The 72,089-nt window shown below is 42.8% G+C and overlaps 1 long non-coding RNA gene across 1 annotated transcript; it reads right to left on the bottom strand.

Moving 5' to 3' along the window:
* Positions 1-42,019: 42,019 nt before the first annotated feature.
* On the bottom strand, positions 42,020-68,706 carry LOC144304288 (uncharacterized). The gene is made up of 4 exons (XR_013371206.1): positions 68,599-68,706; positions 44,383-44,472; positions 43,591-43,907; positions 42,020-43,163 (listed from the first exon to the last, which is right to left on the bottom strand). It is a non-coding gene; the product is annotated as an uncharacterized LOC144304288 (long non-coding RNA).
* Positions 68,707-72,089: the final 3,383 nt, after the last annotated feature.

The raw sequence follows: 72,089 nt of genomic DNA, 5'->3' as shown, positions 1-72,089 counted from the left end.
AGGGCACAGTGCATCCTGTGCTCCACCCACCTGCACCCACCCTGTCGGGGGCTCCCGGCCTTCCCTCTTCCCTGCAACCCCTGGGTACTCTATGGGACACCAGGGCTTCTGATGGGAGTAGGCTGTCCAGAGAACCCCGGGGAGGCTGAGCATGTCCCACAGGGGGCAGCTGCACCGGGTCCTTGCTGGGGGCCCATGGTGTGGGGGCAGAGGTATGATGGTGGTGGAGTGTGGGGGATGGTGTAGGGGGGATGGTGTGGGAGTATAGTGTGGGTGGGGATTGTGTGGGGGTGTGAGGGGGATGGTGTAGGGGGGATGGTATGGGGATGATGCCATGGGGGATGATGATGTAGGGGGATGGTGTGGGGGTGGGGAATGAGGGGGATGGCTCGGGGTGTCTGCAGACACAGGGCATCCTCTTTCTCTAAGATGCACACGGAGACTTCTACAGATAAAAGCGACCCCAGTCTGGGGTTTGCTGTGATACCTGCCCCTGGGGCCCCGTGTGGTCAGTGCAGGGCCCTGGCTGAACCGGGGGCATTATCTGGGGGTCATCATACTATGTATGCTTTTTTTTAATTTTTTTTATTTATTTATGATAGTCACAGGGAGAGAGAGAAAGGCAGAGACACAGGCAGAGGGATAAGCAGGCTCCATGCACCCGGAGCTCGACGTGGGACTCAATCCTGGGTCTCCAGGATCGCGCCGTGGGCCAAAGGCAGGCGCCAAACCGCTGCGCCACCCAGGGATCCCACTATGTATGTTTACAAATTGCAAATTGTTTTTTTTTATTGTTTATTTATTTATGATAGTCACACAGAGAGAAAGAGAGAGAGGCAGAGACACAGGCAGAGGGAGAAGCAGGCTCCATGCACCGGGAGCCCGACGTGGGATTCGATCCCGGGTCTCCAGGATCGCTCCCTGGGCCAAAGGCAGGCGCCAAAACCCTGCGCCACCCAGGGATCCCTGCAAATTGCAAATTGTATCAAATGAAATGCATAGACTTTAGAAATATATAAAGCATCGAGGGTGGGTTTCACCCTGACCCGTCCAGCCCTCATCGGATCGATGTGTGTCCTGCTCCAGCCATAGCCATGCTGCTTGGCCCTCAGGTCCCCTTACTTCCCCCCACGGCCCCCACCCCAGCCCCCTGCTTTACAGGGGGCCGTCCCTCAACCCTTTGGAGTTCAGCTCACATGGCAACCCCTGGAGGCCCCATCCTAGTGGCGTCCTCATCCCCGAACTCCAGGGGTGGGGGCAGGGGGTCATCCCCAGCACCCTACCATGCGGCGGTGTGTTGTTGGCTGCTGTTGCTACCCCCGGCCTCAGAAGCCCCGTGTTTCCTACCCAGAAGCCCCCGGGCCTCCCCTGGGGCCCCGAACCCCCCCCCCCCCGCCCCAGCCCAGGAGCCTCACCCGACCCCGTAGCAGTCCCAAAACATGGTGTGGCTGCCGAACGTCCTGTTGACGTCCAGGCCTATCTGCGTGATGTCCCTGGAGGAGACCAGGGCCTCCTCCTTCATTTCCTGTGGGAAAACCGGGGAGTAGGAGCCGGCATCAGGGACACAGACCCCGACCTGTCACCAGCTGCCATCCTGGGCAGGGAGCCCTGGGGCCACCATGGGAGTGTGTCCTGCCAAAACCTCCTTCCTTCCCCTGGGAGGCCAGGGACAGTGGCAGTGCACACCATGCCCATGGGACCTCTGTGAGGGCCTGTGCCCAGCTGTTGTGGGCAGGGAGGTGACTGAGGGTCAGCCTGGGTGGGAGGGGACAGGGGGTCAGCCAAGGTGGGGAGGGGACATGGAGGTGTTATGCTCAAGATTGTGAATCCGAGAAACCACTAAGGAGCCGACACAGATTCAAACACAGGAGGGTTGATTTACCAACTCGAGCTTGCGTCCAAGTATACCCGACAGGGCGGAGCAGGGACTTAGACCCCGAGGTGGGTTTTAGCTTAGTTTTGTTTTGTTGTTGTTTTGTTTTTTTTTTTTTAGCTTAGTTTTAAGGGCTGGTCTCAGGGACCTCCAGAAGGGTTGAAGCAATTCCTCAAGTTCTGTTTACATTTTGATATGGGGCCTTGGAGGACATTGAGCTCTGTTCTTATTCTAATAGGGGCTTCCTGCCCTTGGCTTGGGCTCAGTTTTTATTATAATGTGGGGCTTTCTAGGACATTAAGCTGTAAACTTTTGTTTTTTTTCCTGTAACTGAAGTAATGTAAATTTCAGCTCTTATTCACAGGGACCTGGGATGGCTGGACATGTGCTAACGCTGAACATAAAGTGGAATGGCAAAAAAAAAAAGTGGAATGGCCTTAATTTTCTTGGCCTCCACATGTCTCATCCTATCTAGCTCCTTCCCCCTTCCCCAGAGCTCCTAAGAGAGCAATTGCAAATGACCTCTGGTGCTAGCATGTTTTGGGGGACAGGCCCAGGGATTTGGGATCAAGAAGACCTGGAGTGCGGGCGTCCTGGGTGGCTGTGCAGTGGGATTCGATGCTGCAGACTCTTATTCCCTAAGGCTATCTTGACAACTGACTTTGTACATAGAAAACTCTCCTCTGTCTTTAAAAGATGAAGAGCCAGTCAAAGCGGTTTTTCTCTGCCCATCTGATTGCTCAGATTCCAATGTGAGATGTATTTCCTGTTAATAAGGATAATTTACTATCCGTAGTACTATGGTTAAAATATTCTGACACAAGTAATTCAGAGGGATAAGGGTTTCTCATCTCTTTCTTCACAGCTCAGTCACTCATCAAGAAATGCATCTGTATGAATTTGGAAAGAACTGAGACACATTATTATCAATGATCATGTTATTATGTGAAGGATTCTTCCCTGAGATTCTTCCCCTTGTTTAACTGACACTGAAACACTGTGAACTCTTTGGAAGACAAATGTCCAGGAAATAAATGTTATGCATTGCTAATTTTTTAAAATTTTTTTTAAATTTTTATTTATTTATGATAGTTACAGAGAGAGAGAGAGGCAGAGACACAGACAGAGGGAGAAGCAGGCTCCATGCACCGGGAGCCCGACATGGGATTCGATCCCGGGTCTCCAGGATCGCGCCGTGGGCCAAAGGCAGGCGCCAAACCTCTGCGCCACCCAGGGATCCCATGCATTGCTAATTTTAAATGCACTTGCAATATGGTGTCTAATATAAAAGAAGTATTTTTATCTGATTTTTGCTATTTATTATCCTTTCCTGCTTATCAGGTTGAGGAGGCATTATACGTGTTCATAAGAGTTTTTCTTTCCTTCCGATATAAAATTCTTACTTTCTTCCCATCGAAGAAACTCTTTAAGAATCAGGCAAAAATTAAACTATTCTCAAAATGTTTTCACACTTGGAGCCTGATTCATTTAAGTCAATTTTCAAAATAAATCTTATTTATTAGAAAAAAAACACAAAGATTTATAGGGAAATTGAGAAGATAGTACAGAGAATTCTCATGGACTTGCACTCAATTTCTCCTATTATCAAGATCTAATATTAGTACGGTACAAATATTAGCTAAAGAATCAATATTAAAATATTCGCATTAACCAAAGACCATACTTTATTCAGATGTCCTTAGTTTTTGCTAAGTTACCATCCCTCACATCACATTACACTTGTCCTCATGTTTTCTTAGGCTCCTCTGGATTGTGACAGTTTTTCAGCCTTTCCTTCTTGTTGTTGAACTGGAACACTTTGAGAAGTAGAGTATTTTGTAAAATTTCCCTCAGTTGGGACATGTCTGTTTATCTCATGATTGAACTGTGATTGTGGATTATATACAGAGATATACTGCCATTTTTATTATATCATATAAAGGATAGATACTATCAACATGATTTATCAGTCTTGGGAGGAAGATGTCTGCTACCCACTCCTACATGGGAGTTAGAACCTAGCTACACTCTAATCGAAGAAGGCCGTTGGATATCGCTGTATTCAACTCAGATACACGGGAGTATAGGCCTGACGTTTCCACATGCTTTTCTCACAACCTCTCCCAGCACCTACCATCAGGATGTTAGCAGCTAAGTCTACAGGCAGGCAGGATGCGGGTGGGTCCTGCCCTGAGCTCAGCTCTCAAAAGGAAGCATGCCTCGAAGCCAGCTTTCTACTAGCTGCCTTTTTATGGCCATGAGAACGTAGCAGCATTGTAAGTCAGGAGGTTCCATGTACACCGCTCTACTGCACCTGGAGACACAAGCATTGAAGCCTGCAGCTAGGCCCTTGTGTCCTATGAGCTTCTGACAAACTTGTCTAGTGAGGAGGTTCAAAATTCCATCTGAAGGCTGTGTGGAACTGTGAGGGACTGGGGGTGAGCTAAGTCTCAGAAGCAAGTACCCATTGGACACTGCGTTCAACTAGCTTCTCATGTAAGGAACTTAGTATGTAGCACCAAACTAAGAGAGCAGTTCCTCAAATATCTCTGGATTGGGATATGAGACACTAGTCGTGTGGGCCGGCACCTTCCACTAACTTCTCACAACCCTCTGTCACGCATCGAGGCTAGGCCTGATAGGAGCGAAGTGTATCTGCAGTCAGCATGTGGGAGGTACAGGGCATATTTTCAACTCAGAAGTGTGTATGCTTTGCAGGCAGATGTCTGCTAGACACTTATTGATGGGAGCTAGAAGCCGAGCTACACTCTAATTGAACAAGGACTTTGGCAATCGCTGTATTGAACTGAGATACACAAGAGTCCTAGCCTGTCACTTCCACATGCTTTTCACACATCCTCTGCCAGCACCTAACATAAGGATTCTATGACCTATGTCTACAGGCAGTTATGATGTGGGATGGTCATGCCCTGACCTCAGTTCTCACAATGAAACATGCCTAGAAGCCAGGTTTCAACTAGCTGCGTTCTTATGGCAGTGAGAACGTAGCAGCATTCTGAGTCAGGAGGTTGCAAGATTACCACTCTACTGCACCTGGAGACACTTTCCAGGCCTGCATTATGCCACTTGCGTCTCACCAGCTTCTGACAAACGTCTCTGGTCAAGATGTTTGAAACTCATTCTGCAGGCAGTGTGGAACTGTGGGACTGGGTGTGAGTTCAACTCTCAGAAGTAAGTTGCCTTAGGACACGGGGTTCAGGTAGCTTCTCACGTATGGAACTTAGTATGTAGCACCAGTCTAAGACAGGAATTACTAGGAAATCACTGGATTGAGCTTGGAGGTACTAGTCTTGTGTGCCAGCACCTTCCACTTCCCTCTCACAACACTTCAGTAACGCATCGAGCCTAGGCTTGTTAAGAGCGAAGTGTACCTGCAGGCAGGATTTGGGAGGTACAGGCCATAAGCTCAACTCTCAGAAGTGTGTATGCCTGGGCGGTAGATGTCTGCTACCCACTCATATTTGGAGGTTAGAACCTAGCTAGAGGGATCCCTGGGTGGTGCAGGGGTTTAGCGCCTGCCTAAGGCCCAGGGCGCAATCCTGGAAACCCAGGATCGAATCCCACATCGGGCTCGCAGTGCATGGAGCCTGCTTCTCCCTCTGCCTATGTCTCTGACTCTCTCTCTCTCTCTCTCTCTTTGTGTGTGTGTGACTATCCAAAATAAATTAATTAATTAAAAAAAGAACCTAGCTACACTCTGAATAAAGAAGGCCATTGGACATCGCCATATTCAAAACAGATACACGTGAGTACAGGCCTGTCGCTTCCACATGCGTTTCTCACAACTTCTCCCAGCACCTAACATTAGGATGATAGCAGCTACATCTACAGGCAGACAGGATGCGGGGGGGTCCTGTCTTGAGCTCAGCTCTCAAAAGGAAGCATGGCACAAAGCTGTAGTACAGGAGGTTCAATGAATACTGCTGTACTACACCTGGAGACACAACCATAAAGCCTGCGACTTGCCCCCAACGTACCATGAGTTTATGGCATACATTTCTAGTGAGGATGTTCAAAAGTCCACGTACACGCAGTGTGGAATTGTGAGGGACTGCGTGTGAGCTAAACTCTCAGAAGTAAGTTGCATTTGGACAAGGCGTTCAGCTAGCTTCTCACCTATGGAACTTAGTATGTAGCACCAGTCTGAGACAGGAATTACTAGGAAATCGCTGGATTGAGCTTCGAGGCACTAGTCTTGTGTGCCGGGACATTCCACTTACCTCTCACAACACTTCTGTCACGCATCGAGCCTAGGCCTGTTAGCAGCGAAGTGTACCTGCAGGCAGGATGTGGGAAGTACAGGTCGTAAGCTCAACCCTCAAAAGTGTGTACGCCTGGGAGGCAGATGTCTGCTATCCACTCGTACATGGGAGTTAGAAACTAGCTACACTCTGATTGAAGAAGGCCGTTGGAAATTGCTTTATTCAACTCAGATACACTGAGTTCAGGCCCAACGCTTCCACATGCTTTTCTCACAACCTCTCCCAGCACCTAACATAAGGATGTTAGCAGCTACGTCTCCAGTCAGGCAGGATGCGGCAGGGGCCTGCCCTGAGCTCTGCTCTCAAAAGGAAGCATGCCTGCAAGCCAGCTTTCCCCTAGCTGAGTTGTTATGGCCGTGAGAACGTAGCAGCATTGTAAGTCAGGACCTCCTGTCAATACCACTCTCCCGCACCTGGAGTCGCAACCATTGAAGCCTGCAGCTTGCCCCTTGCATCCCATGAGCTTCTGACAAACATGTCTAGTGAGGATGTTCGTAACCATGTGCAGGCAGTGTGGAATTGGGAAGGACCGCGTGTCAGCTCACCTCGCAGAAGGAAGTTCCCCAGAGAGACAGCTTTCAACGAGGTACTTGGGTTTGGAAGTTTGTATGCAGCTCCCTTCTGAGGGAGGAATTGCTCAGAAGTCGCTGGATTGAGCTAAGAGACACTTGCCGCTCACAAAGCTTGTGTCCCGTATCTAACGAAATCCTTTGGAAGCGAAGCTTACAGGTGGTCAGCGTGTGGGAGGTACAAGCCATAAGCTCAATCCAAAGGAGTGTGCGTGCCTTGGAGGCAGCCGTCTGCTAGGCGCAAAATTGACAAGGCAGACCCTTGGTTCTCACTTCGCTACTGTCCCGCATACAACCAAATGCTGTGGAAGCAGACCATACAGGCAGTCCGGATGGCCGAGGTAAAGGCCATGAGCTCACCTCTCAGAAGTGTGTATGCTTTGCAGGCCGATGTCTGCTAGACACTTCTTCAGGGGAGCCAGAACCGATCTACACTCGAATTGAACAAGGACGTTGGCAATCGCTGTATTGAACTCAGATACACGAGAGTGCAGTCCTGGCACTTCCGCTTGCATTTCTCCAACCTCTCCCAGCATCTCACTTAAGGATGTTAGCAGCTATGACTATGGGCAGGCAGGATGCGGGAGGGTCCTGCCCTGAGCTCAACTCTCACAAGAGAGTATGCCCAGAATCCAGCTTTCAACTAGCTGCGTTCTAATGGCCGTAAGATCATAGCAGTCTTCTAACTCAGGAGGTTCGAAGAATACCACTCTACTGCACTTGGAGACACCTTCCAGGCCTGCATTATTCCACTTGCTTCTCACAAGCTTCTGACAAACGTCTCTGGTGAAGATGTTCAAAACTCATTCTGCGGGCAATGTGGAACTGTGAAGGATTGGGTGTGAACTCAACTCTTGGAAGAGAGATGCTTTTGGACTTGGGGTTCAGCTAGCTCTCACGTATGGAACTTAGTATGTAGCACCTGTCTAAGACAGGAATTACTAGGAAATCGCAGGATTGAGCTTCGAGGCACTAGTCTTGTGTGCCGGGACTTTCGTCTTATCTCTCACAACACTTCAGTCACTCATCGAGCCTAGGCCTGTTACCAGCGCAGTGTACCTGGAGGAGGATGTGGGAAGTACAGGGCATAAGCTCAACTCTCAAAAGTGTGTACGCCTGGGAGGCTGATGTCTGCTACCCACTCGTACATGGGAGTTAGAAATTAGCTACACTCTTTGAAGAAGGCCGTTTGAAATCGCCATATTCCACTCTGATAATGGTGAGTAGAGGCCTGATACTTCCACATGCAATTGGAATTGAAACAAATAGCATCGCATCGAATAGAATCGGAAAGAATGAATTGGAAACTATCGTATCGATACAAAAAAAATCGAATCGAATCAGATCGAATCCAAAAAGATCGAATCGCATCGAATTGAAAAGAATCGAATCGAATCGAAAATAATTGAAACAAATCAAATAAAAAGGAATTGAATAGAAAAAAATCGAATCTAAAAGAAATGAATTGAATCGAATCGAAAAGAATCGAATCGAAAAGAATCAAATCGAAAAGAATTCACTCGAAGAGTTTCGATTCGAATCGAATTGAATCGAACGGAATCTAATCGAACCAAAAAGATTCGAATGAAATAAAAAAGAAATGAATCAAAAAGATTCGAATCGAATCGATTCATAAGAATCGAATCTAATCGAATCGAAAAGTATCAAATCCAAATGAATCTAATCGAAAAGAATGGAATCAAAAAGAATCGAATTGTTTCAGAAAAAACGAATCGAAGTGAATCGAATCGAAAAGAGTTGAATCGAATCGATTTTAAAAGAAAGGAATTCGAATCGAAAAGACTCGAATCGAAAGATTCAAATCAAATCAAAACAAAAAGAATCAAATCAAATAGAATCGAAAAGAAACTAATCGAAAACTATCATATCGAAAAGAAAAGAATCGTATCGAATCAAAAAAATCGAATCGAATTATATCGAAAAGGATCTAATCAATTCTAAACGAATCAAAAAGAATCGAATCGAATCAAAAAGAATCGAATGGAATAGGAAATAATCGAAATAAATCAAATAAAAAAGAATCGCATAGAAAAAATCGAATCGAATCGAAAAGAATCAAAGCTAATCGAAAAGAATTGAATCAAATCGAATCGAAAACAATCGAATCCAATCGAATCGAATCCAAAACAATTGAATCGAAGAGTTTCAAATCAAATCGAATTGAATCGAAAAGAATCTCATCGGGGATCCCTGGGTGGCGCAGTGGTTTGGCGCCTGCCTTTGGCCCAGGGCGTGATCCTGGAGACCCGGGATTGAATCCCACATCGGGCTCCTGGTGCATGGAGCCTGCTTCTCCCTCTGCCTATGGCTCTGCCTCTCTCTCTCACTGTGTGCCTATCATAAATAAATAAAATAAATTTAAAAAAAAGAAAAGAATCTAATCGAACCAAAGAGATTCGAATGGAATCAAAAAGAAACGAATCAAAAAGAATTGAATTGAATCGATTCGAAAAGAATCGAATCTAATCCAATCAAAAACTATCGAATCCAAATGAATCTAATCGAATAAAAGTGGAATCAAAAAGAATCGAATTGTTTCAGAAAAAACGAATCGAATTGAATCGAATCGAATAGAATTGAATGGAATCGATTTGAAAAGAAAGGAATTTGACTCGAAAAGACTCGAATCGAAAGATTCGAATCAACTCTAATCGAAACAAAAAGAATCGAATCAAATAGAATCGAAAAGAAACTAATCGAAAACTATCTTATCGAAAAGAAAAAAATCGTATCTAATAAAAAAAATCGAATCAAATCGAATCGGAAAGGATCTAATCAATTCTAAACGAATCAAAAAGAATCGAAAGGAACCGAAAAGAATCGAATCGAATAGAATAGAAAATAATCGAAACAAATCAAATAAAAAAGAATCGAATAGAAAAAAATCGAATCGAATCGAAAAGAATCAAATCGAATCGAAAAGAATTTAATTGAATCAAATCAAAAACAATCGAATCCAATCGAATCCAATCGAAATCAATCGAATCGTAGAGTTTCGAATCGAATCGAATTCAATCGAAGAGAATCTAATCGAACCAAAAACATATGAATGGAATAAAAAAGAAACGAATTAAAAAGAATCAAATCGAATTGTATCGAAAAGAATCGAATCGAATCGAAAATAATCGAATCCAAATGAATCGAGTCGAAAGGAGTGGAATCGAAAAGAATCGAATCGTTTAGAAAGAAACAAATCGAATTGAATTGAATCAAATAGAAAATAATTGAAACGAATCGAATTGAAAAGAATAGAAAAGAACTGAATCGAATTGAATCGAAAAGAATCAAATCGATTCGAAAAGAATCGAATCGAAAAAAAAGAAAAGAATCGAATCGAATCGAAAAGAATCGAATCCAAAATAATCGAATAGAAGATCGAATCGAAAAGAATGGAATCGATTCGAAAAAACCGAATCGAAGAGACTCGAAAAGAATCGAATCGAATAAAAAAAATCAAATCAAATCGAAAAGAATCTAATCGAATAGAAAAGAATCGAATCAAATCGATTTGAAAAGAAAGACATTCGAATCGAAAAGAATCGAATCGAAAAGATTTGAATCGAAACGAATAAAAAAAAATCGAATGGAATCACACCAAATCAAAAGAATTGAATCGAATGGAAGTGAAAATAATAGAATCAAATCGAATCGAATCAAAAAGAATCGAATCGAATCGAATCGAAAAGAATCGAATCGATTCGAAAAGAAAGGAATTCAAATCAAAAACATTCGATTAGAAAGATTAGAATCGAATCGAATTGAATCGAAAAGAATAGAATCAAATCAAATAGAAAAGAAACGAATAGAAAACTGTCGAATGGAAATGAAAAAAATCGAATCGAATCGTATCGAAGAGAATCGAATCGAATCGAAAAAGATCGAATGGAATCGAATATAAGAATCTAATCGAATCTAATAAAAAAATTGAATCGAATCGAAAAGGATCAAATCGAATTTTATCGAATGGAAAAGAATCAAATCAAATCAAAAAGAATCGAATCGAATCGAAAAGGATCGAATCGAATCAAATCGAATAGAAAGGAATCAAATCGAATCGAAAAGAATCGAATCGAATCAAATCGAAAAGAGGGATCCCTGGGGGGCACAGCGGTTTAGCGCCTGCCTTTGACCCAGGGCACGATCCTGGAGACCCAGGATCGAATCCCACGTCGGGCTCCCGGTGCATGGAGTCTGCTTCTCCTTCTGCCTGTGTCTCTGCCTCTCTCTCTCTCTCTCTCTTTCTGTGTGATTATCATAAATAAATAAAAATTAAAAAATATATTAAAAAAACAAATCGAAAAGAATCGAATCAAATTGATTCGAAAAGAAAGAAATTCATATAGAAGAGGCTAGAATTGAAAATAATCGAAACGAATTGAATTGGAAAATATCGAATCGAATCGCACCGAATCGAAAGAATCGAATCGAATGGAAGTGAAAATAATCGAATTGAATCGAATCGAATCAAAAAGAATCGAATCAAATTGAATCGAATCGAAAAGAATCAAATCGAATCGATTCGAAAAGAAAGGAATTCAAATAAAAAACACTTGAATAGAAAGATTCGAATCGAATCGAATAGAAAAGAAACGAATAGAAAACTATCGAATGGAAATGAAAAAAATCGAATCGAATCGAATCAGAGAGAATCGAATCGAATCGAAAAAGATCGAATTGAATCGAATATAAGAATCGAATTGAATCGAATTGAAAAGAATCGAATCGAATCAAAAAGGATCGAATCAAATTGTATCGAATAGAAAAGAATCAAATCAAATCGAATCGAATCGAATAGAAAAGAATCGAAAAAATCTAATAAAAAGGAATCAAATCGAATCTAAAATATCGAATCGAATGGAAAAGAATCAAATCGAATGGAAAAGAATCTAATCGAATCGAATCGTTTGGTAAAGAAAGGAATTCGAATCAAAAAGACTCGAACCATAAGATTCTAATCGAATCGAATCAAAAAGAAACGAACCAAAAACTATCAAATCGAAACGAAAAAAATCAAATCGAATCGAATCGAAAAGAATCGAAGAAATCTAATAAAAAAGAATCGAAAATATCGAATCGAATTGAAAAGAATTGAATTGAATCGAATCCAAAACAATCGAATCGAATCGAATCGAATCAAAAAGAATTGAATCTAAGAGTTTCGAATCGAATCTGATTGAATCGAAAAGAATCTAATCGAAACAAAAATATTCGAATAGAATCGAAAAGAAACGAATCAAAAAGAATCGAATCGAATTGAAAAGAATCGAATTGAATCGAATCGAAAAGAATCGAATCCAAATAAATCAAGTCGAAAAGAGTGGAATCGAAAAGAATCGAATCGATTAAAAAAAACGAATCGAATTGAATCGAATCGAATCGAAAATAATCGAATCAAATCGAATTGAAAAGAATACAAAAGAATCGAATAGAATCAAAAAGAATCGAATCGAATCGAACCGAAAAGAATCAAATTGAATCGAAAAGAATCGAATCAGGGATCCCTGGGTGGCGCAGTGGTTTAGCGCCTGCCTTTGGCCCAGGGCGCGATCCTGGAGGCCTGGGATCGAATCCCACATTGGGCTCCCTGCATGGAGCCTGCTTCTCCCTCTGCCTGTGTCTCTGCCTCTCTGTCTCTCTCTGTGTAACTATCATGAATAAATAAATAAAATCTTTAAAAAAAAAAGAAAAGAAAAGAATCGAATCGAATTGAACCGTAATGAAAAGAATCGAATCGAACTGAAAAGAATCAAATCGAATCGAAAAGAATTGAATCGAATGCAATCAAATAGAAAAGAATCGAATCGAATTGAAAAGAATCAAATCGAATTGATTGAATCAAAAAGAATCGAATCACATCGAATTGAAAATAATTGAAATGAATAAAAAATAATCGAATCGAATTGAATCGAGAATAATTGGAATTGAATTGAATCGATAATCGAATCGAATCAAATCGAGTCGAGTCGAAAATAATCGAATTGAATCAAATCGAGTCGAAAAAATCGAATCAAATTGCATCGAATCAAAAGAAATTGAATCGTATTGAATCGATTCGAATTGAAAAGAATCGAATCGAATCGAAAAGTATCAAATCGAATCGAATCAAAAAAAATCGAATCCAAAGAATCGAATTGTAGAGAATCTAATCGAAACGAAAAGATTCGAATCGAATCGAATCAAATCGAAAAGAATCGAATCTAAACGAAAAGAATCAAATCGAATCGAATCGAAAAGAATCAAATCGAATGGAAAAGAATCGAATAGAAAAGAATCAAATCGAATCGAAAAGAATTGAATCGAAAAGAATCGAATTGAATCAAATCGATTGAAAAATCGAATCAAAAAAATCAAAGAGAATCGAAACGAATCAAAACGAATCGAATCGAATCGAATTGAAAAGAATCATATTGAATCAAATCGAAAAGAATCTAATCGAATTGTATCGAATCAAAAACAATCAAATCGAATCGAATCGAAAAGAATAGAATCGTATTTAATTGAATCGAAAAGAATCGAATCGAATCAAAACGAATCGAATCAAATTGAAAAGAATCGTATTGAATCGAATTGAATCGTAAAGAATCCAATCGAACATAATCGATTCGAATTGAAAAGAATCGAATTGAAAAGAATCAAATTGAGCCGAAAAGAAAGGTATCGAATCGAATAGAATCGAATCGAATGGTATCATTGAATTGAAAAGAATCGAATCATATCGAATTGAATTGAAAAGAATCAAATCGAATAGAATTGAAAAGATTCGAATTGAATCAAAAAGAATCGAATCATATCAAATCAAATCGAATAGAATTGAGTCAAATACAATGAAAAGAATCAAAACGAATCGAAAAGAATCGAATCGAATCGAATCAAATATTATCGAATCGAATAGAAAAGAATCGAATCATATCGAATTAAATCGAAAAGAATCGAATCAAATAGAACCAAAAAGAATCGAATCGAATACAATCGAAAAGAATCGTATCGAATCGAATCGAATCGAAAAGAATCGATTCCAATCGAATTGAATCGAAAAGAATCAAATCGAACAGTACCAAATCGAATTGATAAGAATCGAATCAAATAAAATCGAAAAGAATCTAATTGAAACGAAAAGAATCAAATCGAATCGAAAAGAATCGAATCGAATTGAAACAAAAAGAATCAAATCGAAAAGAATCAAATCGAATTGAAAAGAATCAAATCGAAAAAATTGAATCGAAAAGAATCGAGTTGAGTTGAATCGAATCGAAAAGAATCGAAATCATATCGAATCGAAAAGAATTGAATCCAATCGAATCGAAAACAATCGAATCGAATGAAATCGAATCGAATCAAATGAATCGAAGATAATCGAATCGAATTGAATAGAAAAGAATCGAATAGATTCTAATCAAAACGAATCGAAAAAATTGAAACGAATCGAATCATATCGAATGGAAAATAATCCATTCGAATCGAAAAGAATCGAATTGAACTGAATAGAAAAGAATCGAATCGAAATGTAACAAATCGAATCCAAATGATCGAATCGAATCAAATCGAAAAGAATCGAATCGAAACGAAAAGAATCGAATAGAATCGAACTGAAAATAATAGAATCTAATTGAATCAAATAGAATCGAATCGAACAGAATTGAATCGAACGAAAAGAATCTTATCGAATCGAATCGAAAAGAATCGAATCGAATCGAATGGAGAAGAATCAAATCGAATCGAATCGAAAAGAATTGAATCGAAAAGAATCAAATCGAAGAGAATCTAATCGAAACGAAAAGAATCAAATCGAATCGAAAAGAATAGAATCGAAACAAAAAGAGACGAATCGAATCAAATCGAAAAGAATTGAATAGAAAAAAATCGAATCGAATCGAATCAAAAAGAATCAAATTGAAAAGAATAGAATTGAAAAATTCGAATCGAATCGAATCGAAATGAATCGAATCGAATTTAATCGATTGAAAAGATCGAATCAAAAAACATCAAAGAGAATCGAAACGAATCGAAACAAATCGAATTGAATTGAAAAGAATCGTATCAAATCAAATCTAAAAGAATTGAATCAAATTGAATCAAAAAGAATGGAATCGAATTGATTCGCATTGAAAAGAATCGATCGAATCGTATTGAATCAAAAAGAATCGAATCAAATCGAAAAGAATCGAATCGAATTTAATCAAAAAGAATCAAATCGAATCGAATTGAATCGAAAAGAATTGAATCAAACAGTATCAAATAGAATTGAAAAGAATTGAATCAAATCGAAAACAATCGAATCGAAACGAAAGGAATCGAATCGAATCGAATTCGAAAGAATCGAATTGAATTGAAATGAGAAGAATCGAATCGAATTGCATCGAATCGAAAATAATTGAATTGAATTGAATAAAAAATAATCAAATCGAATCGAATCAAAAATAATTGGAATTGAATCAAATTGATAATCCAATCGAATCAAATCAAATCGAGTCGAATCGAAAATAATTGAATCGAATCAAATGGATTCAAAAACAATTGAATCGAATCGAATCGAATTGAAAAGAATCGAATTGAATCGAAAAGAATCAAACCGAATCCAAAAGAATCGAAAAGAATTGTATCAAGAAGAATCGAAATGAACTGAATCAAGTAGAATCAAATCGAAGCTAGGGGAAAAGAATCGAATCGAGTCAAAAATTATCTAAATGAATCCAATTAAAACCAAAAGAATTGAATCGAATCAAATCAAAAAGAATCGAATCAAAATGTAACAAATCGAATCCAAATGATCGAATCGAATCAAATCGAAAAGAATCGAATCGAAAAGAATCGAATTGAATTGAATCGATTCGAGAAGAATCGAATCGAATGGTATCGAATCGAAAAGAATCGAATCATCTCGAATTGAATCGAATCGAAGAGAATATAATCGAAACGAAAAGAATCGAATCGAATCGAATCAAAAAGAATCGAATCGAAACGACAAGAGGCGAATCGAATCGAATCAAAAAGAATCAAATTGAAAATAATCGAATCGAATTGAAAAGAATCGAATCAAAAAAATCGAATCGAATCGTATCGAATTGAAAAGAATCAATCGAATCAAATTGAATAGAAAAGAATCGAATAGATTCGAATCGACACGAATCGAAAAAAATCGAAACGAATAGAATCATATCAAATAGAAAAGAATCGAATCGAATCGAACTGATTCGAAAAGAATCGAATCGAACAGACCGAAAAGAATCGAATCGAAAAGAATCGTATCGAATCGAATCGAATAGAATCGAAAGAATTGAATCGATTCCAATCGACTTGAATCAAAAAGAATCGAATCGAACAGTATCGAATCTAATTGAAATGAATCGAATCAAATAAAATAGAAAAGAATCAAATCGAAACGAAAAGAATCGAATCGAATCGAATTGAAAAGAATTGAATCGAATCGAAAAGAATCGAATCGAAATGAAAAGAATCGAATCGAATCAATCGAAATGATTGAATTAAAAAGTATCGAATTGAATCGAATCAAATCGAATCGTATCGAATCAAAAAGAATCAAATCAAATCAAATCGAAAAGAATAGAATCGTATTTAATTGAATCTAAAAGAATTGAATCAAAAAGAATTGAGTCGAATCAAAACGAATCGAATCAAATCGAAAAGAATCGTATCGAATCGAATTGAATCGAAAAGAATCGGATCGAATCTTATATACTAGAATCAAAAAGAATAGAGTCAATTCGAATCGAAAATATCAAACTGAATAGAAAAGAATCGAATCGAAAAGAATCGATTCAAATAGAAAATAATCGAATTGAATCAAAACGATACGAAATGATACGAAACGAATCGAATCGAAAATAATAGAATCGAATCGAACCTAATCGAACTGAAAATAATCAAATTGAATCGAATTGAAAATAATCGAATCAAATCATATTGAAAATAATTGAATCGAATCTAATAGAAAATAATCGATTCGCATTGAATCGGATCGAAAATAATCGAATTGAATTGAATTAAAAATAATGAAATTGAATCGAAAATAATCGAATCGAAAGTAATCTTATAGAATCGAAAATAATCGAATCGAATCGAATCGAAAATAATTGAACTGAATCGACCGAATTGAGTTGAAAATCAAATCGAACCGAATTGAATCGAAAATAATCGAATCGAAATGAAAAGAATCGAATCGAATCGAAAAGAATCGATCGAATCAAAAATAATCAGATCAAATCGAAAATAATTGAATCGAATCCAATCAAGTCGAATCAAAAATAATCAAATTGAATTCAAATGAATCGAAAATAATTTAATCGAACCGAAATGAATCGAATCAAATAAAAAATTATCGAATCGAATTGAATAAAAAATAATCGAATCTAATGCAATCGAATCGAATTGAAAATATGTGAATAGCATCGAATTGAATCGAAAATAATCAAATCGAATCGATAAGAATCGAATCAAATCGAATCGAAAATAATCTAATCAAACCATTGAATTGAGTCGAATCAAAAATAATCGAATCGCATCGAAAAGAATCAAATTGAATCGAATCGAATCGAACCGAATGAAAAGAATCGATCAAATCGAAAAGAATCAAATCGAATTGAAAAGAATCGAATCGAAAAGTATCAAATCGAATCGAAAAGAATCGAATCGAATCGAATTGAAAAGAATAGAATTGATTCGAAAACATTCGAATCGAATTGAATCAACCCAAAAAGAATTGAATCAAATCGAAAAAAAACTAATCAAATCAAAAAGAATCGAAACGAAACGAAAGATTTGAATCGAATTGAATCGAATCAAAAGGAATCGAATCGAATCGAAAAAATCGAATCGAAAAGAATCGAATCGAATTGAATAGAAGAGAATCAAATCGAAAAGAATAGAATTGAATCGTATTAAAGAATCGAATCAAATCGAATGGAAAAGAATCGAATTGAATCGTAAAGAATCGAATTGAATCGCATCGAAAAGATTTGAATCGAATCGAACTGAAAAGAATCGAATTGAAACGAAACGAATCAAAAAGACTCGAATCGAATCGAATCGAAAAGAATAAATCGAATAAAATTGAATCGAATAGAAAAGAATCTATCTAATCGAAAAGAATTGAATCGATAAGAATCGAATTGAAAGAATTGAATCAAATCGATTCGAATCGAAAAGAATTGAATTGAAAGGAATCGAATCGAAAAGAATCAAATCGAATCAAATCCCTAACCTTAACCCCTAACCCCTAACCCTTAACCCCTAACACTAAACCTATCCTAACCCTAAGCCTTAACCCTAACCCTTAACCCTAACCCTAACCCTAACCATAACCATAACGCTAACCCTAACCCTAACCCCTAACCCCTAACCCTAACCCTAAACCTACCCCGAACACTAACCCTAAACTTAACCCGTACCCTAACCAAACCCGTACCCTAACCCTAACATGTACACTAACACTAACCTGTACCCCAACCCTAACCCGTACCCTAACCCGTACAGTAACCCTAAGCCCATACCCTAACCCGTACACTAACCCGTCCCCTAAACCTAACCTAACCAGTACTCTAACACTAACCCGTACCCTAACACGAATCCTAAACCTAACCCTAACACGTACCTAACCATAACCCTAACCCTAACCCCTAACCCTAAACCCTAACACCTAACCCTATCCCTAAACCCTAACCGCTAACCCTAACCCTAAACCAAAACCTAACGCTAACCCCTAACCCTAACCTTAACCCCTACCCCTACCCCTAACCTGAACCCCTAACCACTAACCCTAAACCTAACCCTAACCTTTAACCCTAAACCTTAACCCTAACCCTAACCCTAATCCTAACACTAACCCAAACCCAACCCTAAACCCTAACCCTAACCTTAACCCCTAACCTTAACCCTAACACTAACACTAACCCTAACAACTAACCCCTAACCCTAGCCCTACCCCCTAACCGCTAACCCCTAACCCTACCCCTAACCCAAACCCTTAACACTAACACTTAACCCTAGCCCTAAACCTAACCCCTCACCCTAACCATAACCCTAACACTAACCCTAACATTAACCCTAACCCCTAACTCTAATCCTAACCCTAAACCTAATCTGAAACCTAACCCATAAACTAACCCGTACCCTAACCCTAACACTCACCCATAACCTAAACCTAACCCTAAACTGTACCCTAACTCTAACCCGTACCCTAAACGTAACCCGGACCCTAACCCTAACCCTATCCCGTATAGTAGCCCTACCCCTAAAACTTACACTAACCCTAACCCTAAACCATACCCTAACCCTAACCCGTACCCTAACCCGTACCCTGACCCTAACCCGAACCCTAACCCGTACACTAACCAGTACCCTAACCCTAACCCTAACCTCTTCCCTAACCCTAACCATAAACTGTACTCTAACCGTAACCCGTACCCTAACCCTACCCCTAACCCTAACCCTAACCCCTAACCCTAACACTAACCATCACCCCTCACCCTAACCCTAACCCTAAACCTAACCCTAACAATAACCCTAACCTTAACCCTAAACATAAACCGAAACCTAACCCATACACTAACCCATAACCTAACCCTAACCCTAACCCGTACCCTACCCTAACCCTAACCCGGACTCTAACCCTAACCCATACCCTAAACCTAACCCTAACCCTAACCTGTACCTTACCCCTAATCTTACCTGCACCCTAACACTAACCTGTACCCTAATCCTAACCTGTACCCTAACCCGTACCCTAACCCGGATCATAACCCTAACCATAACCCTAACCCCTAACCCCTAACCCTAACCCAAACCCCTATCCCTAAAACTAACCCTAACCCCTAACTCTAACCCTAACCCTAACCCTAAAACCAGCCCCAACCCTAAACCTAACCCTTACCCCTAACCCCTAACCCTAACCCTAACCCAAGCCCCTATCCCTAAACCTAACCATAACCCTTAACCCTAAACCTTAACACTAACCCTAACCTTAACCCAAATCCTAAACCTAATTCCTAACCCTAACCGTAACCGTTACTGTAACCCTAACCCTAACCCCCAACCCTAACCCTAACCCCTAACCCACAACCCCTAAACCTAACCCTAACCCTAACCCTTAACCCTAACCCTTAACCTGAACCCTAACCCTAACCCAAAACCTAACCCCTAACCCTAACCCAAACCTGTAACCCCTAACCCTAACCCTAACCCTAACCCTTAACCCTACCCTTAACCCTAACCCTAACCCAAACCCTAACCCTAACCCCGAACCCTAACTGTAACCCCAAACCTTAACCCTAACCCTAACGCTAACACTACCCCTAACCCCTAACCCTAACCTCTAACGCTCTCCGTAACCCTTAACCTCAACACTTAACCCTAAACCTAAACCTAACCCTTACCCTAACCCTAACCGAACCCTAACCATAACCCGTACCCTAACCCTAACCCGTACCCTAACCCTGAACCATACCCTAACCCCAACCTTAACCCGTACCCTAATCCTAACCCGTATCCTAACACTAACCCGTACCCTAACCCTAACACATAACCTAAATCTAACCCTGACCCTAACCCAAACAATTCCCTAACCCTAATCCTAACCCGTGCCCTAACCCTTACTCTAACCCCAACCCTAACGCTAACCCGTACACTAACCCTAAATGGTACCCTAACACTAACCCTAACCCGTACCATAATCCTAACCCTAAAATTAACCCGAACCCGTAACCTAACCCTATACCGTACCCTACCCTAACCCTAACCATAACCCGTACCCTAATACTAAAACTACCCCTAAACCTAACCCTAACTCTAATCATAACACTAACCCTATCTCTAAACCTAACCCTAAACCTAACCTAACCGTAACCCTCACCCTAACCGTATCCGTAACACATAAACTAACCCTAACCCTAACCCTAACCCATAAACTAAACCTAACCCTAACCCTAACCCTAAACAGTGCCCTAACCCTAACCCTAACATGTACCTTAACCCTAACCCTAACACTAAACCTAACCCTAAGCCGTACCCTAACCCTAACCCTAACTCCTAACCCTAACGGTAACCCTAACCCTAACACTAACCCCTAACCCCTAACCCTAACCCCTAACCCCTAACCCTAACCCGAATCCAAACCCCTAACCCCTAACCAAAACGCTTAACCCTAACCCTTAACCATAACCCTAACCCTAACTCCTAACCCTAACACTAAACCTAACCCACCCTAACCCTAAACCATAACCCGTACCGTCACACTAAAACTACCCCTAAGCTAACCCTAACACTAATCATAACCCTAACCCAATCTCTAAACCTAACCCTAACCCTAACCTAACCCTAAACCTCACCTTAACCCTATCCCTAACATGTAAACTAACCCTAACCCTAACCCGTAAACTAAACCTAACCCTAACCCTAAACAATACCTTAACCCTAACCCTAACATGTACCTTAACCCTAACCTTAACCCTAAACCTAACCCTAAGCCGTACCCTAAACCTAACCCTAACCAAAACCCATACCCTAACTCTAACACTAACTCTCCCGAACCCTAACCCTAACCCGTACCCTAACCCTAACCCTAATCTGTACCCTAACCCATACCATGACCCTAAACCTAACCTGTACCCTAAACCTAACCCTAACCGTAACCTGAACCCTAACTCTAACCTGTACCCTAACCCTAAACCATAACGTAACCTGTACCCTAACCTGTACCCTAACCCGTACCCAAACCCTAATCCTATCCCGTTCCCTAACCCAAACTCTAACACTAACCCATACACTAACCCGGAACCGTACCTGTACCCTAACCCATAAACAAACCCATACCCTACCCCTAACCCTAACCTGAACCCGTACCCTAAGCCTAACCCTAACCCCAACCCTAACCCTAACCCGTTCCCTAACCCTAACCCAAAACGTATCCCATACCCTAACCCGAACCCTAACCCTAACCGAAACCTAACCCTAACACTAACCCTAACCATAACCTACCCTAACCCTAACCCTAACCCGTAACCTAACTCAAACCCTAACACTAACCGTAAACCTAACCCTATCCTGTACCCTAACCCTAACTCTAAACTAAACCCTAACCCGTACCCTAAACCTAACCCAAACCCTAACCGTTACCAATACACTAACCCATACCTTAACCCGTACCGTAATCCATACCATATCTCTAAACCGTACCCTAAACCTAACCCTAACCCGTACCCTAACCCTAATCTGTACCCTAACCTAAGCCTAAACCGAACCCTAATCATAACCCTAACACTAACCCTAACTAGTAGCCTAACCCTAACCTGAACCCTAAACATAACCCGAACTCTAATTCTAACCCTAACCCGTACTCTAACCCTAACCGTAACCCTAACCTGTAACCTAACCCTAACCCTAACGCTAAACAGTACCCTAAACCTAACCCTATCCCATACACTAACCCTAAACCTAACCCTAAACCTAACCCTAAACCTAAACCTAACCTTAACCCATACCCTAAACCTAACCCGTACCCTAATGCTTACCCTAACCCTCACCCGTACCCTAACGCAAACTCTAACCCATACCCTAACCCTAACCTTACCCCAACCCTAAACCTAACAAAACCCAATCCCTAATCCTAACCCTAACCTAATCCTAACCTTAACCCTTACCCTATCCCTAACCCTAACTCGTAACCTAACCCTAACCCTAACCCTAAACAGTACCCTAACTTTAACCCTAACCCGTACCCTAACCCTAACCCTAACCGTAAACCTAAACCGAACCCTAACCCGTACCCTAACCCTAACACTAACACTTACCCGTACCCTAATTCGTAACCTAACCCGAACCCTAACCCGTAACCTAACCCTAATCCTAACCCGAAGCCTACCCCTAACCCTGAACCTACCCCTAACCCTAACCTGAACCCTAACCCTAACCCTAACCCTAACCCTAACCCTAACCCTAACCCTAAGCTTAAACAGGACCCTAACCCTAACCCTAACCCGTAACCTAACCCAAACTTTACAGCATTGGAAGTCAGGTCGTTCCATGAATGAAGCTCTACTGCACCTGGAGACACAACCGTTGAAGCCTGCAGCTTGCCACTTGCGTCCCATGAGCGTCTGACAAACATGTCTAGTGAGGAGGTTCGTAACTCCATCTGCAGGCAAGTGGAACTGGGAAGGACCGCGTGTCAGCTCACCTCGCAGAAGGAAGTTCCCCAGAGAGACAGCTTTCAACGAGGTACTCAGGTTTGGAAGTTAGTATGTAGCTCCCTTCTGAGGGAGGAATTCCTCAGAAGTCGTTGGATTGGGCTAGGAGACACTTGCCTCTCACAAAACTTGTGTCCCGTATCGAACGACGTCCTTTCGAAGTGAAAGGTACAGGCGGACAGCATGTGGGAGGAACAAGGCATAAGCTCATCCAAAAGAGTGTGCATCACTTGGAGGCAGGTGTCCTGTAGTCGCGAAATTGACAGTGCAGACTCTTGGTTCTCACTCCGCTACTGTCCTGCATAGAACGGAATGCTGTGGAAGCGATCCGTACAGGCCGTCAGATTGTGGGAGGTACAGGCCATAAGCTCAACTCTGAGAAGCGTGTATGCTTTGCAGGCAGATGTCTGCTAGCCACTCTTTTATGGGGGTTAGAACCCAGCTACAGTTTAATTGAACAAGGCTGTTGGAAATCGCTGTATTGAACTCAGTTACACGTGACAACATGCCTGAAGCGTCTACATGCTTTTCACAACCTCTTCCAGCCCCTAACATAAAGATGTTAGGACCTATGTCTACAGGCAGTCAGGTAGCGGGAGGGTCCCGCCCTCACCTCAACTCTCACAAGGAAGCATGTCTAGAAGCCAGCTTTCAACTAGCTGCATTCTTCTGGCCCTGAGAACGCAGCAGTATTCTAACTCAGGAGGTTCCAAGAATACCACTCTACTCCACCTGGAGACACCTTCCAGGCCTGCATTATTCCACTTGCGTCTCACAAGCTTCTGACAAGCTTCTCTGGTGAAGACGTTGGAAACACATTCTGCAGGCAGTGTGGGCTGTGAGGGACTGCGTGTGAGCCCAACTCTCGGATCTAAGTTGCCGTTGGATGCAGGGTTCAATTAGCTAGTATGGAACTTAGTATGTAGCACCAGTCTAAGACAGGAATTACTAGGAAATCGCAGGATTGAGCTTGGAGGCACTACTCTTGTGGGCCTCACCTGGACGAGGTGACTGGTTCTCACCTGGGACTCACCTGGACCTGATAACTTCGCTCCACTCTTTGGCCTCACCTGGCCCTGATGACTCTGGGCCCCACCTAGGCCTCAATCTGGACCTGGTGACTGTGGTCCCCACCTGGGTCTCACCAGGACCTGGTGACTCTCGTTCCCACATGAACCACACCTGGACCTGGTGACTGTGGTGTTCTTGTAGACTCACATTTACCTGGTGACTCCGGTCCCCACCAGGGCCTCACCTGGATCTGGTGACTCTGGCCTGCAGGTTGGCCTCACCTAGACCTGGTGAGTGGGGTTGCCACCTGGGCCTCACCCATACCTGGTCACACAGGTCCCCACGTGGGCCTCACTTGGACCTGGTGAATCTGGTCCTTACCTGGTCCTCACCCTGAACTGGTAACTCTGGTCACCACCTGGGCATCACCTGGACCTGGTGAATCTGGTCCCCATCTGGGCCTCACCCAGTCCTGGTGACTTTGTTCCCCACCTGGACCTGATTGCTGTGGACTCCTTCTTGGCCTCACCTGGAACTGGTGACTCTGATCCTAACTGGGCCTCACCCAGATCTGGTGACTCTGGTCCTCCCCTGTGGACCACTATGACCTGGTTACTCTGTTCCACACCTGAGCCTCACCTGGACATGATGACTCTGGATCCTCTCTGGGCCTCACCCTGACATGGTGACTCTGATCCCTATCTGGATGTCACCTGGACCAGGTGAATCTGGTACCCCTCTAGGCCTCAACTAGACCTGGTGACTCTGGTCCTCAACTGGGCCTCACCAGGACCTAGTGAATATGCTCCCCACCTGCGCCTCATCTGGACCTGGTGACTCTGGTTCTACCTGGGCATCATCGGGACATGGTTACTCGATTCCCCACTGGGACTGACCTGATCCTGGTAACTCTGGTCCTGACTTTGGCCTCTTCTGTACCAGGTGACTCTGGCTCCACCTGGGCCTCACCTGGAACTGATGACTCTGATCATCAGCATGGCCTCACCTGACCTGGTGACTGTGGTTCCCATCGGGACCTTACCTGGACCTCATGTCTCTGGTCTCACCTGGGCCTCACCAGGACCTGGTGTCTCTGGTACCCACCTGGGTAGCATCAGGATATGGTTACACTGTTCACTAACAGTGACCCAGCTGGACCTATTAACTCTGGTCTTCACCTGGGCCACACCTGGACATGGTGACACTGGTTCCCACCTGGGTCTCACCTGGACCTGGTGAGTCGGATCCCCTCCTGGTCCTCACCTGTAACTGGTGATTCTCGTTCCCACATGGACATTATGTGGACCTGGTGGATGAAGTGTTTCTAGCTTTTCATGTACCTCGTAACTCTGGTCCCCACCAGGGCCTCACCGGGACCTGGTGAGTGTGGTTGCCACCTGCACCTCACCTGGACCTGGTGATTCTGGTCTGCAACTAAGACTACCCTGGATCTGGTGACTGTGGTCCCCACCTGGGCTTCACCTGGATTTGGGGACTCCGATCCCCATCTGGGCCTCACCTGGCCCTGTTGACTATGGTCCTCAACTGGGCATAATTGGGACCCGGTGACTGTGTTCCACAACTGGACCTCACCTGGACCAGGTGACTCTGGTCCCCCTCTGGGTCTCACCGTGCCCTAGTGACTGTGAACCCCACTTTGGCCTGACTTGGACCTGCTGACCCTGGTTGCCACCTGCACCTCACCTCGAACTGTTGACTCTGGTTCTTTCAAGGGTCTCCCCTGTACCTGGTGATCCTGGTCCCCACCTGGGCCTCACCTGGACGTGGTGACTCTTGTCACCACCGGGGACTCACCTGGACCTGCTTACTGTGTTCCACACCTGGGCCTCAAGTAGACCTGTTGACCATGGTCCCCAAGCCGGCCTCACATGGACCTGTTGCCTCTGATCCCCACCGGGGCCTCACGTGTACCTGGTAACTCTGGTCCTCACCTGGGCCTCATCTGGACCTGGTGACTCTGGTCCCCACCTGGGCTTCACCTGGATATGGTGACTCTGGTCCCCACCTGGACTTCACCTGGATCTGGTGACTCTGGTCCCCACCTGGACCTCTCCTGGACCTGGTGACTCTCTTTCCAACATGGACCTCACCTGGATCTGGTGACTCTGGTCCTCAGTTTGGCCTCACCTGGACCTGGTGTCTCTTGTTCCCACTTTGACCTAACTCAGAACTGCTGAATCTTGCCCCACCTAGGCCGCACCCAGACCTGGTGACTCTTGTCCCCAGCTATGCCTCAATTCGACCTGATGAATCTGGTCCTCACGTGGGCCTCACATGGACCTGGGACTCAGCTGGATAGAGTGGCTCTGGTTCCCACAAGGGGCTCACCTGATACTGCTGACTGTGGTCTTATTCTATGCCTCACCAGGACCGAGTGATTCTGATCCCCATCTGGGCCCTGCATGGCCCTAGTGACTCTGGTCCTCACCCAGGCATCATTGGGACCTGGATACTCTATTCCACACCTGGGCCTCACTTTGACCAGGGACCTCTGGTCCCATTCTGGGCCTCAAACTAAAATGGTTACTCTGGTTCCCCCTCTGGGCCTCACCGTTACCTGGTACTCTGGTCACCCCTTGGGCTTCACTTGGACCTGGTGAATCTGGTCCTTAGCTGGTCCTCACCTGGATCTGGTGACTGGTCGCCACCTGGGCCTCACCTGGACTTGGTGAATCCTGTTGCCACCTGCGCCTCACCTGGACCTTGTGACTGTGGTCCCACCTGGACCTCACCTGGATCTGGTGGCTCTGGTTCCCATATGGGGCTCTCCTGGACCTGGTTCCTGTGGTCTCCATCTGGCCTCACCTGGAAAAAAATGACTCTGATCCATATTTGGGCCTCACCTGGACCTGTTGACTCTGGTCCTTACTTGGGCATCATTGGGACCTGGTTACTCTCTTATATACTTGGGCCTCACCTGGACCTGGTGACTCTGGTCCCCCTATGGACCTCACCCTGACCTGGTGACTGTGGTCCCACCTGGGCCTCACCTGGACGAGGTGACTGGTTCCCACAGGGACCTCTCCTGGACCTGGTGACTCAGGTCCTCATATGGGCATCATGGGACCTGGTTTCTCAGTTCCACATTGGGGCCACACCTGGACCTAGTGATTCTCGTCCCCCTCTGGGCCTCACCCTGACGTGGTGACTCTGGTCCCCACCTGGATATCACCAGAACCGGGTGACTCTGGTCCCCCTCTGGGACCCACCCGGAGTTGGGGACACTGGTCCTCAACTGGGCCTCAACAGGACCTGGTGAATCTACTCCTCACTTAGGCCTCATCTGGACCTTGTGATTCTGGTCCCACCTCGGCATCAGTGGGACATGGTTACTCTGTTCCCCACCTGGGCCTCACCTGGACATGATAACTTTGCTCCACACTTTGGCCTCACCTGGCCCTCATGACTCTGGTCCCCCCACCTAGGCCTCAATCTGGACCTGGTGACTGTGGTCCCCACCTGGGTCTCACCAGGACCTGGTGACTCTCATTCCCACATGAACCACACCTGGACCTGGTGACTGTGGTGTTCTTGTAGACTCACATTTACCTGGTGACTCCGGTCCCCACCAGGGCCTCACCTGGATCTGGTGACTCTGGCCTGCAGGTTGGCCTCACCTGGACCTGGTGAGTGGGGTTGCCACCTGGGCCTCACCCATACCTGGTGACTCAGGTCCCCACGTGGGCCTCTTGGACCTGGTGAATCTGGTCCTTACCTGGTCCTCACCCAGACCCGGGGACTCTGGTCACCACCTGGGCCTCACCTGAATCTGGTGAATCTGGTCCCCATCTGGGCCTCACCCAGTCCTGGTGACTTTGTTCCCCACCTGGACCTGATTGCTGTGGACTCCTTCTTTCCCTCACCTGGAACTGGTGACTCTGATCCTATCTGCGCGTCACCCAGATCTGGTGACTGGTCCTCACCTGGGCATCATTGGTACCTGGTTACTCTGTTCCACACCTGAGCCTCCCCTGGACATGATGACTCTGGAACCTCTCTGGCCCTCACCCTGACCTGGTGACTCTGGTCCCCATCTGGATGTCACCTGGACCACGTGATTCTGGTACCCCTCTAGGCCTCAACTAGACCTGGTGATTCTGGTCCTCAACTGGGCCTCACCTGGACCTAGTGAATATGCTCCCCATCTGGGCCTCATCTGGACCTGGTGACTCTGGTCCCTACCTGGGCATCATCGGGACATGGTTCTACTGCATGGCCTGCAGGTTGGCCTCACCTGGACCTGGTAACTCTGGTCCCTACCTGGGCATCATTGGGACATGGTTCCTCTGCATGGCCTGCAGGTTGGTCTCACCTGGACCTGGTAACTCTTGTCCTCACTTTGGCCTCCTCTGTACCAGGTGACTCTGGCCCCACCTGGGCCTCACCTGGAACGGGTGACTCTGATCCTCAGCAGCATGCCTCAAATGCACCTTTCCACTAGCTGCATTCATATGGCCGTGAGAATGTAACTACATTGTAAGTCAGGAAGTTCCATGTATACCGCTCTACTGCACCTAGAGACACAAACATTGAAGCCTGCAGCTAGCTCCTTTTGTCCTATGAGCTTCTGACCAACACGTCTAGTGAAGATGTTCGAAATTTCATCTGAAGGCCATGTGGAACTGTGAGGGACTGGGGGTGAGCTCAAGTCTCAGAAGAAAGCACCCTTTGGACACTGCATTCCACTAGCTTCTCATGTATGGAACTTACTATGTAGCACCAATCGTAGAGAGCAGTTCCTCACATAACTCTGGATTGGGCTTGGAGACACTAGGCATGTGGGCCGGCACCTTCCACTAACCTCTCACAACCCTTCTAACACGATTCGAGCCTAAGCCTGATAGGAGCGAAGTGTACCTGCAGTCAGCATGTGGGAGGTACAGGGCATAAGTTCAACTCTCAGAAGTGTGTATGCTTTACAGGCAGATGTCTGCTAGACACTTATTGATGGGAGGTAGAACCGAGGTACACTCTAATTAAATAAGGACGTTGGCAATCGCTGCAATGAACTCAGATACACATGAATTCAGGCCCAACGCTTCCACATGCTTTTCTCACAACCTCTCCCAGCACCTAACATAAGGATGTTAGCAGCTGCGTCTCCAGTCAGGCAGGATGCGGCAGGGGCCTGCCCTGAGCTCTGCTCTCAAAAGGAAGCATGCCTGCAAGCCAGCTTTCCCCTAGCTGAGTTGTTATGGCCGTGAGAACGTAGCAGCATTGTATGTCAGGACGTTCCGTCAATACCGCTCTCCCGCACCTGGAGTCGCAACCGTTGAAGCCTGCAGCTTGCCCCTTGCGTCCCATGAGCTTCTGACAAACATGTCTAGTGAGGATGTTCATAACTCCATGTGCAGGCAGTGTGGAACTGGGAAGGACCGCGTGTCAGCTCACCTCGCAGAAGGAAGTTCCCCAGAGAGACAGCTTTCAACGAGGTACTCAGGTTTGCGAGTTAGTATGTAGCTCCCTTCTGAGGGAGGAATTCCCCCGAAGTCGCTGGATTGAGCTAAGAGACACTGGCCGCTCACAAAGCTTGCGTCCCGGATCGAACGAAATCCTTTGGAAGCAGAGCGTACAGGCGGTCAGCATGTGGGAGGTACAAGCCATAAGCTCAAGCCAAAGGAGTGTGCATGCCTTGGAGGCAGCCGTCTGCTAGGCGTGAAATTGAGGAGGCAGACACTTGGTTCTCACTTCGCTACTGTCCTGCATACAAAGCAATGCTGTGGAAGCAAACCATACAGGCAGTCAGAATGGCCGAGGTAAAGGCCATGAGCTCAAGCCTCAGAAGTGCGTATGCTTTGCAGGCCGATGTGTGCTAGACACTTTTTCAGGGGAGTTAGAACCGAGCTACACTCGAATTGAACAGGGACGTTGGCAATCGCTGTATTGAACTCAGATACACGAGAGTGCAGGCCTGTCACTTCCACAAGCTTTTCACACAACCTCTTCCAGCACCTAACATAAGGATGCTGGGACCTATGTCTACAGGCAGTCAGGATGCGGGAGGGTTCTGCCCTGACCTCAGCTCTCACAAGGAAGCATGCCTAGAAGCCAGCTTTCAACCAGCTGCGTTCTTATGGCAGTGAGAACGCAACAGTATTCTGAGTCAGGAGGTTCCAAGATTACCACCCTACTGCACCTGGACATACCGTCCAGGTCTCCATTGTTCCACTGGCGTCTCAGAAGCCTGTGACAAACGTCTATGCTGAAGATGTTGGAAACTCATTCTGCAGGCAGTGTGGAACTGTGAGGGATGGAGTGTGAGCTCAACTCTCAGAAGTAAGTCGCTTTTGGACAAGGCGTTCAGCTGGCTTCTCACCTATGGAACTTAGTATGTAGCACCAGTCTGAGACAGGAATTACTAGGAAATCGCTGGATTGAGCTTGGAGGCACTAGTCTTGTGTGCCGGGACATTCCACTTACCTCTCACAACACTTCCGTCACGCATCGAGCCTAGGCCTGTTAGCAGCGAAGTGTACCTGCAGGCAGGATGTGGGAAGTACAGGCCGTAAGCTCAACCCTCAAAAGTGTGTATGCCTGGGAGGCAGATGTCTGCTACCCACTTGTACATGGGAGTTAGAAACTGGCTACACTCTTTGAAGAAGCCCGTTTGAAATCGCTGTATTCAACTCAGATAATCGTGCGTACAGGCCTGACACTTCCACAAGCATTTCGCCGCCCTCTCCCTGCACCTAACATAAGCATATTAGCAGTTACTTCTACGGGCAGGAAGGATGAGGGAGGGTCCTGACCTGAGCTTAGCTCAAAAGGAAGCATGCCTAGAAGCCAGCTTTCTACTAGCTCGTTCTGATGGCCATGAGAACGTGACAGCATTGTAAGGCAGTACGCTTACAATGAATACCGCTTTACTGCACCTGGAGATACAACCTTGAAGCCTGCAGCTGGCCCTTGCGTCCCATGAGCTTCTGAAAACATGTCTAGTGAGGATGTTCGTAACTGCATCTGCAGGCAGAGTGGAACTGGGAAGGACCGCGTGTCAGCTCATCTTGAAGAAGGAAATTCCGCAGAGAGAGAGCTTTCAGCTAGGTACTCAGGTTTGGAAGTTAGTATGTAGCACCCCTCTGAGGGAGGAATTCCTCAGAAGTCGCTGGATGGAACTAAGAGACACTTGCCTCTCGGAAAACTTTCGTCCCATATTGGACGAAATCCTTTGGAAGTGAAGCGTACAGGCCATCAGCATGTGGGAGGTACAAGCCATAATCTCAATCCAAAGGAGCGTGCATGCCTTGGAGGCAGCTGTCTGCTAGGCACAAAATTGACAAGGGAGACACGTGGTTTTCACTCCACTACTGTCCCGCATACAACGAAATGCTGTGGACGTGGAACATACAGGCAGTCCGGATGGGGGAGGTACAGGCCATAAGTTGAACTCTCAGAAGTGTGTTTGCTTTGCAGGCCGAAGTCTGCTAGACACTTATCGAGACGAGGTATACCGGAGCTACACTCTAATTGAACATGGACGTTGGAAATCGCTCTATTGAACTCAGATACATATGAGTACAGTCCTGACACTTCCACTGGCATTTCTCCAACCTCTCTGAACACCTAACATAAGGATGTTAGCAGCTACGACTACAGGCAGGCAGGATGCGGGAGGCTCCTGCCCTGAGCTCAGCTTTCAAAGGAGGCATGCCTGGAAGCCAGCTTTTTACTAACTGCGTTCTGATGGGCATGAGAACGTGGCAGCATTGTAATTCAGGATGTTCCATGAATACCGCTTTACTGCACCTGGAGACACAACCTTGAAGCCTGCAGCTTGCCCCTTGCGTCCCATGAGCTTCTGACAAACATGTCTAGTGAGGATGTTTATAAGTGTATCTGCAGGCAGTGTGGAACTGGGAAGGACCACGTTTCAGCTCATCTCCGAGAGGGAAGTTCCCCCGAGTGAGCTTTCAGGGAGGTACTCAGGTTTGGAAGTTAGTATGTAGCTCCCATCTGAGGGAGGAATTCCTCAGAAGTTGCTGTATTGAAAAGAAAGACAAAAAGAAAGAAAGAAAGAAAGAAAGAAAGAAAGAAAGAAAGAAAGAAAGAAAGAAAGAAAGAAAGAAGAAAGAAAGAAAGAAAGAAAGAAAGAAAGAAAGAAGAAAGAAAGAAAGAAAGGAAGGAAGGAAGGAAGGAAGGAAGGAAGGAAGGAAGGTAGGAAGAAAGAAAGAAAGAAAGAAAGAAAGAAAGAAAGAAAGAAAGAAGGAAAGAAGGAAAGAATGAGTGGCACCTGTGTGGCTCTGTCAGTTAAGCTTCTGCCTTAGGCTCAGATCATGATCCAGGTCCCAAGGCAGGCTCCCTGTTCAACAGGGAACCTGCTTCTCCCTCTCCCTCTTCCCCTCTCGCTCATGCTTTATCTCTACTCTCTCTCTCAAATAAATAAAAAACATCTTTGAAAAAGAAACAAACAAACAAATCCACAAGGAAGAGAAATTGCCCATGTAGAATAATTTCAAACAATTTGAAGATATTCCACCCTCAAGTTCATGAGCATAGCTTCCCACTCTTAAGTGTGGAATACACATAGTAACTTCCTTCTACAAAATATCATATGAAAACCTTAAAATAATAATGATAATATAATAATAATAATTAATAATAATAATGAAGAATCAGTTTACTACTGAGAAAGCTGACAAACACTACCTCAGCAAGATGATCAGATCGATACCAAGACTGATAAATCATGTTGATAGTATCTATCCTTTATATGATATAATGAAAACGGCAGTATATCTCTGTATATAATCCACAAAAACAGTTCAGTCATGAGATAAACAACAGACATGTCCCAACTGAGGGTAATTTTACAAAATACTCTACTTCTCAAAGTGTTCCAGTTCAACAACAAGGAAAGGCTGAAAGACTGTCACAATCCAGATGAGCCTAAGGAAACAGGAGGACAAATGGAATGTGATATGAGGATTGGTAACTTAGCAAAAACTAAGGAAATCTGAATAAACTATGGTCTTTGTTTTTTTTCTTTCCGTGTTTGTTTAATGCAAATTTTTAAATATTGATTCATTAGCTCATATTTGTACCGTACTAATATATCAATAATTGGAGAAATTGAGTGCAAGTGTATGCGAATGCTCTGTACTATCTTCTCAATTTCCCTATAAATCTTTGTTTTTTCCTAATAAATAAGATTTATTTTGAAAATTGACTTAAATGAATCAGGCTCCAAGTGTGAAGACATTTTAAGAATTGTTGAATTAACTTTTGCCTTATTCTTAAAGAGTTCCTTTGATGGAAACAAAGTAAGAATTTTAGATCAGAAGGAAAGAACAACACTTAAGAACACGTATAATGCCTCCTCAACCTGAAAAGCAGGAAAGGATAATAAATAGCAAAAATCAGATAAAAATACTTCTAGTATAATAGACACCATATTGCAAGTGCATTTAAAATTAGCAATGCATAACATTTATTTCCTTGACATTTGTCTTCCAAAGAGTTCAAAGTGTTTCAGTGTCAGTTGAAACAGGGGAAGCATCTCAGGGAAGGATCCTTCACATAAATAATAGGACCATTGGTAATAATGTCTCTCAGTTCTTTCCAAATCCATAAAGATGCATTTCCTGATGAGTGACTGAGCTGTGAAGAAAGAGATGAGAAACCCTCATCTCTCTGAATTACTTGTGTCAGAATATTTTAACCATAGTACCACGGATAGTAAATTATCCTTATTAACAGGAAATATGTCTCAGATTGGAATCTGAGCAATCAGATGGGCAGAGAAAAAATGCTTTGACTCGCTCTTCATCTTTTAAAGACAAAGGAGAGCTTTTTTATGTACTAAGTCTGTTGTCAAGATAGCCTTATGGAATAAGAGTCTACAGCATTGAATCCCGCTGCACAGCTGGGAAGCCCGTGCCCCAGGTCTTCCTGATCCGAAATCCCTGGGCCTGTCCCCCAACACAGGCTGCCACTCTGAGGTCATTTTCAATTGCTCTCTTAGGAGCTCTGGGGAAGGGGGAAGGAGCTAGATAGGATGGGATGGGAAGCGTGGAGGCCAAGAAAATTAAGGCCATTCCAATTTAAATGCAGTGTTAGCACAAGTCCACCCATCCCAGGTCCCTGTGAAGAAGAGCTGAAATTTACATTATTCAGTTACCGGAAAAAGCAAAAGTTTACAGCTTAATGTCCTAGAAAGCCCCACAATAGAATGAATCTGAGCCCATGCCAAGGGCTGGAAGCGCCTATTAGAATGAGAGCAGAGTTCAATACCCTTGAAGGCCCCATATCAAAATGTAAACAGAACTTGAGGAATTGCTCCAGCCCTTCTGGAGGACCCCGAGACAAGCCTTTAAAACTAAGCTAAAACCCACCTCAGGGTCCAAGTCCCTGCTCCGCAGTGTTGGGTGTACTTGGGACGCAAGCTCGAGTTTGGAAATCAACCCTTGTGTGTTTGCATTGGTGTCAGCCCCTTAGTGGTTTCTCGGATTCGCAATCTTGGGCACAACACCCCCATGTCCCCTCCCACCTTGGCTGAACCGCTATCCCCTCCCACCCAGGGTGACAATCACCTCCCTGCCTACAACAGCTGGGCACAGGCCGTCACACAGGTCCCATGGGCACGGTGGGCACTCCCGCCGTCCCTGGCCTCCCAGAGGAAGGAAGGAGGTTTTGGCAGTACCCACTCCCATGGTGGCCCCAGGGCTCCCTGCCCAGGACAGACAGGTTAGGGTCTGTGTCCCTGACGCCAGCTCCTCCTCCCCAGTTTTCCCGTAGGAAATGAATGAGGAGGCCCTGGTCTCCTCTAGGGACATCACGCTGGGGGACCTGGACATCAACAGGATGTTCAGCAGTCACGTCATGTTTTGGGACTACTATGGGGTAGGCTGAGGCTGAGGGGCCAGGGGCATCGGGACCCGGGAGGACCGGGGGCTTCTGGGTAGGGAACATGGGGCTTCAGAGCCTGGGAGAAAAACAGCAGCCAACAACACACGGCTGCATGGTAGGTTGTTGGGGATGAACACCGTGCCCCCACCCTCGGGGTCTCAGGGATGAGGAGGCCACTAGGACAAGGCCTCCAGGGATTGCCATGTTAGCTGAACCCCAAAGGGGTTACGGACGGCACCCTGAAAACCAGGTGCCTGGGTGGGGGCCATGGGGGGCATTAAGGGGACCTGGGGGCAGGTTGTATGGCTGTGACTGGAGGAGAACACACATTGATCCGATGAGGGTCGGAAGGGTCAGAGTGACACCCACCCACAGTGCTTTATATATTTCTAAATTCTATGCATTTAATTTGAGACAATTTGCAATTTGTAAACATACATAGTATGATGACCCCCAGATAATGTGCCCGGTCCAGCCAGAGCCCTGCACTGACCACATAGGACCCCTGGGGCAGATGTCACAACAAACCCCAGACTGTGGTCGCCTTTATCTGTAGATGTCTCGGTGTGCATCTTAAAGAAAGGGGATGCCCTGTGTCCACAGGCCCTCCACGCCATCCCCCTCATTCCCTACCCATACACTATCCCCCTACATCATTATCCCTCATGGCATCCCCCCTACACCATCCCCCTCACACCCACACACCCCCACACAAACCCCACCCACACTATACCCCAACACCATCCCCCCACACCATCCCCCTCAATCCACCACCATCATACCCCTGCCCCCACATCATCCACTCACACACCATCACCCCCCAGCAAGGACCCAGTGCAGCTGCACCCTGTGGGACATGCTCAGCCTCCCCGGGGTTCTCTGGACAGCCTGCTACCATCAGAAGCCCAGTGTCCCATAGAGTGTCCAGGGGTTGCAGGGAGGAGGAAAGACAGGGACCCCCCGACAGGGTGGGTGCAGGTGGGTAGAGCAGAGGAAGCACTGTGCCCTGCCTCCTCCCACTCTTCCTCCTGGAGGGTGGCACATCCTGCACAGGACACCAGCCCCTAACCCAGAGGGACCTGGGCTGACTTGGGCCCAGGCTCTTTGGGGGCTGGGTTGATTTGAGCCCCCACCAGTCCCAACTCAAAGACTAATGGAATCAGGCCCCCATGGCCCTGGCCAACCCTGGATTCTGGCCCCGGGCTGAGCGAGCCCTCTCACAGCTTGATGTGGCCTCCTGGGCCCTGGGCATGCCCCACAGATCCAGGTCGCTGATCTAGGGCAGCCCTGGGGATCCCAGGACACACCAGTGTGGGGAGAGGAGGGGTAAGCCGGTGGGCCACACCCGCACCCACACCAGGAGGCAGGCTCCTCCAGGTTCTGTGGCCCCAGAGAGCCCAGGCCAGGGTCCAGCTGCCCTGCGGGGACCCAGAGCAGTAGCCCATGAGCTGCAGGTCCAGGTCAGCTCTGCTGTCCTCAGAACCGTCAATCAGGCTGAAACCTCAGGACACTCACCCCCAACTGGAGTCCACACATGCTCCCAGGTGGGGGACTCCAGTACCCGCCCCCCCAACCCATGTGATTCTTGCCCCCCCTTAAAGGACAGAAAGGTCTCCTTCTCCAGGGGAAGGCACGAACTCATGGCTCTGAGCCCTTTGCTGTAGAAAGTCAATAAACTGTTGTGGTGTGAAAATGCAGAGCCAGCCCATTTTTGTGTCTCCCAGAACTATGTGCTTGGGTTGTGGAGAGACCCCTACAGAGGAGGAGGGGGCACCGCCTAGGCCCCAACCAGCCCCTGCAGGGGCGCCACCAGGCACACACAGCTGACGTCCCCACATGCCTTCCAGGGCAGCCAGACCCCCTGCTGGACATGGGAATGTGGCCGAGCCAGAACTTCCAGCTCAGGTGACCCTCCAGCTGAAAGTTCCTGCACGAGTGAGCCCCGACGTGGCCAGGAGAGCCCAGCTAGCCGCCCAGTGCCAGCACCAGAAATGATGTTCTGCCAACCATTTCGGGGTTTTGGGTGACCCAGCCAGAGGATCTGATGGCTGCACGGGATAGCTGCATGTGATAGACACACACGCAGCTCAAAACCAACAAAAGTCGGAATCCTCCCAATGTTGTCAAACAGGAGCCAGAAATATAAGCAACAAAAATAATTGATTTTTCAAGCCCCCAAAAAGACATGGATGAACATTAACTGAAAAGTTATACATGAAAATGTAAGGTTGTCCCAAACAGTGATATGTTTTATGCTTTAATTTTGAAAAAAGCTAACCTATACAGATTACATATCTCAATTGTTGCTAATATTTCTATAGAATGTCCAGAAGCATTAATAGTTGAACAAGGGAATTAAAAGCAGTGAACCTAGGGAATCCTAGGTGGCTTAGTGCCCCTTCAATGCAGGACATGATCCTGGAGACCTGGGATCGAGTCTCACTTTGGGCCCCCTGCATGGGGCCTGCTTCTCCCTCTGCCTGTGTCTCTAACTCTCTCTCTCTCAAATAAATAAATAAAAGATTTTTAAAAATACATTGAAATACACTGTACATAGTGCATGCATGATATTATTCATTTGTCGAAACCTGTGCAGTAGCACAACTTAGAGCTGACCTTCATAGAAATGGTAGACTTCAACGAATAAAAGTATCACTCCACTGGTGTCTTCATGACAAATATTCCAGTTTTAATTATTGTTGAAATAATGTGCCAGGGAATAAGGATATAGGGAAATGGTTTATATTACTTGCTGAATTATTCCAACTTAATCTAAGTAATAAAGTATATTAAACAGTAATGATATCAATTTTGATAATGTTTAACAACAAACTAATACTCAAATGCTAGCTTCATAATATCTCATGGAATGAGATCAAATTTGAGTTGCAAATTATTTTCTTTCTACTGTTGTAATAAGCTGAAAACTCGCCAGAAAATTAAAATGTACATGTGAAACAAAAATAACATGCCTTAATATGTTTTTCTGAAGTACGTCACACTGACTAAACTATCATAATGATTAATTTTATTATTTTTTAAAGCAGAAAGAGAAAATATGAGGGGAGGAGGGGCAGAGGGAAAAAGATATTGAGCAGGCTCCATGGCCAACATTGAGCCCATTGTGAGGCTCAATTTCAGGACCTGAAGATCATGACCTGAGTAAAAATCAAGAAATAAACACTTAACTGACAAAACTACCCAGGTGCCACTAGAATAATTAATGTTGAATCAACTCAGTGAAAGAATCTCCATGGTATCTTCAATGGAATCATTTGTATAGTATATACATGGTTATCTCCAAAATACTGGTTTTGCTGGCCTACATACACAAGGATGCTGAAAATTTCACAACTATGTGCCAGCAGATGGGGAGTCAGTCTCTGGGACAAGGCCATTTAAACACAATCCAGTACACCTTTTCCACATCTCTATGTTCTGTGGGGGAGACTCTAAACTTATACCTATGTTTGGCATCAGTAATACTTTTAAGCCTTGTTCCTGTTCCTCCACATGTGGGACTCTCTGCACACTGGAAACTACACTGATACCAGGATCATTGTTTCATCAGTTCTTTCAGGATGAAAGGGATATTTCCCCACTGATACTTCCTTCCTGACCCTCCTTTTGTTCCCAAACCCTTTTGATTAAAGGATCCTGAGAAAGAATCCTCTACATTATCTAGAGGGCTGTCATGTGCAGCCCCAGGTGCTACATTATATGCCCATCTCTGGAGGGATCCAAAGAGGAGGAAGGCTATCTTGACAGAGTTGGAGCAATCTTCATCCAGGTTTCACCCACTACAGTCTAATATTTTGCTTCAGAAAATGCTGCCAAAAGTCAGAAATGGCTTCCCTTGAGGAAAGACTGCCTGCTATCACCAAGCCAGTCATGGTTATGGGACAAGAAACACTCTGTTAGATGAAGAGAAGCACAAGGTTTGTCTTTGGTCTGAGTGTCAGGGTTGGCAGTTGGGTTCCCACCTAGGAGAACAGATGGAAGGAGGTATGTTGCAAGGCCCAGAGACACTCAGTACGTGATAGCAGGATAGTCGTTCATGTTCTGGAAGCCCTATATTTGAATCGGATTATTGACTTATCGTAGAAGGAAACAATTCAGGGTAATTTTTTTAGTTGAATTAATAATAAAATTGAATAATTATCTCAATCATAATTTGAGGATCCTTTTGCAATATGACTTCTGCATTAAATACATACTCTTAAAATTGAACTGGATTGTTCTACAGATGTTGATATTTCACCCATGGAGAGAGAGATGGGCTACTTCATTGAAAACAGCAATTATTTTCCTCAGAATCATACTTCTTGTTACCAGAGATCCTTAATATCTACATCTTAGGTTCCCAGTGGTGCCTTCGGGGACCTAGGCTGCATGTGATTTTTAAAATGAGTGATACCAAGAGCGAGGTTTCTAGGGATCCAGAGACAGTTACCCCATTGTTTCCATGTGTGACCAAGGAGTTCAGGGCTGTGGGCTAAACTTAAGAGGAAAAAGAAACAGAGGGGTAAAAGGACAGCAAAGAGACTAAGCAGGCCACATGAGGGTAGCAGGTGAACAATTCCAAGGTTTTAAGTTCAAGAGGGCAGCATCCTCACTCAAGGTCCACCATGGTTGTGTGTACAATGATAGAGATGCAGGTCTGAGACCGGGTGGGTTCTGTTGAGACTAACATAATAAATCAAATATCCCCATACAGTGGGTCAAATATGTTTTTGGTTTTTAAATTTTTTTTATGATAGTCACAGAGAGAGAGAGAGAGGCAGAGACACAGGCAGAGGGAGAAGCAGACTCCATGCACCGGGAGCCTGATGTGGGATTCGATCCCGGGTCTCCAGGATCGCGCCCTGGGCCAAAGGCAGGCGCCAAACCGCTGCGCCACCCAGGGATCCCTGTTTTTGGTTTTTTTACAATACATACAAGAGTTACATTTGCACTATACTGTAGCCTGTTATGTATGCAGTAGATTTACATCTTGCTTTCTAGACTGACATGAGTGTAGCCTCTCAAGATCCTCCCTGGGCTGGGAATTCTAGAGGCCTATGTGGTCCTGCTCATGTAGCCACAAGCTCACTCTCTCTCTCTCTCTCTCTCTCTTTCCAAAGAGCTGGTTTCCTAGGATTGACCACATTGAGGACTGAGGCTCTGGGCCTATGGGTCAGGTTCTGTGCTCCCATGTCATTTTGCTATGCTAGATACTGAGTCATAGTTCTGTTCCCAACATTAGGATCATGGCCCCATGTTGGGTCTTCCCTCCAGCCTGCTAATGGTCTCTGCAATACTTTCAATGCTTGGATCAAAGGCTGGTAGCCCCCCCCCCCCAATGGGTAGGAGAAAAGGCTTTACCTTTCCCACCCTTCACCTACAGACTGGGGGATTTTTAACAAGATAGATTATTTCTTATTTTTTTATTTATGATAGAGAGAGAGAGAGAGGGAGGCAGAGACACAGGCAGAGGGAGAAGCAGGCTCCACACACCAGGAGCCCGACGTGGGACTCGATCCTGGGTCTCCAGGATCATGCCCTGGGCCAAAGGCAGGCGCTAAACCACTGTGCCACCCAGGGATCCCAAGATAGATTATTTCTAATATCATATTCACCTCTCTTCATGGCCAAAGATGCCATGGGCAGGTGAAGATGCCATGGACAGACAAGGGTGAAGCTCCTTGTCTCCCACGACGCTGAGGACAGAAACAGCAAAGGCTAGTGATATGTTGTGCAGAGTTGGTTTCATTCTCCAAGGAGCATTCAAATCATAAAGGTGCCCCTGGATTTGACAGGATTCATTCATTGATCGTTTTTTTGGTAAGGGAGTGTGTCAACATGCCCTTGACCAAGCCTCTCTGCTTTTTTGATTTTGGAAAGAAACACAAAGGTGTAGGCCAATTCAGAGAAGTGAAATGGGCATGAATCAAGTGACAGGAGTGTTTTCATGGAGGGGTTTGTTGAACAGGGAATAAGTCAATATTCCCAACATAATATCATGGGTACAATGACTGCTTCTTGAAGGGACAGGGCGGTTCAGAGGCTGCTTGCTGGCCTCCCTTATGAAATCTGGGAGAGAAAAATCATCCTAAAATATGGATCCTTTCCTCCCTTCCTGGGAAACAGATCCTGGTCCCTGGAGGAATGCAGTGGTGAGGACAGAGTGGTACTCCAGGTTCAGGGACACAACCCCAGGAGCAATGATCCAAGTTCTCTCATCACCTGTGACTCCATTATCTCTTTATGAAGGCCATCCTGTCTCTGTCAATGCCCCAGTGTACACAGAAGTCTATCTTACAAATCCTGAGGATTAGGACACAGGCCTCAGTCATATGCATGACACTTTCATCTGCCCTCTAGCTTTTCTTTTTTCTATTTCTTGTTTAGCCTTAAGTTACCTCTGTGCCTCTACCCCATCTATATTTGGATGATTATCATTCTGGGGACACCTGAGTGGCTCAGCAGTAGAGCATCTTCCTTCATCTCAGGGTGTGATCTTAGGAGCTGTGATCCAGTCCAACATTGGGCACCTTGCATGGAGCATACTTCTCCATCTGCCTGTATCTCTGCCTCTCTCTGTGTGTCTCTTATGGATGATTATCATTCTGGAAACACGGTACCAACCTGATGCTTTCTCCCTTGCATCTCCCTTTTCTATAGTATACCTGAAGTTGATCATGTCACTTAATCAACTGGTGTCACCCTGACTCCTGACCTGGGTTTGGACCACTGAATGTCACTGATCATCCATGAGTGGTGTGCAGAGGGCAGGGTTGGGAGTCCGATGGCAGGGCATCCATTGTGATGGTTTGGGCTCTTTTGTCTGCTGGTGGTTTATTGCCAAGGGAGAAGAATCGGGGACTATTTCAGGGACAATTCATGTGATCAATTTTGTCAAGGTTTACTGGTTACCTTCTGGACTGCTTACCCGAGATACTATTCTGAATTACTGTAAGGAGGAAAGCCTAGAGAATCAGTTGGTTTCCTTGGTGGGTTACTGATGAGTGTTCAATTTTATCTGTGTCCAGGCTGTGTCCAGACTGCCCATTTGTGTCTTCTATTCGCAGTCCCCATTATGGTCCTTGTCTCACCTGGGAGAGGTTGAACCACTCAGAAAACAGATCCCACATGTGCTGCTGCATATGCTCTAGTCATCTTCATATTCAGCTGAATTGGAAGATTTTGTTGACATTCATGTCACACTAGATTATCTCTATAGAACCCGTTAAGGCTCCAGATAGAATGCATTGGACCAGGGCTATGACTACTATGAAAACAAACAAACAAACAAAGAACAAGTTAAGGTACCTAAAAAAAAGTACCTCAATTGAGGAACCCCATTTGCCCAAGCCAGATAAAAAGAACAAATCCTGGAAGCCATAAGAATCAAACTGAAAGCTAGACAGATTCTTCCATTATGCACTTCACAGCTTGTTCAGCCTTCTTGACTTTATTGGTCCAAGTACAGAAGTTGTTAACAATGACACTGATGTCCCCACATCCAGCCAACAGGAAATCTAGGGTATGTGACCATCCACCACTCTTCATCCTAATAGGATTTGACTGATTGGTATTCCATCTGGGACGTGACCAGTAACATTTGCCAAAATGACAGGTTGCTGTTTTTCTCGGCATCCTGATTTCTGCAATTTCCACCCATGGAAACAATTTCCTAATCTTTCGCATGAATAGTAATTTCTCTGAGTCCTGTGTCTGAACAAACAAAAGTGGTCTCATATGGAAATTCACTAATAAGTTGGAAATTCCAGCCTTGGTGATTCATTTCATTGGATGAAATCCACATTTTCCAGAGGGATTTACCATGAACTTCCGTGATGCATGGCATAGGCAGAAAAACAGGTAGTCATGGCACCTGCATGGCTATGTTCTGACCTAACAATGATTATAAATAGTATAGCAAGTATGAAAAGAAGAAAAGGGTCATTCTGGCTGTAAGGCCACAAGGGGTCTGTGGAAAGTGAGAAGAATTATTTTAACTGAGCTAATATAAAATAGAAATGAATTAGATGATAATCTTGTCCCATTATCTTGGGTGGAAGCTGCCCATTATCTATCATCGTTTGCCTGTGGTGAAAGTCTTGGGTCCATACCTTTTTCCAATAACTGATTTCTTCCAGGAGATGTCTGAGGAGTCAGTTTAAGTAGCTTTCTTATTCTGTCCAATTCTGAATTTTTTTAAGTTGGTTAAAGTTTGAACCTCCTAGAGTTTAATTTGCTCTTTTTACATAGACCTGATAAGGTCCGTTTCAGCGGTGCTTCACGGCATTTTTTCACATTTGTCTTCCTTCATAAAAATCTCCAGTTGAAGAGCAGGACAAGGCTAATAGGAAAATTTGAGGAAACATTGCCTTACATTGGTGGTGATTACTTAGGGATGTTACCATCTCTCCATGTAGTAAAGTAGTGAGCTCTAATCTGGGTGCTGAAATTCCTAGACTCATGGATCCTCCAGCTCCTAATTTACAGTGAAAGAACCTGTATTACTGAAGGAAATGGAATGGATAACCATCCTTGCTAGTGTCTACTTACATCCAGGGAACTCACAGGATTCTGAATGTTTTTCCTCTTTAAATGGAGAGATGAAAATATTTCCCCTCTTTAAATAGGTTATAGTCTAAATAATGAACAATTCCATTCCTTAATCTTTTTGACATAATCCCGCCCACCCTCAGTCTAAAAATAACATGTGTAATCCATCTGCTCCCAAGACCCTCTCCATTGATTCCCACCTCATTGTAGTTCTTTACCTAAGTATTCTTCATCTTCAGTAATTGTGTTCTCGATATCCAATCCTTAGAGACACAAGCTTGGAGAGGAGATGATTATAGAGTGGGGCCCCATGTTCCTGCTACTCCAGCTGAGGCCACGTTGTGAATCACTGTCAACACCTGTTCTTCCTTGAGATCCTCAGACCTTACCTGGGCTTTGGGAGTTAGAGTCCTTCAACTAGACATTGACCACAGTTGCAAACCTTCCTTAAGAGAAAATACCCCCTTCTCCTGGCATTTCATTTCCAAAAGATCACGAAGGCTGTCACTTGGACACTGATCCACCTGGGATTCGCCTGTGATGGGTGATGGACACACACTAGGTTAGAGGGTGTCTGTGAGCAGCCCCTGTGTCAGACTCAGAACAGCTGCCCAGGAGAGCCATCGATGATGATGGACATGATCTGTGATTTAAATATAATCTACTGGGTACCAGGAATGTGGATGTATGATGAAGGATCGAATGTGTAACTTCACTGACTTAAAGTAATGTGAACATATGCAGGCACGTCTGGCTATTACCTACCTCCTTGGAAAGCTCAGGTCTAGGATCAAAAATGAGGAAGCTGTTACCAGCCTTCCCTGGGGATTTCTGCAGTGGATTTTGCTGGCCTGATATGAGTGTTCATTTCCATTTGTCTGTGGGTTCCTATCCAGAGGGATGCACTATGTGAGGTCCTGGCAACACTCAGAAAGGAAGGTTCACATTTGCATACTAGAGGAATCCCAACTGGGGCTACTTCTAGGCAGAGGAGAAGACTATGATCCTACCTGTGCTGGTTGTATTCAGATAAATGAGGCAGAGAGTGGACACATTTCCTCTTCAGGAGGTCTCCCTTTCCTTCGGATGTAGGCTACAGCCTGGGTAGAAACATAGTTTAGTGTGGGACCCAACACCCCAGAGAAGCTGAGCAGGGAATTTTTCCAACCTACACCTGGATCCCTGCCTAGGGTTTGAAAAAAGGGCTGCTCAGAGCTAAAAAGTGTGAGGACAAGAAATGAGGAAGTTTTGCTGATGACTTTGCAGTGAGTCTCAGAATCAGTGTTCCTGTCACCTTGAGTATGAGAATACAGATAGAGTTTGGACCTGAGTAATCTGTGACCATTTCAGGGAAACCATCAAATGCTGTCCTGTGGACCATAAAGGGGAGTGGCACAGAGCACCTTGACTCTGGAATTGGCCTCCATCCCTCGGCCGATCTCACTCAGCACTGGAGTCCTTAACCCTCCACTTCCTCTTACCTCCATGGACACAAACTCCTTACCTGAATGCTATATGATTTTTTTTTAAAACATGAACATGGGGAGGTGGGGCAAGATGGCAGAAGAGTACAGTTGCCAAGTCAGCTGTCCCACCAAATTATCTAGATAAATTTCAAATCATCCTGAAAACCTATAAATTCGGCCTGAGATTTAAAGAGAGAACAGCTGGATTGCTACAGTGAGAAGAGTTTACGCTTCTATCAAGGTAGGAAGATGAGAGGAAAAAAGAAATAAAAAAACTAAAGGTATCCAAGGGGAGGGGCCCCATAAGGAACTGGGCTAAGGCCACATGGCAAGTGCCCCCAGGACAGGAAAGCCCCATCCAAGAGGAGCAGGAGCTTCACCAAACTTCCGGGACAGAAAGGAGCTCACAGGAAGTTGGAGCAGAATCCCAGGAGGGGTGGGGATGCCATCAGGCTCCCAGGGACACTAACAGAGCAACTGCACCTGGGGGAGAGCCCGCCAACCCTGGGGCTAAGCTCCCTAAAGGGCTGCAGCCTGCACCTTGCTGGGCCCCTGAAGAGCTCAGGGGCAGCTCTGGCAGAAGCTCTGCACAGGCAGAACTGCGTGACTGGGAATGCAAGTCCAGGAGCCCAGGGCCTGGGGGACACAGCCCAAGATCCGGTGCTCCCCCTGGGACAGGCAGAGGCTGGGAGGGCACAGGACAGCAAGGACCTTCCTGCCACTGTGCAGTGCTGAGGTGTGCAGATCAGCGGCCCCACACTCATAGCATCCAGGCCCCTAGAGACTGAGAGCTCTGATAGTTACAGCAGGAGCTGACTCCAGGGCTAAAAAACTGGCTGCCACTCTTGTTGATCCTGTTGGGGTCTCACAGGATAATCAACCCCCACTGTGCATCACCATGGCCTCACAGGATAAACAGATTAAACAACATTCACTGAGCCTTGCACCAGGAAGAGGCTGAGTAACTCCCCAAGTGCTCACACCTGAGGATGTCCACATCAGGACACTCCCCCAGAAGACCAGCTAGACGACAGGAGAAAAACAAATTATTGACCAAGCAACATGGAAAGTTCCAGGGTATGTCGAGGGATTTACAGTATATAGAATCAGAGGATATTCCCCCTTGTTTACTGATTTCTGTTTGCTTCCCCCCTTTTTTACTTTTCTTTTTTTAAGGTATTTATTTATGAGACATACAGAGAGGGAGAGAGAAATAGAGAGAGAGAGAGAGAGAGAGAGGCAGAGATACAGGCAGAGGGAGCAGCAGGCTCCATGCAGGGAGGCTAATGTGGGACACGATCCCAGGTCTCCAGGATCACACCCTGGGCCAAAGGCAGGCACTAAACCACTGAGCCACCAGAGCAGCCATTTTTTTCTTTACTTCTCTTTTTTCCTTCTTCTTTTTTTTCTTTTTCTTTTGTTTCTCTTCTCTCTATTTCTCCTTTTCCCAATACAACCTGTTTTTGGCCACTCTGCACTGAGCAAAATACTAGAAGGAAAAAACCACCTCAAAAGAGAATCAGAAACAGTTCTTTCTCCCACAGAATTACAAAATTTGGATTACAATTGAATGTCAGAAAGCCAATTCAGAAGCACAATTATAAAGCTACTGGTGGCTCTAAAAAAAGCATAAAGGACTCAAGAGAATCATGACTGCAGAATTTAGATCTAATCAGGCAGAAGTTAAAAATCAATTAAATGAGATGCAATCCAAACTAGAGGTCCTAATGACCAGAATTAACGAGGTGGAAGAAGGAATGAGTGACATAGAAGACAAGTTGATGGCAAAGAGGGAAACTGAGTAAGAAAGAGACAAACAATTAAAAGATCATGAGGATAGATTAAGGGAAATAAATGACAGCCTGAGGAAGAAAAATCTACCTATAATTGGGGTTCCCAAGGGACAGAGGTCCAGAATATATATATTTGAACAAATCACAGCTGAAAACTTTCCTAATCTGGGAAGGAAAACAGCCATTCAGATCCAGGAAATAGAGAGATCCCCTCCTAAAATCAATATAAACCACTTAACACCTTGACATTTAGTAGTGAAGCTTGCAAATTCAAAGATAAAGAGAAGATCCTTAAAGGAGCAAGAGATGAGAAACATCTAACTTTTATGGGGAGAAATATTAGATTAACAGCCGATCTCTCCACAGAGATCTGGAATGCCAGAAATGGCTGGCAGGATATATTGAGAATCCTCAATGAGAAGAGCATGCAGCCAAGAGTACTTTACCAGCAAGGCTCTCATTCAGAATAGGGGAGAGATAAAGAGCTTCCAGGATAAGCAGGAACTGAAAGAATATGTGACCTCCCAACCAGCTCTGCAAGAAATTTTAAGGGGGACTCTTAAAATTCCTCTTTAAGAGGAACTCCAATGGAACAATCCACAAAAACAGGGGCTAAATAGGTATCATGATGACACTAAACTCATATCTTTCAATAGTAACTCTGAACATGAATGGGCTTAATGAAAGCATCAAAAGGTGCAGGGTTTCAGACTGGATAAAAAAGCAGGACCCATCTATTTTCTATCTACAAGAGACTCATTTTAGACATAAGGACACCTACAGATTGAAAATTAAGGGTTGGAGAACCATTTACCATTCAAATGATCCTCTAAATAAAGCAGGGGTAGACATCCTTATATCAAATAAGCTAAAGTTTATCCCAAAGTCTGTATTGAGAGTTGAAGAGGGACACTATGCCATACTTAAAGGATCTATCCCAGAAGAGAACTTAACAATCATCAATATATATGCCCTGAATGTGGGAGCTGTCAAGTATATCAATCAATTAATAACCAACGTTAAAACATACTTAGATAATAATACACTTCTACTTGGTGACTTCGATGTAGCACTTTCTACAATTGAGAGGTTTTCTAAGCACAACATCTCCAAAGAAACAAGAGCCTTAACTGATACACTGTACCAGCTGGATTTCACAGATATTTACAGAACCTTACATCCAAAGGCAATTGAATAGAACTTCTTCTCAAGTGTACAAGGAACTTTCTCCAGAACAGACCACATATTGGGTCACAAATCAGGTCTGAACGGATACCAAAAGAATGCGATTGTCCCCTGCTTATTTTCAGAACATAATGCTTTGAAATTAGAACTAAGTCACAGAAGAAGTTGGAAGGATTTCAAACATGTGGAGGTTAAGGACCATCCTACTAAATGAAGAAAAGGTCAACCAGGAAATTAGGGAAAAATTAAAAAGATTCATGGCTCCTTCCATTAGTTTAGCTACTGTGCATATTGCTGCTATAAACATCAGGATTTTATGCATCCCTTGCCATCAGGAAAATACAAATCAAAACCACAAGAGATACAAACTAACACCATAAGAATGGGGAAAATAAGGCAGGAAACAAAAAATGTTGGAGATGATGTGGAGAAAGGAAAACTCCTTGAACTTTTGCTGGGAATGTAAACTGGTGTAGCAACTCTGGAAAACTGTGTGGAGGTTCCTCAATTAGTTAAAAATAGATCTTCCCTATGACCCAGCAATTGCACTTCTGGGAGTTACCCCAAAGATCCAGATGAAGTGAAACCCTGGGACACCTGCACCCCTATGTTCATAGCAGCAATGTCCACTGTAGCCAAATTGTGGAAGGAGCCTTGATGTCCACCAAAAGGTGAATGGATAAAAAAAAAAAGATGTGGTTTATGTATACAATGGAATATTACTCAGCCACTAGAAATGACAAATACCCACGACTTGCTTCGAAGTGGATGGAACTGGAGGGTATTATGCTGAATGAAATAAGTCAATCAGAGAAGGACAAACATTATATGGTCTCATTCATTTGGGGAATATAAAAATAGTGACAGGGAATAAAGGGGAAAGGAGAAAAAAATGAGTAGGAAATATCAGACAGGGATGCAGAACATGAGAGACTCCTGACTAGGAAACAAACTAGGGGTGGGGGAAGAGGTGGTGGTGGGGCGTGGGGCTGACTGGGTGATGGGCACTTAGAGAGGCACTTGATGGGATGAGCGCGGGGTGTTATTCTATATGTTGTCCAATTGAACACCAATAAAAATAAATTTACAAAAAAACTAAAAACAAAAAAATAATTAAATAAAATATAAATAAAAGATTCATGGAAACTAATGAGAATGACGATACAACCATTCAAACTCTTGGGGATACAGTGAAAGCAGTCCTGAAGGGATAATACATTGCAATACTAGCATCCATCCAAAAACCGGAAAGGACTCAAATACAAAAGCTAACATGCCCCAAAGAGCTGTAGCAAAAACAGCAAATAGATTCTACACCAAACAGAAGATACTTAATAAAGATTTGAGCAGAATTCAATGAAATTATGACCAGAATAACTGTGGAACAGATCAACAAAACCAGGGCTTGGTTCTTTGAAAGAATTAATAAGATAGATAAACCATTAGCCAGCCTTATTAAAAAGAAGAGAGAAAAGACTCAAATTAATAAAATCATGAAAGATAAAGGAGAGAACCCTACCAAAACGAAGATAATACAAACTATTCTAAAAAACATATTATGAGCAGCTATACGCCAATAAATTAGGTAATCTAGAAGAAATGGACGCATTTCTGGAAAACCGCAAACTACTAAAACTGGAACAAGAAGAAATAGAAAACCTGAACAGGCCAATAACCAGGGAAGAAATTGAAGCAGTCATCAAAAACCTTCCAAGACACAAAATTCCTGGGCCCGATGGCTTCCCTGGGTAATTCTATCAAACGTTTAAAGAAGAAACCATACCTATTCTATTAAAGCTCTTGGGAAAAATAGAAAGAAATTGAATACTTCCAAACACGTTCTGAGGCCAGCATCACCTTAATTCCAAAAACCAGACAAAGACCCCACCAAAAAAGAGAATTATAGACCAATATCTCTGATGAACATGGATGCAAAAATTCTCAACAAGATACTAGCCCATAGGATCCAACAATACATTAAGAAGATTATTCACCATGACCAAGTGGGATTTATCCCCGGGATGCAAGGCTGGTCCAACCCTTGTAAAATAATCAATGTGATTCATCATATCAGCGAGAGAAAAAAACAAGAACCGTAGGATCCTCTCAATAGATGCAGAGAAAGCATTTGACAAAATACAGCAGTCATTCCTGATCAAAACTCTTCAGAGGGTAGGGATAGAGGGAACATTCCTTAGCATCTTAAAAGGAATCCACAAAAAGCCCACAGGAAACATCATTCTCAATGGGGAAACACAGGGAGACTTTCCCTAAGATCAGGAACAAGACAGGGATGTCCCCTTTCTCCACATCCTCGTCAACGTTTGTTGTTTCCTACCTTATTTTCCCCATTCTTAAGGTGTAAGGTGGTATCTCATTGTGCTTTTGATTTGTATTTCCCTGATGGCAAGTGATTTGGAGCATTTTCTCATATGCTTGTTAGCCATGTCTATGTCTTCCTCTGTGAGATTTCTGTTCATGTCTTTTGCCCATTTCATGATTGGATTGTTTCTTTGCTGTTGAGTTTAATAAGTTCTTTATAGATCTTGGATACTAGCCCTTTATCTGACATGTAATCGACAAATATTTTCTCCCATTCTGTAGGTTGTCTTTTAGTGTTGTGGACTTTTTTTTTTTTTCTGTGCAAATGCTTCTTATTTTGATGAAGTCCCAAAAGTTCATTTTTTATTTTGTTTCTCCTGCCTTCATGGATGTAACTTGCAAGAAGTTACTGTGGCCAAGTTCAAAAAGGGTGTTGCCTGTGTTCTCCTCTAGGATTTTGATGGAATCTTGTCTCACATTTAGATCTTTCATCCATTTTGAGTTTATCTTTGTGTATGGTGTAAGAGAATGTTCTAGTTTCATTCTTCTACATGTGGATGTCCAATTATGCCAGCACCATTTACTGAAGAGACTTTTTTCCAGTGAATAGGGTTCCTCCTTTGTCTAATATTAGTTGACCATAAAGTTGAGGGTCCACTTCTGAATTCTCTATTCTGTTCCATTGATCTATGTGTCTGTTTTTTGTCAGTATCACACTGTCTTGATGACCATAGCTTTGTAGTACAACCAGAAATCTGGCATTGTGATGCCCCAGCTCTGGTTTTCCTTTTTAATATTCCTGTGGCTATTTGGGGTCTTTTCTAATTCCACACAAATGTGAAGATAATTTTTTTCCAACTCTCTGAAGAAAGTCCATGGTATTTTGATAGGGATTGCATTAAACGTGTAAATTGCCCTGTGTAACATTGACATTTTCACATATTACTTCTTCCAATCCATGAGCATGGAATACTTTTCCATCTCTTTGTGTCTTCCTCAATTTCTTTCAGAAGTATTCTGTAGTTTTTAGGGTAGAGATCCTGTACCTCTTTGGTTAGGTTGATTCCCAGGTATCTTAAGCTTTTGGGTGCAATTGTAAATCGCATTGACTCCTTAATTTCTCTTTTCAGCCTCATTGTTAGTGTATAGAAATGCCCCTGACTTCTGGGCATTGATTTTGAATCCTGCCACATTGCCAAATTGTTCTATGAGTTCTCAAAATCTTGGGGTGGAGTCTGTTGGGTTTTCTATGTAGAGTATAATGTCATCTGCAAAGAGGGAGAGTTTGACTTCTTTTTTGCCAATTTGAATGCCTTTTATTTTTTAATTTTTTATTTATTTATGATAGTCACAGAGAAAGAGAGAGAGAGAGAGAGAGAGGCAGAGACACAGGCAGTGGGAGAAGCAGGCTCCATGCACCAGGAGCCTGACATGGGATTCAATCCCGGGTCTCCAGGATCACGCCCTGGGCCAAAGGTAGATGCTAAACCACTGCACTACCCAGGTATCCCTTTTTTGTTGTCTGATTACTGGGACTTGTAGTACTATGTTGAATAGTGGACAAGAAATGAGTGGGAAGTATCAGCAAGTGAGACAGAACATGAAACTCCTAACTCTGGGAATGATCAAGGGGTCGTAGAAAGGGAGGTTTGTGTGGGGTAGGGTGACTGAGTGACAGGAACTGAGAGTGGCCCTTGATGGGATGAGCACTGGGTGTTATTTTATATGTTGGCAAATTAAACACCATTAAAAATAAATTAACAATAAAACATGAACATGGGTCTCCACCTGGAAGACTGGTTTTCTGGTGGTTAATTTTTTGAAAATTTTTTTTGATTTTGTAATATCCACATATAGTATAGCCCCCAGTGCTCATACTGTCAAGTGCCCCCCTCTGTGCCTATTGCCCAGTCACCAAATTTTACCATCCAACTCCCCTTCTACCACCCCCCCTTCATTTCCCAGCGTAGGAGTCTCTCATGCTTTGTCACCCACTGTGATGTCTCCTACTCATTTTTTTGTATTGTTTGGTCTCTACACCTGTGATCCTCATTCCAATGAGAACCAAGAATCAGACTGTTGCTCCTGACTAAAGACAGGAAGAACCTGGTTCCAGAATATGTACCGCTTTCACAAGTTTGTGAGTCTACCTGCATGTACAGAAGAGAGGACACCATGAAGCTCAGATCCCATTATGGTGTCTGTCTGCACTGATTATAAAGGTCTCAATGACTTAAGAAAACCAGAAGGAACATCATGTTTGAGATATTGGTGCCCAAATAAATGACAGGATGCCTGGAAGAAGATGCTTCTTTTCCTGAAGGATGTGTCTCTCCAGTCCATTCAGGATGGCGATTCCAACAAATCTGAATCAAGCAGGAGAAACTGTTTTTGAGGCAAAGTACCCTATCGTGCTGTTTATTTCCAGCTTTGATGTTGCCAGCATTAAACATACTCTCAAATAAGGTAATGTTTTGCAAGAGGCAAACACTCAACTCTCTTCCCAGCAGGAAGATTGTTTATTTCACCTCAAATGAACACTGTCTGATTCTCATTGGAATTTTTGTGATAATCAACCATGAAAGTGACATTTGTTCCTCAGTGAAAGATACTCAAGCTCGCCTTGACATCATTAATTTTCACTTTCGCTCTGATCACCTGGAAGAGTGTAATAACCAAAGGATCATAGGGTGCATCTAGAAGGACACAGAGTACCTGTCAGGACATTTCATTGCCACTCAAGAATAACTCAGGTACAGGTGCCTGAGTGTACCTTCAGTTCAGGTGAGGCTCTCTGTGTCCTGAAATCAAGACTAGTGTGGGGCTCCCTGCTCAGTAAAGGGCATGTTTCTCTCCCCCTCTGCACCTCTCACTCTCTTCTGGTCTCTTTATATCAAATACATAAATTAGAGCTTGAAGAAAGAGAAATAGTGATTTGGGAATACTACTCATATCAATGGAGACCTAGTGAATACGAAGGCATTTGGTGATGAAGCATGGGATGATCTGCACTGTTGGGTCACCCATGATCTTAGGACTCTAAAAGGTTCTGTGTAATGGCATTTTTTGTTTTGTTTTGGTTTGGTTTGGTTTTTTTGAAAATGTTTACTGTGTCCCTCGTGTGGATTCATTAAGACATATCTGCTGGAGAATCTACCTCACTCTTTACCTCTTCTTTTCCCTTTCCCTGTATTTCCCTGTCTTTATCTATCTTTCTTTTCTCTCTCTCTCTATCTCTCTCTCTCAATCTCCTCTGTCTTTCTCTGCGTCTCTCTCTCTGTCACATACACAAACTCACAGTCACACTCTCACACACTACATAGAGTCAACAAGTCACCACCGACAAGCCTGTTGCACTCATAACCACTCTACACAGAGAATACATTGGCTTCCTAGGAGTGTAGAAACATGGACCTATTTTCTCACCTGGAAAAGCTGCCTATCTCACACACTCCCAAGCCTCAGGACCATGGAAGCTGGGCATCTTCCCAGAATGAGTACAACAAACATCTGCCTTACTACTTAGAGACTTTCCCAAGCAAGAGACTGGTTCCAGAATACATACCAGTTTGGGTGGTTTCTGAGATGTCCTGCATTTACACAAAAGAGGATAAGATGGCTGTCGGTTTATGTGTGTACTTTGTCATTGGTTATCCTGATAAGTAGTGAACACAAAATGAGCAAATATAGTAGTGTCAAAGGCCCCCAAAGGAATCACACATTGCACCTATGGAGAAAGCATGATATTTTCCAGGGGATAGATATCTCAAGTTGACTGAAACAGCAATTCCAACTACAGAATTCAAGGCAGAGAAAGTGCTTCTGTGAAAATGTCCCCCTACTGCACATTTAACCTCCTCTCCTTACAACACCCCATCAAAATGGCCCTTACCCCGAAAAATACACTTTTTTTTCACTTTTTCTTATTACATGTGTATTCACGTTGAAAAGAGGAAAACCAAGAGACCAGCATTTTTAATTCACACCAAATGGGGCAGGCTTATCATACAAGAGGGTAGAGAGTCATTCACTGGGTTTTGGTGGACAAAATGCAGCACCACAGCCTTGGCAACATTCAGGAGAACACAGAATAACTGTCAGTGCATTGGTGGTGGTCCTCAGATATTTGTAAGATCAATGTTTATATGGATCCAGGGGATGACTAGATGGTAATGACTGGGTAATAAGCATAAAGCTACTGCTAGGCCATCCTCATTGGTGGATGGGGAAAAACCTTCAGCTCAGGCCAAGGACCCAGGGCCTGGGATCCCTCTCCTCTTTGGGCACCCCACTCAGCGGGGTTGTGCTTCTCTCTCTCCCTCTACCCTCCCCTTGCATATGCTCTCTCTTGTTGTCTGTCTCTCTCAAATAAATAAAAACTTTAAAAAAGACAAGGACAACTTTAAGTAACATGAAATAAACAATGTAAAATAGAACTGATGTACACATCGAATTCAAAGATAGGTTCCCTTCATTCATAGCACTTGTGGTGAAGCCCAGCTAAATATTCATAATTTATTGACGTCTTCCAAAATCATTTCTGCCTCTGTAGATCCATGCATTCATCTTATTTGTATGGTTTTCAATTAATTTCAACCATATTTTGGTGTACTTTTTCAATATTAGGCAATTGTGGTCTTTTGTTCTAGTGAGTCTAGTACTCTATTGTATTTATTCACAAATCTGATGTTGAAAAAATCATCCACTATGGAAAAGATTTAAATACAGAATATATACCCTTTACAAATAGCCATAATTGTGAAAAGGAGAGGAGGGGACAGGCTTCGACATGCATTTAAAAAATCACAGGATGAAAGGTACAGCATAGAGAATATGACTATCGGAATGGTAATAGTGTTCCATGGGGACACATGGTATATATGCTTGAGGTGAGTGTAGTTTCAATAAACATGTGTCAGTCATGTGTGGTACACCTTAAACTAGTATAACCATGAGGGTTATCTTGACCCAAATGTAAAAGCAGTAATAATGTTATCACAATAGTGGTTCCATGGGTTGAGTATCTCCATTTGGCTCAGGTCATGATCCCAGTATCCTGGGATACAAAATATTATGCATATGTCAAAATACACACTAAAGCATAACACAGAGCAGTTTTTAATATCTGTGATGAACAGCAATGATAATAGTATGCCTACATCGAATTGTGCTTTGTGATGAATGTTCCACACTGATGTAGGTGTGAATGTTTGTAGGACTAGTGTGTCAAAGGATATGGTGATAGGAAAAATTTCATATTATATGCTGCATTGTGACATCAGACTAATTCTAATGTAAGGTCTATTTATTAAAACATAATAAAGTTTTATTTGCTAATATTTAACATGGACTAATATATACAAATGTTAGCTTCTCAAAAGCTGCAATTTAATCTAGTCAAATTAGATTTCTCAATGGGTTTTACTATTTTGGCAATAAACTAATGCATGACCATTTAAATGAAGATTTTCATACATGAAACATAAAGAATATGGCTTAGTATATTTGTCTTTAGTATCGCACCCTGAGCAAAATTGAATACTTATTTTTTTTTTCAGAGAGAGCAAAAGAGAAAGTCTAAGGTGCAGAAGGGCAGAGGGAATGCAAGAAAGAATACTAAATAGGTTCCATACTGAAAATGGGTGAATCTGATGACGTTGAGGTCATGATCAGAGCTGAAACCAGGAGGCAGAAACTTAGCTGACAGAAACACCCAGCAGCCCCTAGAACAATATTTCTTGAGTCACTTTAATGAAAGAATTTTTATTGTACCTTCCATTGACTACTTTGATGAGTGAATTTTTCACTTTCTGCAAACATGAAATTTTTTCCCCACTTTTCAGGCCAGTTGTACCCAGTTGATTTCACAAATAGTTTTTGTTTTGGGTTTTTAATTGTACATCTTGGGAAATGGATAAGTAAAGAAAGAGCTGTTGACATCTTTATATTAGAGGACAATCCAAAATGATAACATTATCAGAGTTCAAACTTTTGATCCCATTACACATCATTCTCTTGCAGAACCACCTGACTCAGAGTGGTCTGTACAAAGTCCTTGGAGTTGCAGTATTCTTAAAGTAGCCAACCACAAATATAAAGTGATAAAGTTACAATGAAAAACAACACTGAGAGCCCCTCCCCCAGTATTTAAAAAGATGTGTCATATAATCTAGCCATCTGAGTTTTGACAAATGGGTCACAAAGAAATTAAATATGCATTTCACAGAGGTATCTGCACATGTTCTGCAACACCACTTACAACACCCAAGAAAAAAGAAATGACTTCATGTCCATCGAGGAACAAAAGGATAAAAAATTAGTGTATCCCTACAATGAAATATTATCCCACATTGAGAGGAAGGAAATTTCAACAATTGTGATGACATGCATGCATATGGAGGCCATTATGTTAAGAGAAATTAGCAGGCAGTGTAACACAAATAATGCATGATGGCACTTACATGGGGAACCTCAAAGTCAATAAACAGCATCAGAGAACAGAGTAGGAGCTAGAAGGAAAGACAAAGGGAAATGTTGCAAGTAGTGTTCCAAGCTTCAATGATACGAATTTGGGCACTGAGGTGGGCACTTGATGGGATGAGCACTGGGTGTTATTCTGTATGTTGGCAAATTGAACACCAATTAAAAATAAATTTATTATTTAAAAAAATAAAAAAAAGAATTCGGTATGTTCTGGAATTCTATCTGCAATCAAGGGCCTGTGATAAACAACACTGCATTATATGCTTGAAAATCATGAAGAGATGAGATTATATCAAATGCACTTACTGTCAAAAAAGGACAAGAAAATCGCTAGCACCAGTATGTGTGGGGAGATACCTTCCTTTAGGTGAGACAATATACAAATACAGAACAACACATTCATTGAGAGCTGAAAGCATGGTGTTGATGAATTGCCAAGAGTTACAATATAATGAGCAAGGGGTCTAGGACAGGGTCTGAGTTGGATCCCTGTTGAGAGAGGTCCCTGAACACCTGAGGTATTCCAAAGGTCCCAGATATCATGCTGTGCACCCTGAACCAAGGGCTGCCCCAGTGTTCACTTGTAAATGAGGATGGCCAACTGGTGCCCAGGAAGGCTCCATGTGAGACAGCTGGTGTTATGAATGCTGGGGGAGGATAACCAGAGTTGGGCTACAGACCGTATTCCAGATTTTGACTTGGGGGCAACTCCTTTGTGTTTTGGATTGGAGATTGACACCAGGAGGTTGATGACTGAGTTAGGATGTGAACCTTACTGTTGGCTCAGGCAGCCCTCCAGATTATGAAATGTCTTGAATAGTGTCTGCTTCATGTTATGCATTTGTGCATGTTCTTAAAAATGCATATTATGTATCCAAGGATCATGATATGAGCCCAAAGTAGATGCCCAACCAAAGGAACCAGTCTGGTGGCCAAATTATTACTGTTTTTTAATTGAAATAGAGATGGCACACAAGGTCACATTAGTTTCAGGTATACCATATAGGATTTCGATACTTATATAGTTAATACAGTGTCACAACTAGTGTAGATACCATGTATCCGCATAGAGCACTATTACAATTCCACTGATCATATTCCCTATGCAGTATTTTGAACTCTGTGACTTCTTCATGGAAAATGGGAAACCTGTCCCTCCCACTCTGTTTCACAGCTATTGCTATTGGCAAATGGTATACTTCCCATATTTAAATCTCTCCTGGATGGAATATTTTCATCAAAACTTAATAGTGGTGTCATCTGGGTGGCTCAGTGTTTGAGCATCTGCCTTTGGCCCAGGTCATGGTCTCGTGGGCCTGCAATGGAGTCCCACATCAGGCTCCCTGCAGGGAAAAATGGCTGAAACTCTTATATCCATCAGTAGGTGAACTGGTACAAAAAGAAAAACAATATTGAGCACCTGGATGCCTGGGTGGCTCAGTGGTTGAGCGTCTGCCTTCAGCCCAGGTTGTGACCCCCAGGGTCCTGGGATCGAGTCCTGCATTGGGCTCGCTGTGTGGAGCCTGCTTCTCCCTCTGCCTATGTCTCAGCCTCTGTTTCTCTTGTGAATAAATAAATAAAATATTTTTTAAAAACCTGATTAGCAACTAAATATAATAGACTAGATTAAATAGAAAAAAGAGAGTAATTGCTAGCACTGAAACACACCTATGAAGATTATGGGTAAAATCAAGTGAAAAAACTTACAAAATACCGAAGAGTATATGTGGATCTACAATGTCAGAATTGATTTTTCCAGATGTCCAGAAGGTAGGAGCTTTTAGTTGGGTTTCACAACTAGCTGCATGAGTGATGGGAACTTCTCATTGGAATCGATGTGCAGATCAGTTCCATTCATGCATTGAGTATGTCAGGCTACTTGAAGTTGTCTTTGACTTTTTTTGAAGATTTTGTTTATTTATTTGAGAGAACACAAGAAAAGAGAAGAGGCAAAGGGAGAAGCATATTTAAAGCTGAACAAGGCCCCAAATAGGGGATGGATTCCAGGACACTGGACCTTGGCCTGAGCTAAGGGCTTTTCCTCATCCACCAAGGAGGATGGCCCCCCCAGACCCTCATATGATGCTTATTAATCACTGACTACACTACAGTCTTGCCCTGTATCCATATAAACAGTAATCTCTCAGCAATTCCTGAGCTCCACACCCAATGCATTGACAGTTACTCTGTGTCCTCCTAAATCTTACCAAGGGTGTGATGCAGGAGGTTTTCCACAAGAAATCAGTGAAGGAATCTCCAATTTCTTCTATGGAATGCTTGGCTATTCTGAAGTACAAATGGGACTTTTTTCCTCTTTGGAGTGAATTCAAATATGACAAGGAACAGTGTGTTTTTTAGGTGTACGGGCCATTTTCATGGGGTGTTGGAAGAGGAGATTATAAACAGTGTTGTTGGAGACCTTTATCTCACGTGAGGTTTTTCCTTCCTGAGTTAAGAATTTCATGCTGTTCCTTCACTGAACTGGAAAGATCTATCTCCCAAGAATAGCTCATGCTTTTTCATGGCTGCAACCTGTTCTTTCTTTGAAGGCCATCCACTTTAATATCACTGCCCATGTGGTGTTGAAGTGAGCATGAGAGGTGAGAGGTAGTTGGACATAGAAAAACAAACCCCTCACTTGTAAAGGAGAACCATGCTAGGCTTGATTCAGGTCCCAGAATCCCTGACCTGACCAAAGCAGAAACTTAACTGACTTACCAACTCAGGCACCCCTACCTGAGTTATACTTGAGCGGTACGACCAACATGCTGAGGGGTACTCTCTGTCCTTCTAGAAGCACCCAAATGATCCCTTTTAATGAGAGAGTTCTTCAAGAACATCGCAGAAGATCAAATAAGTATTATCAAAGTGAGCTTGACTATCTTTGACCAAAGATCGAATGTCACTTTCTTGATTTCTTTTCACACAAATTCTGATAAAAATCAGACATTTTCCATGTGAGATAAAATACACCATCTGCCTCCTGGGAAGAGTGCTGAGTGGTTGCTTCTTGCCAACCATTACCTTATTTGAGAGGATGTTTGCCATTGGTGACCACGAAGCTGGTTATAAAGTGTGTGATGGGATACTTTCCCTCAACAACACTTTCCCCTACTTGGTTGAGGAATGTTGTAGTCACCATCCTGAGTGGACTGAAGAGACACATCCTTCAGGAAAAAACCTTCCTCCAGGTATCCTTTCACTTACTTTGGGCGCCACTATCTCAAGCAGTATGTTTCTTCTGGCTTCCTAAAGTCTTTCAGAGTAGTAAAGATCAGTTTTAATCTAGGTAATACCATCTATTGATTAAAAACAATAAGAGACTTACATTTTCTAATGTTTTATACTAGATTAATATCCAAATATTAGATTCAAAATAATTACATTGATAATCACATTTCCATTATAGGGTGCTAGTGGAAACAGTCACTTAATTGTATGCCTGGGGGACAGGGCATGATCCATGTTCAGGATTCAATCCATGTTGTGCTCCCTCCTAATGGGTATCCTACTTCTCCTTCTGCCCCTCCCTCTGCTCATGTTCTCTCTCTATTTCCATCCCTTTTTCTTATACTCCCATAAATAATAAATAAATGAAAGAATGAATGAAAGAACTAATGAATGAATGAATGAATAAATAAATAAATAAATAAAAATATCCTGTCTAAATGACTGAACTTGATTTGAAAATGTAAATTGAAAAAAAAAAGAAAATGTAAATTGACTATTCTGCTTATAGAATAATGTCTCACTAGCTAATTTGAAATGTTCACAAGCAAAATAAAAAGAATATGGCTTATTACATTTCTCCTAAGATTGAGACATTGAACAAACCTGAACACTGACCCGTTTTTTGAGCTACAGAGAGATAGAGTGTAAATACTGGAGGGGGAGATGAAAATCTGAAGATAATCTAAACAGATTCCATATGCAGCACACAGCTACTCTCAAAGCTACCTCTCATGAACATGAGAATATGATCTAGGGGAAAATCAAGAATTGGACACTTACATGACTGAGTCAACCAGGTGTCCATAGAATAGTTATATTTAAATCCATGAATGAATTTCCATGATACCTTCAATTGAGCCATTTATGATGTCTTTTGTTCTTTCACTCGGTGGAAAGTTATGGCTCACTTGAGGAAGCACACAGTTACAATCCTTGCTATGTATCAGTTTTGGAGTTCTTGAATATAGACTGCAAAATGTAATGAAGTACACTGACATGTTAATATCCTATGGTCAGAAGACCATACAGAATGACTGATAACTTTTTCAGAGTTCAAAATTTTGATTGCATTCCTAATCCTTTGTCTAGAAGAGCAACCTGGTTCAGAGGTTCTGATTCACTGGGGCTTTAAATAGGACATGAATTGCTCTACACTTAAATGTCTCAAGAGAGAATGTAAAATGATGCACTCACTATAACAAATACGGAAGTTCCTCAATAAAAATTTAAAAAATACAATATAGAGCAGCATAATGAATTTTTGGAAACATATCTCAAAGATTGAAATCTGAACTTCAGAGAGATATCTATGCATGTTCTGCACTAATCACAACAGGCAAGATTATAGAAAAAATTCATGTCTACACTGATCAGATGAATAAAGAAAATTGAGTCTATCCAGGAAGTGGCATCTTATCCCTCCTTCAAAGGAAGGAAATATTAATATTAACATTGTTGACAACATGGATGGCCCTAGAAGACATTATGTTAAGCTAAATTCGCCAGGAGCTGTAAGACAAATATTGCATGATGAAATATACATTTGAAACTCAAATAGCCAAAGACAAAGAAGAAAAAAGTCAAACAGTCGCTGGGGGAACAGACAAATGAGGAAATGTGGATGATAGGACATTAAATATGTTCTGGAAGGCCTCTAGACAACATAGAGGCCTTGATTAAACAAATTGTATTATATTTCTGAAAGTCACTGGGGTGATATTTCCAAAGACGGAGCCTAGAGTCAAGAAGAAGTCGAGCTCTAGCAGATAACTGTGTGGACAAATCCTACACAGATGTAGATGACACAACAGAGAATGATGGAACAACACATTCATTTATATCATATGGTTGGTGACTTACCAAGAGTTATCAAACTGGTGAGAGTGACGGGTCCAGAAAAGAATGGAGTTGTCTCAGTTTGGAGAAGGTTCTCATAATACCTGAGATGTCCTTTAGGCACCCGAGTTCAGAACAAATACCCCTGAACCTGGATCTCTGTCAGTCTGTTACTCAAATCCTCCTGCACTAGGTTCACTGTGGGAGATATTCCATAACCTAGAGGAAGTCCCTGAGAAAAAAAAGAGCAAATCCTAACAGCCTCTCACCTCCCACCTTGACCCCAATCACAGTGCACTTCCTCAAGTAAAGCCTCTTAGAAAGGCCAGAGGAGGGATCCCTGGGTGGCGCAGTGGTTTAGCACCTGCCTTTGGCCCAGGACACGATCCTGGAGACCCGGGATCAAATCCCACGTCAGGCTCCCAGTGCATGGGACCTGCTTCTCTCTCTGCCTATGTCTCTGCCTCTCTCTCTCTATCTCTCTCTGTGTGTGTGTGACTATCATAAATAAATAAACATAAATAAAAAAAACTCAAAGAAATTAAAAAAAAGAAAGGCCAGAGAAGCCCAACTGTGGCTTTCTAACCTAGATTTCACACTACCAGCTGTGTCACTTAGAGTTCTCCCAGGGACCAGCTGACCACCCTCAGTGACCAGTGAGTGGTCTGCCCATCTCCCAAATTGACTCAGAATCCATGACATTCCAAACCACTGTCAAATAGCAGACCTTACTGATATTAAGTTGTATTTCTGTCAATCGACCAAACCTTGATGAGCACATATTATGAATTCACAAAGAAAGTGGTTATTTAGGCTTTTGACGGGGGGCTTAATGGATGACATCTAAGCCACACAAAGTTCACTGACTGTGGGTCTCAGTAACAGTGTGAGTACCTGGGGATAAGGCCTGACAGGCAGTAGGCTTTGGTTGCACTAGCTCTGAGTGGTCCCCTTTCCTGCTCCCTCCATGCTCCCTCAGATCCACTCTCTACAGACTACTCATCCTTCTGTAGGCCCCACACTAGAGGGGGACTAAGTCCTTTGTGCAGGACCCTTCCCGGAAGCTTGGCTGTTTCAGGAAATTAAGCATCTGTCTCTGTCTCAGTACATAAACTCAGGTTCTGGGATCGAGTCCTGTGTTGGGCCCACAAACAATTAGGAATAGATGTGCCCATCATATAGGGACATGTTTATGCAGAGAGCAAACCCAAGCAAAGTATTCACTCTTGGCATCATCAAAAGACTAAATTAACCATGGTCCTTAGAAAATGTACTCATGTGTCGGTCGATATTTTAGGTGACCACATCGCTTTCTTAAAACAAAATTAGGTTCTTATATAAAGAAGGAAGAAGACATAGAGGAAGGGGTCAGAATTTGTTATAACCTCCACCATTATATTCTAAAACCACCTTTTTTTCCCTACAGATGGAGATATTCTGAAAAGACACTACCATTAATGAAATAAATACAAAGCAAACTAATTAAATAATCAGGCAATTAAAAGTTCCATCCAGAGTAGGAAATAACTTTCCATTTCATTCATTAGTTGAAAGAGATGCTGTTGAAATAGTAACTCTTTCATCTCCTGCTGTCAAACAAGCTAAACTCAAAATTGGAGACCTCACTCAAAAACATACATGAAAAGGGACATGAAGTCCTTAAGTGTACCACAACACACTGGTAGGTCTTTTGCAAAGGGCTTTATTACAAAAAGGAGATAAGAGGAGCAGTGGAAGGGCCTGTAGAGACACACCTTGGTGTAACATACCTTAATGAAGTACCCAAGTCATCTGTAAACAGTGTAAACAAATCAACATGGTGGAAAAAATATGTCTTCAGGACAAAAAAAGACAAAGACCTAGTAAAGCTCTCCAGTTAAAATAACTGAAGATGTTGCAAGGAAAGAGGAAGCACTCAGGTACCTCTGTAGGCTTATGGATTTAAGATGAATTATCTAGAAATATAAACGAACATTCTCATTAATTCCTGGTACACCCTGGTGCTCCTACTTGTTTCTTTCTTTTTTTTTTTTTTTAAAGAACTAGCTCACCTGCTAGGCCTCTAACATTACCACTTATTCTTTTTTTTTTAATTATTATTTATTTATGATAGTCATACAGAGAGAGAGAGAGAGAGAGAGGCAGAGACACAGGCAGAGGGAGAAGCAGGCTCCATGTACCAGGAGCCCGATGTGGGATTCGATCCCGGGTCTCCAGGATCGCGCCCTGGGCCAAAGGCAGGCGCCAAACCGCTGCGCCACCCAGGGATCCCCTCCTACTTGTTTCTTAAATGCTACCCGTGCTCCTGCTCATCCTTGGAGGAGATATATCTTGTATGCTGTAGGTATCAAGTATCACACAAAGTTTCCTTGACTCCCCACTTAAGGTCATCACAACCTGTGGCCCCTTAAGTGAAAACACTAATATTTGCTTCTATATGATTCCAGCCCTGCAGATTTACTTGGGAGAGACTTTGAATTTTAATTGTAATATTTAATGTATACACAATGACAATGACTTGAAGACCCATGGGTCTATTCATAACTGAGATATATCTGCTCTGGATATAATTTTGCCTACTCCATTGGAGGTAAACATACCTTCCACAAGAATTTTGTGTACTTGACATTCACAGGCTACAAATCCCATTGACATAGGTAAAAGAAATAGAGCACAACCTAGAAATGAGGAGAGGGAACCAACAAACTGTAACCTAAAATTTAATAATTTAGGAGGTGGAAAGTAAGGATCAAAGTTTTTTTTTAAATATGTAGTTCTTTTTTAAGATTTTTTATTCATATATTCATGAGAGAGAGAGAGAGAGAAGCAGAGACAGAGGTAGAGGGAGAAGCAGGCAGAGGAAGAAGAAGGCCCCATGCCAGGAGCCCAACACAGGACTCGATCCCGGGATTCCAGCATCATACCCCAGGCAAAAGGAAGGCACTAAACCACTGAGCCACCCAGGGATCACCAAGGATCAATCTTCTAATTAAAAGCCTTTTAAATAAGTCTTCATATACCCTCCATTTGTGCTAGTACCATCCTTGTACTGCCAGGAAAGGCACCAAATGAAGAAATATACTGATTTATTCAGGACTTCAGGGTCATCAACAAAATTGATTTTTTTTCTTTTTGCTAGGACCTCGCCCAAAAGCTGAACTATTATCAATTCTTCCAAAGCTACCCACTGTGCTCTACCGAATAGTTGGTCTCCTTTCTCAGTGTGCCTCTGGATCAGAGGGTCAATCCATTTCCCTCTCTCCAGAAGATTACAATGGTATTCTTGGACAATCATGACATAGGAGTTCACTGAAGACCCCTTCGGTTTTCCCCTGTGCCTAATCAAGACTTAAATAATCTAAAGTCATTTAGTTCTTTTTAATTTTTAAAGATTTTTTATTTATCCTTTAGAGAGAGAGGGAGAGAGGAAGAAACATTGGCAAAAGGAGGGGCCAGGTCCCTGTAGAGAGCCTGATGTCACCTTGATCATGAACTGAACCAAAGGCAGATACTCAACCACTGAGCCACACAGGTGTTCTTGTAATTCCTTTCATATACAATAACAATAAGTGGATGGTCTTCCACTTTGTACAGAGAACACACACACACACACACACACAACAAAAAGGATCCACATATTTGCTCCAAAACTTATGAGAAAGAATTATACAGATTCAAAGGAAATTACAGTTTTGCTAAATAATTTCATTATTCTAGACATAACCTATTTAAAGAAGGGAAATTATTTTCATCCATCCATTAAGATAGAGAAAACACTCAAAATCCTGTGAGTTCCCTTGGTGCAAATAGACACTATAGCAAGGAGAGCTATCCAGTCCCTTCCCTTTGGTACATAATGATTCTTTCATGTAAATTAGGAGCTGCAAGATTCACAAGTCTAGGAATTTCACCACCCCTAGAGGGCACTACCATACTAATGCAGATATGGTAGGATCTTAAAGAACGCTTATGTTATTACCCAAATTTTTCAACAAGTTAAGGCAAATGTTCCTCAAATTTTCCTAACAGCCTTTTCCTGCTCTTCAATAGGAGATATTTCTTTTTTTGTTTTTTTGTTTTTTTTTTTTGTTTTTTTGTTTGTTTTTAATAGGAGATATTTCTGAAGGAAGTACCAAATATGGAAAACTGCCCTGACACATCACTGAAAGGGAACTTATTGATCTATTTAAAAACAAAGCAATGAATATCTAGGAAGATCATTCTTTAATTACATTTTTAAAAAAATTCTGAATTCAGCAAAATTATAAGCTTCTTAAATAGTTTCCGCAGAGATCTTATGCAAGCAATCAGTCTTAGGAAAAGGCAGTTGACCATAAAGTTGAGGGTCCACTTCTGGATTCTCTATTCTGTTACATTGATCTATGTGTCTGTTTTTGTGCCAGTACCACACTGTCTTGATGACTACAGCTTTGTAGTATAACCTGAAATCTGGCATTGTGATGCCCCCAGCTCTGGTTTTCTTTTTTAAAATCCCCCTGGCTATTCGGGGTCTTTTCCGATTCCATACAAATCTTAAAATAATTTGTTCTCTCTGAAGAAAGTCTGTGGTATTTTGATAGGGGTTGCATTAAACGTGTAAATTACTCTGGGGACATTGACATTTTCACAATATTAATTCTTCCAATCCATGAGCATAGAATATTTTTCCATCTCTTTGTGTCTTCCTCAATTTCTTTCAGAAGTGTTCTATGGTTTTTATGGTATAGATCCTTTACCTCTTTAGTTAGCTTTATTCCTAGGTATCTTATTCTTTTGGGTGCAATTGTAAATGGGATTGACTCCTTACTTTCTCTTTCTTCAGTCTCATTGTTAGTGTATAGAAATGACACTGACTTCTGGGCATTGATTTTGTATCCTGCCACACTGCCAAATTGCTCTATGAGTTCTAGCAATCTTTTTTTTTTTTTTTTATTCATGATAAGCACACAGTGAGAGAGAGAGAGGCAGAGACACAGGCAGAGGGAGAAGCAGGCTCCATGCACCGGGAGCCCGACGTGTGGGATTCGATCCCGGATCTCCGGGATCGCGCCCTGGGCCAAAGGCAGGCGCCAAACCACTGCGGCACCCAGGGATCCCTGAGTTCTAGCAATCTTGGGGTGGAGTCTTTTGGGTTTTCTATGTAGAGTATCATGTCATCGGCAAAGAGGGAGAGTTTGACTTCTTTTCCAATTTGAATGCCTTTAATGTCTTTCTGTTGTCTTATTGCAGAGGCTAGGACTTCTAGTACTATGTTGAATAGCAGTGGTGAGAGTGGATAGCCCTGTCTTGTTCCTGATCTTAGGGGAAAGGCTACTAGTGCTTCCCCATTGAGAATTATATTTGCTGTGGGGTTTTCGTGGATGGCTTTTAAGATGTTGAGGACTATTACCTCTATCCCTACACTCTGAAGAGTTTAGATTAGGAAAGGATGCTGTATTTTGTCAAATGCTTTCTCTGCATCTATTGGGAGGATCAGAGTTAAAAATAGACCTGCCCTTTGACCCAGCAATTGCCCTGCTTAGGAGTTACCCCAAAGATACAGATGCAATGAAATGCTGGGACACCTGCACCCCAATGTTTATAGTGCAATGTCCACAATAGCCAAACTGTGGAAGGAGCCTCGGTGTCCATCAAAAGATGAATGGATAAAGAAGATGTCGTTTATATATACAATGGAATATAACTCAACCTTAGAAATGACATATACCCATCATTTGCTTCAATGTGGATGGAACTGGAGGGTATTATGCTGAGTGAAATAAGTCAATCGGAGGAGGACAAACATTATATGGTTTCATTCATTTGGGGAATATAAATAATAGTGAAAGGGAATAGAAGGTAAGGGAGAAGAAATGGGTAGGAAATATCATAAAGGGAGACAGAATGTGAAGACTCCTAACTCTGGGAAACGAACTAGGGGTAGTGGAAGGGGAGGAGAGTGGGGGGTGGGGGTGAATGGGTGACGGGCAGTAAGGGTGGCACTTGACGGGATGAGCACTGGGTGTTATTCTGTATGTTGGCAAATTGAACACCAATAAAAAATAAATTTATTATTAAAAAAAAGGAAAAGACAGTTGATCAATTCTTTCACAACAGGCAAATGATTATAGATAGTGGGCAACTTCCACCCAAGATTCTCATCTAAATCTTTCTCCATTTTCTATCCACTCAGTTAAAATAATTTTCTTACTTTCCACAAACCTCTTGTAGGTCTTCACCCAGAATTACCCCCTTTACCTCTTTTCTTCTTCTATACTTTTTACACTAATTATAATCATTGTTAGGTCGGATGAAGGATGGTATAAAATCGATATCTCTCTAAACAGTAGTTTTGGAAAACGCCTGAAGTGTGAAAGGAAATGTGTGTTTGGGACATAAATTGAAACATAGACACTCATATTCACAGGGTGAGTTTGGGCCAACATTAAGATGAGGGTAGCAACAAGTCCCCCACAAATACGGAACTTGATACCCATTGTGGGAAAAATATTGAGGAAGTCATTTTAAGCATTGCTAAAACAATGACAATTATTCTCCATATCGACCTTTCCAGATTCACACTTAATTTCTGAAATGAATTATTTCAATATAAATTTTAGACCCTAGCAAAACCTGAAAACACACGTGGCCATACTTACCTCTGTGAGGACCTTTGTGTTGACAAATGATAGGTGCAGGATATAATAGGAAGTAACACATTTTTAAAAAAATAGATGTGCAATATTCAATGCAGCTCTTTTGGTAGAATAATCAAAAATAAAATAGAAGTCTAGAACAAAGAACACATGTAGGTATAACTCCGCAAGACAATGTTGGTACAGGAAATTTTAAACAATGGGAAAAATAGTTTGAGAACGAGTTAAGTATCCAGTTGGTAGCAAAGAGCATTCAGTAGATCTTAGGAACATACCATCGCAGCAGCATCAATTGCCCATCTTCAAAGACGCTAGGTAGAGAGCTGAGAATTGCCTCAAAATCAACTTTGAAATGCTCAGCTCAGAGTGACAGTTGGGAAGAGAGGCAGAGGTATATTTCTCGGCACCATGGCAACGTGTGATGTCATAATGCTCTTCAAAGTGAATTCAGATGCACAGCAGCCAACTTCTGCTGTCTAGAAGGGGATGTATCCAGGGAGACAAGTTTAATATTTGAGAGTAAACACTTTGTGGGTTTTTTTGTAACTTCATTTTTTATTGGTGTTCAACTTGCCAACATGTAGAATAACACCCATCAAGTGGCCCCTCAGTGCCCATCACCCAGTCACCCCCACCCCTAGCCCGTCTCCCAGAGTTAGGAATCTCTCATATACTGTCTCCCTTTCTGAACTTCCCACTCTTTTTTCCTCCTTGTCCTTTATTCCCTGTCACTATTTTTTACATTCCCCAAGTGAATGAGACCATATAATGTTTGTCCTCTGATTGAGTTATTTCACTCAGCAGTACCCTCCATTTCCAACCATGTCGAAGCAAATGGTGGGTATTTGTCATTTCTAATGGCTGAGTAATATTCCATTGTATACATAGACCACAACTTCTTTATGCATTCATCTTTTGATGGACACCGAGGTTCTTTCCACAGTTTGGCTATTGTGGACATTGCTGCTATAAACATGGGGTGCAGGTGTCCCGGCATTTCATTGCATCTGTATCTTTGGGGTAACTCCCCAGCAGTGCAATTGCTGGGTCTTAGGGAAGATCTATTTTTAACTTGAGGAACCTCCACACAGTGGAGTGGCTGAACCAGTTCATATTCCCACCAACAGTGCAGGAGGGTTCCCTTTTCTCCACATCCTCTCCAAAATTTGTGGTTTCCTGCCTTGTTAATTTTCCCCATTCTCACTGGTGTGAGGTGGTATCTCATTGTGGTTTTGATTTATATTCCCCTGATGGCAAGTGATGCAAAGTATTTCCTCATGTGCTTTTTGGCCATGTCTATGTCTTCCTCTGTGAGATTTCTGTTTATTTATTTTTTGCCCATTTCATTATAGGATTGTTTACTACTTATTGTTGAGTTTAATAAGTTCTTTAAAGATCTTGGATATTAGCCCTTTATCTGATACGTCATTTGCAAATATCTTCTCCCATTCTGTAGGTTGTCTTTTAGTTTGTTGACTCTTTATTTTGCTGTGAAAAAGCTTCTTATCTTGATGAAGTCCCAATAGTCCATTTTTGCTTTTGTTTCTCTTGACTTCATGGATGTATCTTGCAAGAAGTTACTGTGGCCAAGTTCAAAAAGGGTTTTGCATGTGTTCTCCTTTAGGATTTTGATGGAATCTTCTCTCACATTTAGATCTTTCATCCATTTGGAACTTATCTTTGTGTATGGTGAAATAGAGTGGTCTAGTTTCATTCTTCTGCATGTGGATGTCCAATTTTCCCAGCATCATTTATTGAAGAGACTGTTTTATTTTCCAATGGATAGCCTTTTCTCCTTTGTTGAATATTAGTTGACCATAAAGTTGAGGGTCCACTTCTGAATTCTCTATTCTATTCCATTGATTTGTCTGTTTTTGTGCCAGTACCACACTGTCTTGATGACCACAGCTTTGTAGTACAACCTGAAATCTGGCATTGTGATGCCCCCAGCTATGGTTTTCCTTTTTAATAATCGCCTGGCTATTTGGGGTCTTTTCTGATTCCACACAAATCTTAAAATAATTTGTCCTAACTCTCTGAAGGAAGTCCATGATGTTTTGATAGGGATTGCATTAAACGTGTAAATTGCCCTGGGTAACATTGACATTTTCACAATCTTAATTCTGCCAATCCATGAGCATGGAATAGTTTTCCATCTCTTTGTGTCTTCCTCAATTTCTTTCAGAAGAGTTCTGTAGTTTTTAGAGTAGAGATCCTTTACCTCTTTGGTTAGGTTTATTACTAGGTATCTTACGCTTTGGGGTGCAATTGTAAATGGGATTGATTCTTCCTTTAGTCTCATTGTTAGTGTATAGAAATGCCACTGACTTCTGGACATTGATTCTGTATCCTGCCACACTGCCAAACTACTGTATGACTTCTAGCAATCTTGGGGTGGAGTCTGGTTTTTCTATGTAGAGAATCATGCCATCTGCGAAGACGGAGAATTTGACTTCTTCTTTGCCAATTCGAATGCCTTTAATGTCTTTTTGTTGTTGGATTGCTGAGGCTAGGACTTCTAGTACTATGTTGAATATCAGTGGTGAGAGTGGATATCCCTGTCTTGTTCCTGATCCTTGGGGAAAGGCTTCTAGTGATTCTCTAGTGAGAATGATATTTGCTGTGAGCACTTCATAGATGGCTTTTAAGATGTTGAGGAATGTTCCCTCTATGCCTACACTCTGAAGAGTTTTGATCAGGAAAGGATGCTGTATTTAGTCAAATGCTTTCTCTGAATCTATTGGAGGGTCATATGGTTCTTCTTTTTTCTCTTGCTTATATGATCAGTCACATTGATTGCTTAATGAGTGTTGAACCAGGCTTGTGTCCCGCGGATAAATCCTACTTGGTCATCGTGAATAATATTAATGTATTGTTGGATCCTATTGGCTACAATCTTGTGAATTTTTGCATCCATGTTCATCAGGGATACTAGTCTAGAATTCTCTTTTTGGTGGAGTTTTGGTTTTGCAATTAAGGTGATGCTAGCCTCATAGAACGAATTTGGAAGTACTCCAACTCTTTCTATCTTCCTGCACAGATTTATTAGAATAGGTATGGTTTCTTCTTTAAAAGTTTGATAGAATTCCCCAGGGAAGCCACCTGACCCTGGACTTTTGTGTCCTGAGAGGTTTTTGATGACTGCTTCAATTTCCTCCCTGGTTATTGGCCTGCTCAGGTTTTCCATTTCTTCCATTTCCAGTTTTGGTAGTTTGTGGATTTCCAGAAATGCATCCATTTCTTCTAGATTGCCTAATTTATTGGTGTATAGCTGTTCATAATATGTTTTTAAATCCTTTGTATTTCCTTGGTGTTGGTAGTAATCTCTCCTTTTCATTTATGATTTTATTGAATTGAGTCTTCTATCTCTTCTTTTCAATAAGGCTGGCTAATGGTTTATCTATCTTATTAATACTTTCAAAGAATAAACACCTGGTTTTGTTGATCTGTTCCACAGTCTTCTGGTCTCTGTTTCATTGAGTTCTGCTCAAATCTGTATTAACTCTCTTCTTCTGCTCAGTGTCGGGTATAATTGCTGTTTTTTGTCTAGCTCCTTTAGGTGCAAGGTTAGTTTTTGTATTTGAATTCTTTCCTCTTTTTGAAGGAATGCTTGTATTGCGATGTATTTCCCCCTCAGGAGTTCTTCTGCAGTATCCCAAAGATTTTGAATGGTTGTATCTTCATTCTCATTAGTTTCCATGAATTGTTTTAATTCTTCCTTAATTTCCTGGTTGAATCTTTCATCTTTTAGCAGGATGTTCTTAAC

Source organism: Canis aureus, chromosome 33 (assembly GCF_053574225.1).
Source record: "Canis aureus isolate CA01 chromosome 33, VMU_Caureus_v.1.0, whole genome shotgun sequence".
Lineage (NCBI taxonomy): Eukaryota > Metazoa > Chordata > Mammalia > Carnivora > Canidae > Canis > Canis aureus.
This window is presented reverse-complemented; position numbering and strand designations above follow the sequence as displayed.